The 71,923-nt window shown below is 40.7% G+C and overlaps 2 protein-coding genes across 12 annotated transcripts; one reads left to right on the forward strand and one right to left on the reverse strand.

The window, feature by feature from the left end:
* The first annotated feature begins 10,257 nt into the window (after positions 1-10,257).
* Positions 10,258-26,433, forward strand: ASNS (asparagine synthetase (glutamine-hydrolyzing)). 5 transcript variants are annotated; one of them, XM_051786038.1, is made up of 12 exons: positions 10,258-10,357; positions 12,108-12,390; positions 15,479-15,716; positions 17,157-17,342; positions 17,655-17,756; positions 18,909-19,036; positions 19,808-19,934; positions 21,296-21,402; positions 21,735-21,835; positions 23,181-23,262; positions 23,523-23,678; positions 24,965-26,433. In XM_051786038.1, exons 2-12 carry the CDS (start codon positions 12,142-12,144, stop codon positions 25,172-25,174), a joined length of 1,686 nt encoding a protein of 561 aa, XP_051641998.1. In that variant the 5' UTR covers positions 10,258-10,357; positions 12,108-12,141; the 3' UTR covers positions 25,175-26,433. The 5 variants fall into 5 exon arrangements, with proteins under 5 accessions (XP_051641998.1, XP_051641995.1, XP_051641999.1 ...); XM_051786035.1 differs by having other exon boundaries at positions 10,290-10,374; XM_051786039.1 differs by lacking the exon at positions 10,258-10,357 and adding an exon at positions 10,568-10,693.
* Positions 26,434-36,645: 10,212 nt separating this feature from the next.
* Positions 36,646-42,946, reverse strand: TAC1 (tachykinin precursor 1). Of its 7 annotated transcripts, none has more exons than XM_051786056.1 (6): positions 42,827-42,946; positions 42,017-42,154; positions 41,807-41,903; positions 41,172-41,195; positions 39,463-39,516; positions 36,646-37,275 (listed from the first exon to the last, which is right to left on the reverse strand). In XM_051786056.1, exons 2-6 carry the CDS (start codon positions 42,137-42,139, stop codon positions 37,226-37,228), a joined length of 348 nt encoding a protein of 115 aa, XP_051642016.1. In that variant the 5' UTR covers positions 42,140-42,154; positions 42,827-42,946; the 3' UTR covers positions 36,646-37,225. The 7 variants fall into 7 exon arrangements, with proteins under 7 accessions (XP_051642016.1, XP_051642017.1, XP_051642018.1 ...); XM_051786057.1 differs by having other exon boundaries at positions 42,789-42,875; XM_051786058.1 differs by lacking the exon at positions 42,827-42,946 and adding an exon at positions 42,571-42,726.
* Positions 42,947-71,923: the final 28,977 nt, after the last annotated feature.

Below are 71,923 nucleotides of genomic sequence, written 5' to 3' on the forward strand. Positions count from 1 at the left end.
CAAGAATTGGTCCCTCCTGAAGGCCCCTAGTGTTTCTGTAAATGGAAATTGCAGAGTCTGTGAAACAAACAAAAAAAAAAAGTCTGCCTTCTTGTTTCCCTTTTTTTCATCCCCACCACATTTTGATAGGAGTACTGTCCATCCCATTTCCAGAGCATGCATTAAATTTCTGAAATAGATCAAGTGAAGTTTTCAAACTGTCTTATACTACAGATAATGCAGCATGTCTGAGTTGAACGCATGACTTCCATTTTGCTTGGTGAACTCTAAAGCCTGGTCTTGCATCACAGGAGCTCTACTGTCAAGGACTATATCCCATGTATATTACATACACATATATTTATGCATGAAGTGCTACACTTTTTTCATACTGATGTGTTCACTGAGCTGTTTCAGTCTCTGTTAGGCTAGTTTGAAAGGAAATTTTCAAAGAGAGAAGGTGGAATGTATTGTAATTTAACAAAAGTCTCTCACGGCTTGCCTATTAACATTGGTACATAAAGTTTGCTTTAACAGATGTGACTTTTTTGGCCACGTTGTAATGGCTGTTTAATATTTTAGGGAGATATTTACATACCACACATACGAGCAGGTTTTGTTTGGTTGGTTTGGGTTTTTTTTTCACTCAGGGATAGGTGAGCAATCTCTTACAGTTCAGAGTAAGGAAATGTGCCCCTGCAAGGGACTGTCCTGCATATGCAGTGGTAGCAAACAATTCCACACCTTCTACTGTTCAGCACTGCTTTGCATAACATACTGCCTGTGGGTGGATACATAGAGGGAAAAGCCATTCTTGTTCTGAGTCAGAAAGGGGAAGCAGGCCTGGTGCTCTCTCTTGTTTGCAGGGTGTTCAGATCTGCTTGACCACAGTTACTTTCTATATAAATATACTACTGCTACAGGAGGCTCCTCAGGTGCTGAGAATGCCCAGCAGAGGTGGGGGACAATCATATCATGATAATATGTCAAGGAGATTCATATCATTACCTTCTGGCATGTGTGGCTAGGAACAAATGAGAGGGAAATTAAATTTCTAGTATTTTAATTTAAAAGGAAATCAATCACTTTGGTCTTCACATCAGTAAAGAGAAAAGAAGGAGATCTGTCTTTGCCTAGGAGGGCCAGCCATATTCAACATAAAGATTTTTTTGTGCATGATTCCAAAAGGGGCAGGGCAAAAGCAGGGTAGCAGGTCCTTAATCCCTCTGCTCATCACTAGGTAGGTCTTCATGAGATAGTTGTCTGGGCATTTTCACATCTACATCCTCTGGAGAGCACTCTGTAGTATGGACCAACCATAAAAGCCCACTCACAGATCAGCTACTGCTCTCGACTCTCCTCATTTCCATGCACAGGAGTCTGGGAACACAGGTTTCTAAATAGGAAAGCTGACACAAAGTTAAGGTGGAAGGCAAAATGCAACAGCTGCTGTGAGGCTCTGCAATTTGACAAGTCACTGACTACGTACATAACATTTAAATATTTAACTGGATTTCTAATAAATATCTATGGTGAAACTGTGATTTCCTTCTGTAGCTAGCTTTCTACAAGCTAATGGGTGATAAGTAATCAGCTTTACCAGATCAAATTCTACACACCATTTTGTTTTCTTAACACTTTGTTTAATTATAAATGGTCTTATATTGAGTCTGTTTATACCATTGCTTTTATGGATCATCAGCAAGACCATGAAAATATTATATGAGTAATTTCCATGTATTTTGACTGAAAGCTACTTTTGTGTTCTCTGTTCACTCCTATTTGATCAGACAACCAGATTAAACTGAATACCTTATTTGCTTAATATTATTTATTAAAAAAAAAAAACAAACCTCACTAACTTGACCATTCACATTTAGTAAGGCCACTCTTCTCTACAGAACCTATTACTCATTCTGTGCCCACTTGTGAACCCACAAATTGGAGGCACACTGGACCTGGATCAAGTTATAAAGATCATGTTACACATACCTACCCTAATTCCTAGAACAGAACAAAGGTCTTTAGGAAAGTGCTGTGGTTTCCTGGAACAGTTAGAACCACATATGGAGCTGTAAGAATAATTTATTCACCGTGATCTGATTACTGTGTGAAATAAGGTATAATATAATAAACCCTGAGACTAGCTCAGTTGGTTACAGCACAGTGCCAATAACACCATTGTGGGTTTGATCCCTGTACAGGCCATTCACTTAAGAGTTGGATTTGATGAGCCTTTTGGGTCTCTCCCAACTGAGATTGTTGGGATTCCATGAGTGTATAACCCCACCTTTCTTTTACGTGTAAGAACACCAGGTGGTTGAAAGTCTGACATCTTGTTATGATACGGAACTTCACTCATTGTATTTCTTGAACAAACAATAGTGGAACTGCCAATAGTGGAATAATACACGTTACTGAAGTTAGAAGTACTGTCTGCATTTAAACAATTGTACAATCTCTATGCTGCTGTTTGTGCTAACCAGATCTGCTTACAACAAATAATTGTCTTAAAACGAGCCATTGTGAACTTCCAGATCAATATTCAGTGTGTGCCAAAAAATTCAGTGATACATTTTGAATGGCAGAATAAGAAATTAACTACTGAATCTTGCTAAAAAAATGTGAAATTTAAAATAAAATTTTTTAAAAGTTTGAAATAAAGGGAATTTTTTCATTATCAAAACTAAAAAAAATATTAAACGTCTTTTATTTTGATGGGAAGTATCAGACAAAATGTATTAGGCAGTCGTTCTGGAAATTCTGCAAGAAAAGCACTTGTCACAATGTTTCTATCCTGTTTACAGACCTATCCCAAAACCCACCTCAGAACTGTCTGGGCTACATCTATGTTTCTATGGATGAAACAGTGCCCGGGACCATTCAAAGTAAGTTGAGGGCTGTGTTGCAGACCTCGAAATGAGATTTTCATATCATGAAACTGAGAAAATCACACTCACTTTCAGTGCTGTGGAAAGTGATGGGAAGGCATGCAGGAGCACTGACAGCTTAGGAAGTCTGCTGGGATTCCCCTGGAGGGCTGCATGGTGGATGGACCAAAATGTCAGCCCTGTCCATATTGCTCCTTAGAAGTAGCACTTGGCAAGTGTTACTCTATTACCTTGCCCAGGCATTTTCTCAAGGAATGCTACTTAGTGGGACATAAATCCCACTAATTAGTGTGCTAATAGACAGGCTCCCATATCTGAATTTACTTTCTCACCCTGATTTATTTGTAGAAACAGCCTCACAAAACCTTCTTTAAGCACTTTAGAAAAATGCATCTTTCTTTATTCTTATTACTGATATATTTCTGTATAGATAAGTATATTTCCGTTTATTTTACATATGCATGCAACTTAAAAGTTAGCTAGGGCAAGTGCAAATATTTTCTCTGCCAAATCCTACAATAGCAATAAAATAATATATTCCCTAATAATAAAAACTCTGATAAGAGAGAGATATTTCAGAACAGATCAAGGAGTAGCCAACCCTTGCAGTTAGATTATTTTATTTGCCGGTCTGGTACCTGTCAAAAGCAAAGAGGTTCAGAGGGTTGTAGTGAACCAGGACTCCAAGTAATGCTGCTGTAAGGTATCAGTCTTGTATAACTGCATTTCTATGAGAGTTGATAGAAGATTTTTATTGAGTTGTGTTTCTTTTCTTTGGTAAAAAAGAAAGCTTAATAAAAATGTTGGAATTAATACCGGAAACCACATTATTACCTGGCATCTGCAATAAGAGATGAGATATTGTTTAGTAAGAACTGGAATGCAGAACTAACTCTCCTTTGCAATCATCCACCGTTTAATTCTTTTAATCCTTTTTAATTGGTACTGCATTTTGAGTTCCTTTAGAATTGGTTTTCTTCTCTTTTTTTGATTTTCTATTTTTGAATCCGGAAGAATTCTCTTTCTTCTTTTTATATGTAAAGAGACAAAGCTATTGTTATGAAGTCTGTTGTTAGTTTCTTGTTACAGAAGAAACAGGAGGAGAGACACTTGATTTTACTGATTATATGATAGCAGGGACAACAACAGACGTTTTACCTCTGTAGAGAATTCAGAATTAATTCCTAGGAAAAAAGGAGAGTAAGTAGCTGTAATAATTATATAACATTTGAAGGGTTCAATGCTGCTGGATTTAACAAAATTGCTAAGACATACTGTGAAGTGAGCTCTATTTTAGTGTGTACTTGTATGAGAAAATGGGGAGAAATTTCTTTCATTATTAGTTTTTTTCTTTACAGAAGTAATTGGCTTAGTACATGTGGTAGTGTAGTTTTTTATTTTCCACACTGCAGTGTTACATTTGCCAGTCTGGTTATTTCATTGCAGACCTTTGTTGCATTTGTTCTACCCCTCTGTTTCTGGTAACAACAGTACTAGCAGGGTGACAGTTTCTCATTTTGAGGTAATAGCTCGACCTAGTGATGAGAAAGAGCTGCTACAGTCATATGTATTAGAACAGTTCCTCAATCTTTTATAAACCAAAGACTGTCTAACTTTCTTTAATTCTCATGCAGTGTTCAATAACTGTTATTATTCTTTCTTTATTGTTCTTAATTTTATTTAAGAGAGCATATAGGTTCCTTTTTAGCACATTTTACTAAACACTTCTTTTGTCCTCAAGACGCAAATCACAAAATTAAATACAGTGCTTTAAAAGACTAAAGCAGCACAACTGAGGGTGTCAAAATAACTTTATTAGAATTATGCCCATTTATTCCAGCTGAAAAAATATATTTTAGTGTATTTTAAAACTCAGTTATATATATTCAAGCATGAATTTAGCTGTTACAGCTTTATACCAGCAAACTATGTCTCTTGCAGCTGAATTTAGTTGTATTCTAGGTGAAAATAAATCTTGTTTGTATTAAACAAAACATCCATTGAACAGGGCAAAATCTCACAATGGGCTAATTACAATGTAAAAGTGACCTGAAGATTTTAGTATTGACTACAAGAGTTACTTTAAATGCTAATTCAGCTGACACCCAATCTTTACCACTGTATAAAAAAGAACCAGAATTTAAATTAGTTCTACTATTATGGTTCTAAAACTCTAGAGAATTATGCTGTTTTATGTTGCAGAGTCAATATCAGACAGCTAATTTTTCTTTCTTAACCTGTAAGTGGTTAAAAAAGCATACGTATAGTGCTTTGGTTTGGTGGTTTGTTTCCCTCTCCTCTTCCCCAGGAGGAGAATAAATTACACTGGATTCCTTCTCATTAGCCAAGACCACTATTGAGTTAAAGTCAGCAATGTTTCATTCCTCTGTGGTCCTGGGCCTTCTGACAATAGAGCCATTGGTATGCCATATGCCGTGCCTGCCATGTGCACTGTATGGCCAACAGCTCTTTCAACAACCCTTTCTTGTCTGTGCTAAGAAACATGAGGGATAATGGAAGGGCTGGGATGTTAAAAAAAGGATGCGGCTGTAGGGAAAAAATGCTTAGTCTTTTGTGCAGGCAATAACAAATCACCTCACTTTGTGTTCTCTCTTGCTGCTACACTAGACGTGTCTTCCTAGTACTTTACTGAAGTCCTGAATGCCTGGGCTCTAGAAAAGATTTTCTTTTAACACTTCAGTAGCACTGTGACCTTTAACTCCAGGGTCAGAGCAAGTCTTATTTGTTTTGAAGCTTAACATAATTAAGCAGAAAGGAAAGAAAAAGGATTAAATAAGAGAGACTATAGCAATAGGAACTCCCAGTGGGAGAGACAAGTACTATTTGTACTATGAGAGAAAAGATTTTGTCTGGAGGAGAGACAAGTAGACTGCATGTCCTTTAAATGTCTTCAAAAGGAAGAGAAAAAAACAGAGAAGGAAAAAAAAAAAGAAAAATAAATATATTCAAACTGTAGGAACAAATAGCTCTGTTAGGTTGATAAGTTATTTAAAAGCTGCAAGCTCTCTGGCATGTGGTGTATTCCACTGGGTAAAAGCCAGACTAAGTGATACAAATGGGAGCCTACCTTACTTCAAACTACAGATCTTCAAACAGCTTTTGAATTTGACAGTTTGTCTTTTCTTTTTTTTCTCCACTCAGATACAGAAATTAAAGTACGGTTCTGCCTGAGATTTTGAGTGCAAGCACTCAAACTTTAAGAGCACATAGTGTTACTAGTCTCCTGGGGACAGAAAACCAATATAGGCAAAGATCTTTGCTCTCTGCATACACATGTCCTTGACATGCAAACACGTTTCAGATGTCAGATGTGTTGCCAGAACACCTGGCACTACAGTTATTGCCTGGTGAATGTACAAGTATCCAATAAGCCTTTATATTTGAAAGACAGCCAGGGTATGAGTTATGCTATTTATATCAACCCATGAGACTGGGGAGGAGGAACTGATCTCCACCTTCCCCTAAGTCCTGCTCACCACTGATCTATCCCAGTGTATAACAGGCTCACAATGTTGCCATGCTAGATGGATGTTTCTGTGTGGCTCCATTAAGAGAAACAACCTTCTGCTTTCAAGCTCAGTCCCTGTCAGAGAAAATAGACTAGGCTGCTTCCAGAAAGAGCATTTGCCACTTCATTTTCTGTTATTGCTACAATGCTGGATCATGTAGCAATGCCTGTCTAAAGTTACTCTTTCCTGGTGGAAATGAAGCCATACACTAACTCCCTGCACCAAGAATGGCATTAGATTCTTATTACAGCACATTCAGGAATAGATATAAATACACAAAGTAAAGTACAGAGACTTCAACACCAAAGTAAATTGTAGATGCTGACAATCACAAGCAAACCAATAGTACCACATGCCACTCAGTTAGGCCTGTAACAATGTGTGGCAAAGTTTTGTGTAGCAAACACATCAAGGAAAAAATTCAGATGGGAAAATACAGGATTCTTGGTGATCTTTGCCCAGTTCACGTCATCAACATTCAGTCACTGAGAGCTGCGAAAAGTATAGTTTGAGGTATCCGGAAACCTGGAATTGCCTATTCCCACAAATCCATTATTACATAAGTTAGGATTGGAGAAGAAAAAGCCAAGTCTTGCTACTACAATGTATTCAAGGCCAGATGGAGAGTCCATCTGGTCCAAGTAGTTGGTCCAAACTAAAACTGGATTCTGGATGCAAAGGGAGTCCTAAGACTGTAGACAAGATACATCCTTCTTCCCACAACCACAATCTTCAATTTCTATTTTTCAAAAATAGAAATTGTTTCAGCATTGTCTTTTTTATCTCTCAGATTGTTGGTGATGAAGCATCTTAAACAGTCCATGACTACATAGATGGTTTGGTAGGGTGCAGAATGTTCCACTGCTGCTTACTAGTAATTTTTGTGTAAAGGGCTGGTACAAGGCTGAGCTGATGCATACCAATAGAATTTCTGATGTTTTACAGTCCTGCCCATCATAATGACCTGGCCCATGAATCCACTTGTGATAACCTTGACCATCAACAAAAGGTCTTCAATTCCTGCCTAAGAAACTGCAGAGAATATGTAATTGGATGCTGACAGAAAAGGGAAAGTCTTTCTCTCATATTTGAGTCTGGCCATTGTTTTTAATTCAGATCTTGTTTTCTTGCACAGCTCCAGTGAGAGCAAAGGATGAGAACAGAGAGCTGGGAGAGCCACCAACACAAAAACAGCTGAAATGTGTTCTCTCAGGCAAAAAGCCAGAAATCATGAGGGTTACCATCAGGAGGCTACTCTCTGTCAACCACAGTGAAAGCAAAAGACCTTCACTGTATGTCTCTCCTAATCACAGTGTCTGACTTCTCCACTTCCCCTTCAGCTCTGTCTCCTCTTCAAACAGATTTCACCAATCTCACAAAACTCACGTATTTCCAGTCTTCCAGGCATGTTGATGGCACCATATCCAATGGATGCAGTAAAGATGTGTATATTTACTGGGAAAAAATGAGGAGCACAGATTTCATTAATGAGCAATGTTCAACTGAGAACTGAGCTGCCAGTGAAAAGCTCAGTGTAAGTCACGAGGCTGCACATTCGTTCTACATTATGGACCTTGCATTTACTCACTTACCTGTTGCCTGCAGAGAAACCTCTTAGCATTTCATTTCAGCTGATTAGAAACAAAACTAACGCAAGCATTTTCTAACTAATTAATCAGGAACTTTCTTACAGTGTTTTTCAGCCATTCTTAAATGGTTTTATTCTGTAGCCAAGTGGTTACTCTCAGATACTAAACAAATGATATCATGAGTGCAAAGTCTCCTAGCTACTAATGGCACCCAACATTTACATTCAAACCTGTTCTCTCCACCCATCTAGCATCAATTTAAATTTCTCTCAACAAAAATAGAGGAAAAAAATCAGCTTTAAAGGAGAAGAGTGGAGAAGACAATGCTTCAGTAAAGCTACTACACATAGTAATGTCTGCAGGAATGAAAAAACCCAGAGGGTTTCTCATGTGACTTGAGAAGAACAGAGGTGTGAGACTGGGGTGTAATTACATCTAGTGCTGTCTGCAGATACACTGGAAAAAAAAGATTGGATATTGAAGAACAACACAATGTAAACAGACTATAATGGGCTACTTGACAATAGTAGAGAAAAGGCCAGAAAAGGCCAGGGACATACCAGTTATTACTTGCACCATTGTAACTACAAAACAGTAATATTGCCAGTGTTTAAAAACAAATCATATGTAGTATTTCTACCATTAGTCCCATTAACGCCATTAAGATAGGGAATTTAACATGTAAGACATAGTGAAACGCAGCTATCCCCGGTTTTTAGAAGTGAAAGTAAAGGGGAGGATAAAGATGTGACTGTTACCCAATGTGCCTTAATGATGCAGACATTAATGAGGACTTGGGAGGTCTTGCTCTTTCCCTGGGTGTATCTGCCCAGCCTTACTGGACCACTTTCTGCAAGTTGCTTCTCGCTTCCCTGCTTCAGTTTCTCCATGAAAATATTCTTATTTTAGCAAATGTTTTGTGACTTACTATCATAAAGCACTATATGAGATCTAGTTATGAACTAGAAATTGTTCATTGAATGAAAATGCCCAGGCAACAACTTAAACCTAATCTGACCCATCCAAAAATCTTTCCTGTGCAGAGAAAAGAAGTAAAGATGTAAATAGCAATTTACAAAAGTCTCTGGCAAACAAGCAAACACCCTAAATACAACCTAGGATAATACAACATTTGTCCAGTATTTCTTGTATCTTTATAAAATGCAGAGTGACAATTAGATATACGGGAAAAAAATCAGAACACTAAGATATAAGGTGTTCTCCAGCACAACCATTACTCTTCTATGCACAGTGACTCCATCTTCCAATCACTGCACAGCTCTGAGAATTGCACACACGGCCTCTGCCAAGGCCAGTCCTGTGTTCAGGTGAGGCTGTGCCGCACACAACTATCCTATATCTATTCCTGATCAGCACTGGAGTCTAATTCTCATGCACAGGACACTTCAACGCATTTTTCTTTCTAAAACCTAAAAATATCTTTTAATGGCTTCTTAAAAGTCCTTTTAAAATTCAACACCCAGACCACACTTACTGCTGACAGTCTGCATGACCTGAAGAACTTTATGCACAGCACTGCAGTTTTACACTAAGTGCATTAAAACTAGCTATGAAAGCATATGCATGCAAATTACTAATGACTCTCTTGAAGTATACATGGAGAATTAGGGGGTGTATTTAGCACTTCACATCCTAGTCTTCAGAGTTGAATTGCATTTACTTTAGCACTCTCAAAGGCAAACAGGCAAAACTGTCCAATAACGGAGTTCAAGTAAGTACCAAAATCCTATTTTACCCATTGTGTCTATGATTCAGAACTGAGTTTTGCACAGCAAAATCATACATCCTCAGCAAACGCTTCCAAAGGTGCGAGCTTTGCACGCGCTCCCTCTCCCAAAACAAATGAAGCGGCTTTAAGGCAACGCAGGTGTCTAAGCTCTTTGCACTGGACACCACACAAGCCACACAAGATCTGCAGAGACAGGATTTCTGATGGCTGCGAGTCGCCCTCATGAGCCCAGCGCGCCCAGCAGCGCTGCTGGGGCACGCTTTTCTTCACAGCGCTCTGGGGAAGGAGCCAGAGCCAGGACTGCTCGGCCTGCGAGCTCCTGCCCTGCCGCGGGGCAGCCCGAGCCGGGGCCGCCAGGAAGGGCCGCTGTGCGGGTGCGGATACAGATGCGGGTGTCAATGCAGATGTGCATACAGGCCCCGGCCGTGCTTCACTCCCGCTTCGCCGGCCCTGCGGGCAGGAAAAGGGCGGAAGGGCAGGGCAGGGAGGCACATGATGAAACTTCGCGGCGTGTTTCAACAGCAGCTGGCGGCGGGGGAGGAGCCGGCGGGAGCCGCCTCTTCCATCCTCCGGCGTGGTGCGGCCGGCGGCTCTCCGTGCGCCGGCGGCCGGGAGCGGGTGAGGCAGCGGAGCGGGTGAGGCAGCGGAGCGGTAAAGCACCGGGCCGCGGGGCTGTGCCGGGCAGGGCCGGCCGGGGGCCGCTGCCCCCAGGATCGCGGGCCGAGCAGAGCCGCACAGAGCGGCCTGCGGGGCAGCGGCCGCGGGGCCCGGCTGGCGGGGCCGACGGGCCTGGAGAGCGGCAGCCGCCGGCGGGAGGGGTGGCCGTGCCCAGGGAGCCCGGGGCAGCAGCGTGCGCCGAGGGAACCTGCTCCCGGTACCCGCGGTCGCACGGAGACCGTGCGTTCCCGGGAGGACGCTCCAGCTGGTGGGAGAGCCTAGCTCCATGTGCTGAGGGTGAGGTGCGGAGCGCCATCACTTGTCCAGATGGGAAAGATGCGGAGGGAGGGAACAGTGTGGTAGTGCCGTGCTCGCATTGGCACGCCTTTTACAGCCCCAGAGTCCCTGGGCTTTGTAGGCTTTGTGGCTCTCTGAACCCTAATCCTAACGGCCCCTTCGGGTGGAGGTCCCCAGCAACATCACTTGATCTGGAGGTCCCCAGCTGCAGCCCACCTGTACTATTAGAGACCTCTACTGTTACTCTGACAGCTGTGAGGCCTGTGTATATCTCCAGGGACCCTGGGACTGCAAAAGGCATGCCGGGGCGAGCACGGCACTGCAACAATTGCTTCCTTCACATCTTTCCCATTTGGGGCTACCACGCTGCTGGGGAACTCCAGTCTAAACCCATCCTCTTTTGGGTTGAAACCATTCCCCCCTGTCCTGTCACTACGGGTCTTGCTAAAGAGCGTCTGTCTTTGTTATAAACCCCCTTTGTATGTAAAGGCAAGAAATTGAAAGAAATTCTGCTGAGATGATGTTTCTTCAAGAGATCATACTATATTCCCAGTAATTACTTGTTCTATTTGTGCTCTATGAAACAAATCATAGACAACCTTGCTGTATCTAAAGGTAAAAATTAAACCTAATTTCTTGCTGTCCAAAGTTTGTTTATCATACTCTTGGCAAGCCAGGTTTTACTTAGTAAAGTCTGCTATTCTCTTGATCAGTCTGCTTGGCAGTTAAGTGATTAATAACCTACATTTGTTATCTGTGTTTTGTAGGTATGTTGTTGGTTGACCTTGGCTGGATGCCAGGTGCTCACCAAGCCACTCTATCACTCCCCTCTTCAGCAGGGTGGGGTGGGTGGGGGAAGAAAATATGATGAAAAAAGCCCAACACAACCTCATGGGTTGAAATAAAGGCAGTTTACTAAAGCAAAAGTGAAGGTCATAAACAAGCAGAAGAAAAAACCCAAAGATTTTACTCTCTCCTTCCCATCAGCAAGCGACATCTGGCCACTTCCTGAGAAGCAAGGCTTCAGCACACATAGTGATTGCTCTAGAAGGCAAACGTCATAAATAACAAATACCCCCCTTCCTTCTCCTTTCCCTTAGATTTTTTTATCTGAGCAGATATCATATGAAAAGGAATATCCCTTTGGACCATTTGTGTCAGCTGTCCTGGGTATGTTGCCTGGCTATGATCAGGCAACATCTTGCCTGCCTCCAGCCTGCTGGTGAGGGGGAATTGAAGAGCACTGATGCTGTGGGAGCACTGCTCAGCAGTAGCCAAAACCCTGATGTGATACTATCACCTCGCTAACTACCAGTACAAAACACAGCACTGAGGGAAAAATGAACTCCCTCTCAACCAGACCCAGTATAAAGTGTCAGCTCATGCTTGTAATGTTCGTATCTTTATTGAACAGGTTCTCCACTTGCGCGTACAACAACAGCCTCACAATGTGCGGGATCTGGGCCCTGTTTGGGAGCGATGAATGCCTTTCTGTCCAGTGTCTCAGTGCCATGAAGATAGCACACAGAGGTCCTGATGCATTTCGTTTTGAGAACGTCAATGGTTTCACCAACTGTTGTTTTGGTTTCCACCGCCTTGCAGTTGTTGATCAGTTATATGGTATGCAGCCTATCCGGGTGAAGAAATTCCCGTATCTGTGGCTGTGTTACAATGGGGAAATCTACAATTTCAAACAAGTAAGTGTTGTATTGATGATATGGCTTTTTTTGTCTTTTTTTTTTTTTTTTTTTATTTAAAAATTAGTGGATATTCGGAAAATCTTTAAAATGTGGTAGACTAGAATGTCAGAAAAAAATTTAAAGTTGGTAAAGGAGTAATGATGAGCTGTGAATCTGGTGGCTTAGTAACATACTTAGTCTTTAATACTAAAAAATCACTTCTTAATTGACAAGAAGGGGAATAGGTATTTGTATGTTCAGGTTTGATCAATTTTAAATAAAGATACATTCTTCATTTTCTCTTGGGTCGGGGAATTTCAAACTTCTTTCTCCCATTTTCTCTTCATAATGCAAATGCTTTTAGACTGTCTTGCTCTTCAGTTATTTTGGGTCGTCAAACTCCAAGTTGTTTCCATTATGCTACCAAAGTCCTTAGATGTCTGCAGCAAAAGCCATATTCTTTGTGGGGTTTTTGAGAGCCACCTAAGTAAGTCTCTTAGGCACAAAACTAGCAGCAACTTTACTTACTTCCTGAAGTGTCCGAATGTCCCTGATGGGCTAAACATTGTCAGTGGGCCTTCGTCCCTTTGCTGAGATGTCCATGCTGCCTGTGTTACTTGGGAAGATGCTTCAGATAATCCAAATTCGATGTATAAAGCAACTTAAAATTGTGTCTGATTTGGAATCATGCTGAATGAATGTGTAAAGTGTATCATATACCAAGTGTGGTAGTATCAGAAATGTATGAATAATCTGAGATGTCATAGTATTTCTAATATCACAGTTTTGAAGTCGGACTCAGGATCCTGTTACTCATGTCAGTGACACTGGGAATTTGACTGAATAGGCAGGAGATTTTATCTTTTTTCCCAGTCTTCAAGTGTCTGACTGTTTGAAAGATGAGATAAACTTTGCCCTGCAATAGATGTGAAATGTACCAACAGTCTGTAATACTTGCAGTGATTTGCATTGTGGCTTTTCTGCTGTTGAAAGCAATAAGAATTACTCTCCATCATGCTACACACAGTCTCAAACGGACTTTAATTATGCAAAACTTGCATTGCCATCTGCAGGAATTTGTTTGGTCATTGTCACTACATTATGTATCCTCTTTCTTTATAATGAGACTTTTCTTTCAAGCTTGTGGCTGAAACCTATCTGGGAAAGGATCACTGGAGAAACAGGTGTCTTGTTTAGGGAAATGACTTAGTTATTTTAATGTTGGCTCAATTTGCCCTAAGACTGCCCCATAAATAACAATTAAAACCAAAGAACTTGAGTTAAAATGCTAGAGTATTGGTTTTGTGGGGTTTCTTGTCTTGTTAGTGTTGTATTGAAACCCTCTACTTCTCTTTGTCTTGTATGTATTGAAAGGACTTTTAGAGAAGCACCACAAGAACATGAAGAATATTTGGACTGACCTAAGTCTGACAGCTAATTGCTTCCTCCCCCACTCCATCTGCACAGGCAGAGTGAAAGGGCTAGTTTGAGGAATGGAGGAAGATTGGGCAGAAGGACATTCTCTGTGCATAAAAAAAACACTGAGGAATTGCAGTGACTGCATAAGTAAACCAAAGTTTCTTTCTGAAATACTTTACCCTGCAGAGATGTTGCAAGTGTCTATGTGTTTAGAGTTGTTTTTTTTCTTTTTGAGACAGTGGCTGGCTAGTGCTTCTGAAGACCGGGGTCATGTGTTTGCAGCTTCACATCCTCAGATAGAAGTGTATCCCTGAAAACTTGCCATAATGTCAATTCCTTAAGACTACAGAGACAGTCTCATTGCCTAAGAGATCATACTGGATAATACTTTTGTAGTGGGTTTACCCTCACTGGATGCCAGGCATCCACCAAAGCTGCTCTATCACTCCCCCACACAAGTGGATGGGGAAGAGAAAATATAGTGAAAGGTTCATGAGCTCAGATAAGGACTGGGAGACATCACTCACCAATTACTGTCATGGGCAAAACAGACTCAGCTTGGGGATATTAACTGAATTTATTGCCAACAAAATCAGAGCAGGATAATGAGAAGTAAAATAAGTCTTAAAAAAGAAACCTTCCCCTCACCCCTCCTTCCTTGTCAAGCTCTGCCTCCTCCCCCCCAGCGGTGTAGGGAGATGGGGCGTGGGGGTTATGGTCAGTTCATCACATGTTGTTCCTGCAGCTGCTCAAGGAGAAGATTCCTTCCCCTGCTCCAGCATGGGGTCCCTTGCACAGAAGACAATCCTCCATGAACTTCTCCAATATGAGTCCATCCCACAGCAGCAGTTCTGCATGAACTGCTCCAGTGTGGTTCACTTTTCCGCGAGGCTGCATTCCTTCAGGCACAGGCTGCTTCAGCATTGGTCCCCCACAGGGCCCCAAGGAAACCTGTTCCAGCATGGGCTCCCCTTTCTGCAGGTCAGCAGATCCCTGCCAGGATACTGCTCCATCATGGGCCTCCCGTGGAGTCACAGCCTCCTTCAGGCACCCACCTGCTCTGGCATGGGTCTCCTCCATGGGCTGCAGGTGGATCTCTGCGGCGCTGTGGACCTCTGTGGGCTGCAGGGGCACAGCTGCTTCACCATGGGCTGCACCACGGGCTGCAGGGGAACCTCAGCTCTGGCACATGGAGCACCTCCTCCCCCTCCTTCACCGACCTTGGTGTCTGCAGAGTTGTTCCTCTCACATATTCTCACTCCACTCTTCCCTGGCCACAATTTCATCTGCGGAAGAACTTTTTTATTTCTTCTTAAATACATTATCACAGAGGCATTACCATCATTCCTGACTGGCTCAGCCTTGGCCAGCGGTGGGTGTGTCCTGGAGCCGGCTGGCATTGGCTCTGCTGGACACAGGTAAAGCTTCTGGCAGCTTCCCACAGAAGCCGTCCCCTGTAGCTCCCCCACTACCAAAACGTGGCCATGCAAACCCAATACAGCTTGGAACACCAAAGTATAATTTCCTTCTTTGGTGGAAATATTTATGCAACTTTTAAAGTGTGATTTTACACAAAAAAAATTGGTTTTCTTATTAAACAATTACATGAATGGTGTTGCTTTTTCAGTTGGTAAGCAGGCAATGTTTGCAAATGCTTATTCATGTTCTTCTTTATCTTTTTTCTTAGCTGCAGAAGCAGTTTGGATTTGAATATCAAACATTAGTGGATGGTGAGGTTATCCTTCATCTTTACAACAGAGGAGGAATAGAACAAACAGCGTCCATGCTAGATGGTGTATTTGCTTTTATTCTTCTGGACACTGCAAACAGAAAAGTGTTTCTGGCGAGAGATACCTATGGAGTCAGACCACTGTTTAAGGTGCTGACTGATGATGGATTTTTGGGTGTCTGTTCTGAGGCAAAAGGTAAAACTAGTTGTGTTTAGTGCCTAAATAATCTTAGGTATTGGTGTTGGAGACAAACTGCTTTGTCAGGCTTTTCTTCTAAGTGTGAAGAGAAAATGAACTGTAAGTTCAGTAATATATGAACTATATTTACTAGTATAAGAACTACACATCATTAAAACAAAAACCTCCAAGATGTTTAATTGTCCTTAATATCTCTAAAATAACTTGTTTATTTAATTTTAAAATTCTGTGTTCTGGAATTATGGCAGTATTGAAATCAAGACTTTTTTTTATGTTACCCCAAAGTTAAATTCAGTCTATAGAGTTAGAGTAGATTTATGCTACAATAAATGTACTAGACTGTTCCTGGTGTTCTATAATGAACTGGGAAATAATGCCACAAGAACTGCTAATCTGTAAAAGCCATAATTTTGAAACCTTACTGAAATTGCCTGCAGCATTGGGTAATTTTCCAGTATCACTTATTTTATTTGATGACAGTTTTTTTCCTTTGAGAGGACACATCCACTGCTCTGTTTTTTAAAGTAATCTTGGCACTTTCATAAACGAATCTGAACAGTGTCAAAGGGGAATTTATTGCCTAAAATGCACTTTGGCTAAAATTTACTTTCACGATTGCTTGTGTTTCTCCCATTTACTGTGTATCTATTTCATTATCAGGCTGCAATAGAGGTTGACTCCTCTAATAGTACTGTGTACTAGTACTAAGAGCTGTACCATCTCTGCTTCTTGTGAAGGAAGAAGGGAAGTGAATATTCTGGAGACTATCCTATAACCATGGCAGTGAATTACCAGTCCCTCTCTAACATCAATTCAGTATCTCTTTGAGGACTTCCTCAAGGGGCATCCAGGTCACCAGCAAGTGCTCAACATCCTCTTTCACAAGAGGAATGTAGATAAAGTTTGATTCTTGACATTCAATACCAGTGGAGTAGAAAAGTCTGGAACTGATGAATTATGAAATCACTAAATCAATGTCAATTAAGTTATCACGTCAGTGATGTTTTATTTCAACCCCCTTGTTAGCTTGACTACACTTAATTTTAAATACAAAATCAGTTCATAATTGTCATTTGAATTTTTATAAGCATATTACACCTTGACCTGGACATCATGTAGTCAGTTAGAAAAGTGATCTTCTTAATGCTCACAGGGATAAATTGCTACTTGCCAATTAGTAAAACTTTCTGGTTTGTTTTCTCTGTTGTCTGCCTCAGCTTGAGACAGCTCAGATCTATGTGTGCATCCTGCCAGAAGCAGAGTCACGCTATAGCCAGGACTGACTCTGACTTAAAAGGGTATTTTTTAATACCAGATTTAGGATCTGGAGAAAATATTTGTATATAGTTTTAGTACAGAGGCTGTTGAGTGAAGTATGACTTAACCGTCCTAGGTCAAAAACGTTGACATTTTTCTTTTTTCCCATTTCATGTGCAGGACTTATCAACTTAAAGCATTCAACATCCTTATGTTCTAAAGTGGAACCGTTTCTCCCGGGTCATTATGAAGTATTGGATTTAAAGCCCTCTGGCAAGGTTGCGTCAGTGGAATTAGTAAAATTTCATAGCTGTAAAGATGAACCGCTCCATGTTGCATGTGATACAGTGGAAACTCTGCCTCCAGGTAGTACAGCAAAGATTTTGCTATGTATTCTGATTTAAAAGTGAAAAAAATCATAGTCTTTGAATATAAAACTTGTACTGATTGGTTTAAAAAAGTACCATTTAAGAAAAAAAATACCAACTTGGAAGAACTTTTAAAATGTAGGGACTTTAGAGTTGTTCTTGTAGGCAGTTGTGTACCAAGATGGACTTGAATGCCTTTGTTATCAGAGGAGATTCAGACAAATATCTTTGTTTCCTATTAGCATAATCCATTAAAGTCTAACTAACACTTTTTGGACTTTCTTCCCCTTCTCTTTTCTCTTTTGAGCAGGCTTTGACCTTGAAACAGTGAAAAGCAACATCCGTATTCTATTTGAAAATGCTGTTAGAAAACGTTTGATGGCTCACAGAAGAATCGGTTGTCTTCTGTCGGGTAAGTAACAAGAACCACAATGATTCTGTATCTTCTCTCTCTTTTGCCCATTCTCTGCTAGTTAGAGGAAAGTAAATTGGCTCTTCAGCTGTGATGTATCTGAAGTGGTCTGAATCTTCATTTGCTTTTTATCTTCATTTGCTTTTTAGAACAGGCAACAGAGAACTTGTTAGTTTGGGATAAAGTTCTCCAGTTTACAAATATCTTGAAAATCTTATGCTTTTAAAGTTTACTCTGGGCTGGGATCTTGACTTGTTGAGACACCATTTTTAAATAAGAGGAAATAAATATATTCTTATTGAAAAATCACTCAATATATTCTTAAATACTTGAGATTTATGCTTACATTGGTGTCTAAAAGATAAATGTAATTATTATGTTCACTTTGCACAGATTGAGCCTAGAAAAAAAGGCTTGGCATGTTTCAGATAGCAGGAGGAATTGAAATTTTTACTTGTCACCTTTGCTATAGTCTTCATCCTAAACTCCCTTGATTTACCAAATTACAGGAGACCACCTGGACCAAAATTATTTGCTGCACTCTTTTGCAGATGAGGTAACAGCATGTGGTACAGGAAGGTGTTCACTGACTTAGCTGATCACTATTGTGATCTGGTGGTTCAGTGTCACAGAGGTACTTTACAGAGCTAAAGCTCTGTAGCCATGGGACTGACACCTTATTTCCTGTGTTTGTGTAGCACTTTTTACTTACGGTTAGAGTTCATGCTGTTCATGCATTCACTGAACATCAGTAATTACACTCTTTTGTCATGAACCCTAATAAATGTGCATCTGAATGAGAGAGAACTGACCAGGAGATACTGTTGGACCATTTCCCTACTATGGCATCGTAAAAAGTAGGAAGGAGGTAAATTAAACAGGAAGATACGGAGAGCTGGGAGATCCGAATCTCAGTAAAAAAGCCTGTTTAAACCCCAGATTTCAGATATCAAATTAGAAGGCAGTCAGCAGCTCCTCAGATGCACATGCAGAAAGCAGAGGTAAAGGTACACTTGTATGAGAAGTACCTTGTATTCACACAGCTTAAAAATGAAGCCCACTCATAAGATTTCAATATCTAGATTCAGCGTTCTTAAGGGGGAAATAAAACATCATTCAAAAGCCTAATCAAATAATTTGTTTTGTTGGCAGGGGGCTTAGATTCCAGCTTGGTTGCAGCTGTTCTTCTGAAACTGATGAAAGAAATCAACATCAGTTATCCATTACAAACCTTTGCAATTGGGATGGAAAACAGTCCTGATTTACTGGCTGCCAAAAAGGTATCCTAAGTGCTGCTTTCAGTTTCTTCTGAGCTGCTGAATGCTAAACTGTGTATTAATACTTCTAACTTCATGGTATGGCATTTACAGTAACAGTGAATACTCATTTATTACTAGGATGTAAATCAGTTTGCAGTAAATCATTTAGTACAACATTTGCTGCTTAATCTTACAAAAGAGACAACTGAACCTTATCTGTTTTCTCTTGAAATCAGAAGACTTTCATGACACGGTCCCATTGTGTTGTTGCCAAAAGGACAATACTTTGGATTTGTCTCAATTCTGCCTCTGGGTTTTAGGGTAGATCTCCATTCTATAGTTCCTATACTATGGCATTTGTATATATGTTAAATATTGCAAGTTAATCATCACTTTTCTGAATTAAGTTCTTTGTACAAACTGTTTTGGCATGTGGGTTACCCCTTAAGTATGCAGGCTGTCATGACTTTTGAGCTGCTTTTTCTCTTAAGGGCAAATATCTGGAGTATTTAGAGTCTCTACAGATTTGGTTATGCTTTTGGCAAGCAGCTGGATGGTCTCTTGCAATCATGATTGAACACTGTAATCAGGGAGACTGTTCTCTCGGGTGAATGTATCACTGCAAGTCAGAGTGGCTGCTAAGTAACATCTTTTCTTGGCCTAATGTCATAATTGTCACTGTAGCAGAAGGGAACTGGTGCTTTTGCTCAGTTTGTGTGTTTTAAACACAATGCATATTTATAAAATGTTCTAGTTGAAAAGGGATACATGATTGTAACCTTTTACAAACAGGTGGCAGCACATATAGGCAGTGAACATCATGAAGTAATACTTAATACTGAAGAGGGAATTCAGGCAATAGAAGATGTTATCTTCTCGTTGGAAACCTATGATATAACAACAATAAGAGCTTCAATTGGTAAGATTTTTTTAATGGTAATCTTTGGTTTATATCATCCAAATAAAATTTCATGCAAAACCATGTGGTCATCTACTAGATCCCTTAGCTGACACAGAACTTGGGAACTGTGACTCTGAAGGTCTGCTTCCCAGTCTGATCTATGATACCACACTGAGGCAAAAGCCCTTCCTAGTTTCCAAATCCCTGACTGCAAAAAACAACTGTCAAAAACTGTTCCCGAAGCTTTTGAGATGAAAAACAAAAGTTATATGAAGAAGAAACATTAACTCAGCAGGTCTAGGTTTTCTGCTCTGATGAGTAAGAACCTTGGAGAAAGGGGGGAAATTTATAAGTTATCTGAGATACTGAATGTTATGATAGCAGAACAATTATGATTACCCTTTCCTTGCATAATTTTTAAACTAATGGGAAGTATTTCTTGTCACCCTTTAGTAACACAGATTCTTATAATGTATGTTTGATTCTGAGAAGTGAAGGAAGTCACCAGCAGCTTTTTACAAAGCATTGCCAGCCTGATTGGAGTGAAAAACACTAATCCAATGCAATTCTGCGTAATGCAAGCTACAACACTTTACCCAGTTAATCTTGTGTCATCCTAAAGTGTTGTAAAGTGTTATGAAACCAAATAGTCAACACAGTTTTCAAGGCTGAGCTCCCTGTGTGAAATCTGCTCCAAGAAGATAGGATTTGTGAAATACTGAATTTATGAGATGTGAAATACTGAATGCAATTCTTTAAAAATTAAAGCCAACTTTTCATCTGTAATTTTTTCTTTGTGATTTGCTGCTTAGTATAAAAAATAATGAACTTGATCCTTTTCATTAGATTTGTAATACTTATGTTATAAAAGCATATTGTTCAGAAAGATGCGTTGAGGGGAAGAAATAATTCTATTTAATAAATAATTCTTTAAAAAAAAAATTAAAAAGGGCTTTATCCAGTTCAACCCACAGTGGCAGAGACTTAAACAGCAACTTTTAGTGGTAGCTTTGTTCCCTAAGGCTTAAAGGGTTTATTCAGCACTATACTGGAATTAATCACGTGCTTAATTTCAAATTGAGTCAAATCAGCTCCTCTGTGTGTTTCCGTGGGAATCCTTCAGCATTCCCAGGATCACAAATAGACACATCTTTCTCATATTTTGAGGGCTAAGTGTTTAGATACACAGTTTAGATGTATTTGCAGCACTTAGCATGGCTGATGATGGCTTTGAATAGCAAGATGTTATTTTACATTAGTTGTTTGCTACAGAAGGAAGTGGTGTAGGAGACAAACTTCTAAAATGCTAAATTTAAAACTACTAGCTGTATATAGCATCATACATGTAACTGTACTTTAACATACTTTTTTTTTTTAAGGTATGTATCTTGTCTCCAAATATATTTGGAAGAAAACAGACAGTGTGGTAATTTTTTCAGGAGAAGGATCAGATGAGCTGACACAAGGATATATATATTTCCATAAGGTAAGTATATTCACTATACAGAAAGCCCTCGAGCTGCTTGTTCTCCCGTTCAGCAGAACATCTCCGAGATTTCAAGGTGTGATGTTTGAGAGTTGTCACAACTGTATATTTGCCTGTTTTTTTCCTGAGGTGGCATAAAATCCAAGGGATTTGATCACCTGAAAAGTAACTTTTTAAATCTTCAGCAATTCCTGAGACTGTTACTTCTTGTATGTAGTTTTTGCTAGTTCTGAGATCACTCTGTGATCACTACAAGTGCAGGACAGCAAGCAGTGGCTCCCTCAGTGCAGCTGTGTTCCAGCCATGTGCTCTATGCATGTGTTTGGTTTTAGGCACCATCTCCCGAGGAAGCTGCAGAGGAGAGCGAGAGGCTTCTGAAGGAGCTCTACCTATTTGATGTACTTCGTGCAGACAGAACTACTGCAGCACACGGGTAAAATGTACTCTCTTGAATGGTGAGGACTCATGGGATTTGAAAGCACAAGAAGATCTTAAAAGTTCTGCTGCTGTTGAGGAAATTACAAGAGTTAACTGTTGGCTGAATAACTAAGTGATTCAGAATATTGTGCTGCAGCATAATTTTACTCCTGCAGTCTAGGTCTAATCTAATCTAAGATAGTCATCAGTCTTCTGAATACTAGTAACAAATGGGGTGCACCCCATGTTCTGCTTGATCTCCCTATCTTAATATAACTGAAGACATGACCCACTTAGGCAGAACAGTCATTGCTAATGTTCCAGGTATGCACAGGCACTCAGGGGCCCTGAGCTCTGAGCGTGTGGGAAGCACAGTATATGAGGACAGGCAAATCTGGTCATCAGAGGAATCATCAATCACATTTCTGTTCTAAACACCGTGAGACAAACTTGCTATTGCAATTGCTACAGACAACGTTTTATGAAAGAAAGTTTGTTGGATGAGCAAATAGAGGAGAAATAAAACTGAATCTAATTGCAACTGCTTACAGTACCTCTCGATTAATTGCATCTGCTTAGAGTAGCTCTTGATTCTTAGAGTAGCAGGAAAAGACTGCTGAGGATTTGTATGCCAAGATGAAATTGAAGATGTAGCCTGAAGGAATTTCAGCAACAGCAAAGCACACTGCAAAATTTAATCTGGTCTGTGACCATAGGGCCCACTCTTGCCGACCAATGCAGGAAATATCTTTTGTCTGGGACTGTACTGTTCTTTACAGAAGCAGTGAATTAGAAATGCCAATATTCAGAGTTGAGGCGGGAAAGTGAGACTGTGTTTGACTTTGGGCTTTTTTGAGGTTTAGACAAAGAGGAATCTTGAATCTGATTATCAGCATGCATATAAAGAACTAAAACAACATACTGAAAAGAGAAAAGTATGTGTATAGTCAGGTAGCTGACTATAATAAAGAGGTAGTAGGATACAATATGTGTGACTGACACCTGAGCGACTAGTTCGTTCTCTGGGAGCAAGAGGATTTTTTTAATGTGTTTTTGCATAGATATTGCAATGGTTGTTGCAAATCCTACAGTACTGTAGTCTTTAAATTCAGGGTACTATAAGCTGCCCAGCATATGACATCATAAATCATCATGGTCTTTAATCTGCATGGACCATACACCTCAGTTTCCAAATTGGTGAATTAAATGCACATAGTCATAAATACGCAAGAGAAATTTCTTCTAATTAAAAGCAGAAAACCTAGTGTTTGTGTGAAAGACAGGAAAACTGTTGTGGAATTTGTAAGTAGATGGCTTATGGGATTAATTCAATATCTTTTCTGTTTATTCCTCCTGTTTAGCCTTGAACTGAGAGTCCCATTTTTGGATCATCGATTTACTTCTTATTATTTATCTCTACCAGCAGAATTGCGAATTCCAAAGGTATGTAAAACTAGGGTTGGACCCAAGTGTAAGTGTACAAATTCATTGATACGTGTTCTAAGCATGAGCAAATTGCTGAATTTAGTGGTTAAGTCCTCTACCCAAAGTCAAGCACGCTCTTAAATATTTTGCTGGATCATTGGACTACTTGGAACCCTTTTCTGACTAGACCTTCTGAAAGGAAATGTTTCATAAGTTTTTAAATCCAGATTTTTGCACTTCCTCAGACTCATGACATTTTTTTTTTGTTCTGCAAACAGAATGGAATTGAAAAATACCTTTTAAGATTGTCCTTTGAAGATTCCAATTTACTTCCCAAAGAAATACTCTGGAGACCCAAAGAAGCTTTCAGTGATGGTATAGCATCAGTGAAGAAATCCTGGTTTTCTATTCTTCAGGACTATATTGATCAACAGGTACAATATCACTTTTTTAGGTCTTTCTCATTTAAGTGTATTAGAAAAGGTTGCCAAGGGGAGGCAGCTCACATGCTTAGTTAACAGAATAAATCTAGGTATATACCATTTAATGTGAAGGAGCAAGGCAAACCTTAGTCAATGCTCTTCTAGGTGTCTGAGCTGGTTGAAGGCGTTTGTAATGCTAGGTACAAAGAAATGCGAGAGCCTGACAGAAATGATTGTGTAAGGAAATGAACATCATTTAAGTGTCTGCATTGCAAATTATATTATGTGTTGACAAACACAATTTCTGGGTTACAGGCAAAGCAGCTGCTTCAGCTGATGACACTTGTATGAATTTACTCTGCTGCTGAGTAACAACATAATGACTTTATAATGTACTTTTTCGTTTACGTCATTCGTTTTTCAAAGCTGTTCCTAGCTAAGCCATTTTGCTTTTTAAAGCCTCTGCTTGCATTGCTAACCTGCATTTTGGCTCTGGACAAAGTATAATCCTCTCTGGAGTACAGAGGTAGTTTAATCCCCAAGAAAAAGGAATAACACCCTATTTACACCAGAGCTCTGTTACACAGAAATATGTGTAATCAAGCCTGTGGATGGGTGCTTGTCTGTCCTATCAGCATAGCATTTTCTTTCTTTATATCCACAAGCAAGAAAGTAGTTGGGTCAGGCAAGTGTTGTGCTGCCTGTTCTGAGCCTGTACTGTTGTAGGAGGAGCAAATTTATTTCATGGCCGTGAAAAGTCAGACAACCTCTTGGCAATGGAAGTTGCTTTAGAAATTGCCTCAACTGGTGCAACTATTCATCCTCCCTTTCAGAGCCAACTTAACAACTGCAGGTGTCTTTGCCTCTGCATCCCAGGTCTTTTGTTTCTAAGAGCTTGGTTATACAAACAGAGTCAACAGTTCTCCAAGTTGAAAAAAAACCCTAGGAAGCCACTTATGTGGCAAAGTGACTGCTTTAAGATTTTCCACTTGTTTCACAGCAAAGGAAAGGATAGGAAAGAAGTTTTTGTGAGTTTACTAACAAAGGTGGTTGTAACCCAGACAAATGGGCTTCATGTGTCATGCAGGAGAAATATCAACAGCACTGGAAATACAGTTACATATTCATAAAGATCAAGGGAGTGTATGACAAAGGTTTGACCTGTCAAACCTCTGCCTCTGGAATAGACTTTTTTTTTTTTTGTAAACCTGTGGGCATTTAGTGGTTTGTGAATTCTTGTGTATCTTTAAAAGTTAAACGTATTTGCAGCTTAACTTGAATTTTGCTTGTTTCTGTAGGTTGATGACCTTTTGCTGGAAAAGGCAGCGGAGAAATATCCTTTCAATCCTCCTAAAACAAAAGAAAGTTACTACTACCGCCAGATCTTTGAAAAGCACTACCCAGGGCGAAGCAGCTGGCTACCCCACTACTGGATGCCAAGATGGGTTAAGGCTACTGATCCTTCTGCACGCACATTGAAACATTACAAGTCTGCCACCCAAGAATAGGCTGTTGAAATAATCCCCCAAATGAAAGTGCTGCAAGCATTTTGTGTGCACTGTTTTAAGAAAACCAAATTATGCAAACCTAAAGCTTAAATCGTCTTTAAGATGTATTTTGAAAACGCTATTGGAAATGGGAGCTTTCTGTAGTTAGTGTACTATTAAAGATTTACCCTGCTGTACCAAAACTTTGTAATTCATGGGAAAATACTTTATGGACAGAAAACTACATTATTTGACAACTCTGTTCCTTATGTGACCTCCATTGTATTCAGCTGCCTGGCAGTTATTTAATATATTTTAGTGTGAGCTCTGTTACAAGGACTTGAATCAGGCTGAGGGATGCAAACTGCTGAAGGCCGTCTGAGCAAAGGGGAATTTGGCTGTAGCTGTTTAGTGACTTGTGTTCCTGGCTGTGGGACTTGGATAGTCTCTATATTATTCTCTTCTGAATGTCTTTCTACACACTCCTGAGAACCTCGGTGTAGTTTTCAAAAAGTATTTAGATATTCATAGCTATGCAGAGATGCTTACTAGAGATTATAATAGGTGTGATGCTGGGTGTTAATTAATTAAGTGAATGGGAATCTTATTTGTTTCTGTGAAGCCAGTGGTTGGCTGTTTAGAGTCTTATAAATATACCATGAGTCTAAAGATATTGTGGCTGTTACTGAAGAGCAGAACAGATGAGGGAAGCCAAGTTATGTCTTTGTTTCTAACTCAAGGAGTTCTATTTTTAAATTTATTTATTATTCTTGGAAAAAAAGAAAGGGTGTTAACTGGATGATATGTGTCAGTCTGATGGAAATTGCATGAGTATTTTAAGAAATTTTTCACTTACTTTGAGAGTTTTTCCACCTGTGTGATGAAAGGGTAGACTGTGTTGCTGCTGAACTTTGTGGTGAACCAACCTTGTTAACCATAGATTTTAGTCAGACAAAGCGTCCCTAATGACAGCGGGATCAGATGCCTTGCTTGGAAGAATGGGAAAAAAGCGTCTTCACAAACTGCAAGAACTTGTAATGCTCTGTTGAAAAGCACCTGCGTTTTTCTCCAGGACAACTTTTTATTAACTACTTAGTCATGGAGGCTGCTTTTTTAAAGGTAACTTAAAGGGGGTCAAGAGATAGATATGTGTGCTATAGATTGACTTGATTAGCTTCGCGCTCTTTGTGAAGACAAATCTGCTTTATTGTTCCTCTTGACTAGGAAACCAAAGCCATTTTTTATTTAAAAAATAAAATATATGCTGTTCTGATTTAAAATCTTCATGAAATGACTGATGTCTATTTGTTACTGCACCCTAATCCTACACGTGTATTACGGAAACTTTACTGAAACCTTTCGGTGGCACCAGAGCACTCGTGAACTGCCCAGTTATGGCCAATAGTGGCAATATTTTGACATAAACTTGCACGTATTAAGTTAATACCCTGCAGTCCTCCTAAGGGCCATGCACTTATCTTTTTGGATTTCTTTGAAGCAGTAAAGTATATTTTGAGGGAAGAGAGGAGTATAGATTATGTTGACTAGGTGCTGATGTGATAAGATTTACTACTTACTGTAAACTTCCCAAGGCTGAGATAAAAAAATAGCATTTGCCTGAAGTGAAAATGGGCTAAACACATTTTTGGGTCATTACTCAAATGCAGTTTCTGCTGCAACATTGTCAGGCATTCAAGGAAATCCACCTAATTTTTTTTAATTCCTAATTCATTGGGCATATACATATCAAGGCTATATTCTAGATAGGTGATCCATTTATTTTAGCTTTTTAATGATGTGCAGAGGAAGAATACGGTGGTTGCTGCTTTATTCTTGTAAAAGGTAAAAATGCTAGGGATATCAGGAGTGTAAAATCTGGTCATTCCTTCTCCATGTACAGACTTGAATTCTACAGCCTTATTGGGCTTCCATGACACTGAACTTCCTCTTTTCTTTTTTCCTTTAAAACAAACAAACAAACAAACAAACAAAAAAAAAAAAAAAAAGGAAAAAACCCCGAAAATGTAAGACAAAAAGATCCAGCTGTGCTGGGTCATCTGCGAACTACGTATGTGTTTGTAGTTTGTCACAGAAGGGAATGGGATGCAGGTCCAGTGTGTAATGCTGTCTTCTCTGCTCTTCATCTTTGTTCCTGCTGTGGTTGCCTCTTTTTCCACTCCATTTCTTTTGGGTAAAATTAAGCTGGACTATTCTGACAGTAAGTAAGAGCCAGGGATCACTTGACAGGACTTTGGAGACCCTTAGTCCATTGGTCAGAGGTTTTTTATGTGGGATGGTCTGAAGCTATATAAAATCTTTGAAACTGTGTTTAAAATCACAGTCAAATGTAAAAGCATCTTATTTTAATAGAATATGGGGAGTGTCTTTGTGAAGGACCTTTGGTGTGGGAAATATCATCTACAAGGTGTGTAACTGTCTTCACCAAGAATAATAATAATAAAAAAACTTTACAAAACTAGGCTGCAGGAACCAATGTTGAACCTTTTCACAGTAGTGCTGTGGAAGCTAATTCCTCAATAAGTGTTATACTTTTATTCAGATTCAGAATTAATATCAGTCAAGGTGGTTGTTTTTCTCCACTCAGAACTGAAGTAAAATTGTAGCTAAAACCAAAAAATCACAGTGAGCCTTTGGAGAGGTGGACTTACTCTTTTTTTTCTGATACAGACCTAATGTCTGATTCCCCTTAATAAATGACAGTCTGTCAGGAGAGTGGGGCTGAAATGTGGGAGGGGCTACTTATTTCTGTAGTAAGGTAGGCTGTCTGTTCCTCAGCCATTTTCCTAGGGATAGCCAAAGCACATCACCTGCACCATGCCTGTCTTGGTTCCTCATTTTGGAATTCTTTTGGGGTTTATTGTTTTTTATTTACATATCTGCATAGACATTGTGGTTGACAAAAAGGCTGCAGTTAGGAAAGTCTTAGTTTTGTATGAGCCTCTGTTTGGATGCAGGTAATGCACAGAATTTTAATTATTAAAATTTATCATTTCAATTTAAAATAGTAATTTAAATTTTTTATTTACAAAACTTGAAGAAACAGAGAAGGAGCAAAGGAGGATGGAGCAGAGAGGTGGTCTGTGCTACTGTGATACCCTGTAAGTTGGTAGGGGTAATAGCTAGGGGTGGTGATACATTAACAGGGTTTGTGCATGCTGCTTTCAAAGATCTTTTTGTGGTATTTCACCCACTCCTCTCTGTAGTGCCACTTTCCATCTTGTTGTTACCTGGAAGCTCTTCCAGTAAGAGAAAACTACCTGGGCAACTAGGTTTTTTTCAGCACTGTATGCTCAGGTTTGGGTCTTCCAAGCATCCCCGGAGCTACAAAAAAAGATGTTGACGGTACCTGGAGTTTTTACCTGACCATCATGTTTCTAACATGCAAGTGGGCTGGAGCTGGCTCTGCTCCTTGCACTGTGTTCCAGGAAGCCAACAAACCGACACATTTCCTCCCACGTGACAAAAAGTGTCTGTCAAAGTTCGAATTCAGATTGAGAGGTTGCTTCAAGAACGATTTCCTAACTTTTTACTTTTTTCTTTTTTTTTTTTTTTTGTAGCCGGCAGATGGCAGCCGCTGTCAGTGCATCTGTGCAAATGAGCTCTTCATCCCTAGGGAAGGCTGCTATCCTTTCTGCTCTGCTTCTGCTTTTAGTCTCTTCCTTCACACACACTTGTCACTGGGATTCGTGCGTGAGCCTCGTGGAATTTAATAAGTACATGATTAGAACAGGGATAAAGCCAAGCATAAAGGAAAAATGTTTTTTAATTGATCTTGCTCAAGATGTTGTGCAGAGCTTCTCATGCTGGTGCTGCAGGTAAGAAGGCAGCTGAAAGTTGAATTGCGTTAGTATTGAGGACATTGAGTATTCAGTTTAGAGGTAATTCAAACCCAGTTATATTAAAAATTATTAATGTGAGTTGGAACCCGTATACAATGTCAGTTCTAGGGAATATGGAAGATAATTCCCAGGCTAGGGGATAAGCAATGTTAATTTTACCTCTGAAGTTGTTAGGCTTTTTTTTTTTATTTTCTTCATTTTTAACATGTGGATCACAGAATTTCAGGTAGTCCTACAGAGAGAACGCTATGATAGAATCAGAAAGATTTGGGTTGGAAGGGACCTTAAAGATCATCTAGTTCCAGTGCCCCTGCCATGGGCAGGGACACCTTCCACTAGACCAGGATGCTTAAAGTCCCATCTAATGTGGCCTTGAATGTTTCCGGGGATGGGGCATTCGCAGCTTCCCTGGGCAACATGTTCCAGTGCCTTACCACCCTCACTGTAAAGAATTTCTTCCTTTAATCTAAATTATCCTCTCTCAGTTTAAAGCCATTACGCTGTGTCCTATCACTAAATGTCCTAGTAAATATCCCTCTCCAGCTCTCTTGTTGGCCCCCTGTGTATACTGGAAGGTGCTATAAGGTCTCCCTTCTCTTTTACAGGCGTAACAACCACAACTCTCTTAGGCTGTTTTCATAGGAGAAGTGCTCCAGCCCTCTGATCATCTTTGTGGTCTCCTCAAGACTCTCTCCGACTGGTCCACATCCTTCTTATTTTGGGGGCCCCAGAGCTGGATGCAGCACTCTAAATGGGGCCTCACCAAAGTAGAGTAGAGGGGGAATCACCTCCCTTGACCTGATGGTCACACTGCTTTTGGTGCAGCCCAGGATATAGATGGTTTTCTGGGCTGTGAGTGCACATTGCCAGGTCACGTTGAGCTTCTCATTCACCAACACCCCCAAGTCTTTCATCCCAGGGGTATTCTCAATCCGTTCTCTGCCCAGTCTGTATTTGTGCTGACCCATGTGCCTTTTTGAACTCCGTGAAGTTCATGTGGACTCACCTCTGAAGCCTACTAGAAAGTTTTACAGATGCACATCAGAAAGGTTTAAGGCCTCTTTTCTCTCAGCAGCAGACTCCATATACCTGAGCATCTAGACTTGAACCCTGTCAGAAAAAAGCATCACCTAGTCATCATCAGTGGTGTAATGACAATGGAGAGCTGGCTGTCCAATCTGACACACAACACCTTGCCTACTCCATGCTTGCTCTGAGGCAGGTCTTCTGCCTTTTGTTGGTTTTGGTACAGGGTGCTTATGAATTTTCACCAAGAAGAAGATAGAGTGATTGGGTCCAAAATAGTCCTTTAGAAAATTATAATCCTAGGTACATAAAATTATTGGAACTGACCTCAGTTCTTACACCATAATCAACTTGCAGAGGCCAAGAGGAGACTACAATGATCTGGTTGCAAAAGCAGCCTTCCTGCTACAATTGAGGGTAGAAGTAGTTGTCTATATTAGTAAACTGCCTGAAACAACATCTCAGCCTTGGCCATATTGATCAACATAACTGGTCTACTCTGGCCTCCAATCGGGAGGTCTGGAGACACACCATCTATAACGCTGCTGATGCTTTTGAGAACGCACGCAGGGTCACTGTCGAGGAGAAAAGACAACGCAGAAAGAACCGTGTCTTGCAGAATATACCACCTAAGGAGTCTTTCTGCTGTGCCTTTTGCAGTCGGACGTGTCTATCTCGTATTGGCCTTTTTAGCCACCAGTGCACGTGTAATGAATGTGAGTAGAGCCTTTCCCAAATCTTTGTTCCAAAACCTAGCCATGATTACTTAACATCTCTCACCACTGCTCTTGAAGACTGCCTTTAACACCTGGGGCAAAATGTATATTAATACAAATTACTTTTGATTAAAACTATTATTATTTTAGCACAAAAAGGAAGGGGGTGGTAGAAAGGAATGTTCTCTTTTTAAATATTTAAATACTCATTATACCAAAAGGATACAAATTACTGGCTGACTGACAACTTGCTAATAATAGCTTAAAAATGCAAATAGAACTATTATCTCAATTGACACTAATTGGAACTCCTTTGGCAGCTGGGAGGGCAGGGCAGGAAGGTTTGATTGTTTCCTAGAGCTGGAATTGGGTTGGCAAGGAAGTGTGGGGAAGATGTGCTGTGGATAAACAGGTTGCTATCTGCAGACATCAGAATTCATTATGTTATATTTCAAGAAACTGTTCTGAAGTGCTGTCTTGTGCCTATATACAATATTGGTGATGACTGCTGGTGCCCTGGGCTGGTCTCACTCATGCTCACATGATGCAGGCCTCTCCTGGGCTGAATTGACGCAATGGAAATCCAAGCTGCAAATGCTCAGGTCTCACAAAACAACTCTTACATCTTTTGGGAATCATAAAAATTCACTGCTTTAAAATTCACTGAATTATAAACACTTTTTAAATGCAGTCTTAGAGTAGCTACACCATATGTATATATTCCTTCAGTAATTAATGTGTATATTCTCCAAGCAAAATTTGCTTCCAGGGGGTATTGCTTGAATTTTAATGCTTTGGTGCACAGAAATACAATATGCCTATTGTTGTCTGAGTGTTATAACAGTGAAAATAAAATGCACTTCTATGTGCCAAAATTGAACGTCTGTGATTAAAGGTTTCTTCTGTTACCCAGCTAGATGTTTTCAATGCAAACTAGTTCATGTAGAAAACAATGTTAAAATTATATCAGCATATATTGGCACTGAGGCACTCAAGCTCTGGTTGAGAATATATATCATGAATTTATGCAGCTCTTTACCTACTCCACACAATTCTGCCCTCTCTTGCCTTCAGATGGTGTCTCCAATGTTAACATAATGGTTAACATATGATTGGAACTTGATGATCTTATGGGTCTTTTATGATGTATTGGTGCACATCTTATACCTCTTAAATCTCTTACAGCTATGCTTCTGAAATAAGTGTGAGAAATGGTTTAGATAGGAAAAGAAAGGCTTTTTTTTTTTTTAATTTGCAGGAGTTTTTGTAAACATTCAGTGTTCTCTTTTGTAATTTCCTAAATTTCTTTGCACTTAGGTAGCACCTTGCAGAAGTGACTGGTTAGGTACAGGGTGTGCATTGCATTTCTAGCTCAACTGCTGTAGTTACCTCTTGCCAAACCATCTCACCTTGACCTCCCTCCAGGCTTCTGGGAGAGCATGAAGCACCATGACAGCCGAAGTGTTTTGTTGTTTAACAGTCTGTTCACATTTCATTTCTTCTATATGCCGTAAGTGGTGACCTTGTTTAATTTGGAGATGGATGAGAAAACAAGAGGTGGTTTGTTGCACACGCTCTGCGTACCTCTCTTTAAAAAGGAGTTTCTGAGCTGATGAGTTGCTCTTTTATTCTGATGGAAACCAGATATCTATCAGAGGTGGAGCAGTGATAATTTTGAATTAATATCATAATGAATTCCATACAGCTTCTCCTGTTGACAAATGTTTTAGTCTATGCTCTATCAGTACCATTAAAAGAATAATGCAAAGAGTGTGTTGGTCTTTCCTGAAAGATGTTGTTTGAGGATATTTGTACACTTGCTAGCAGTGAAAACAAATTTAAAAAATCCCTAATCTTCCAGTAAAGACTATTTTCTGCAAAGGTGAGTGAGTTATTTTGGAGATATATGAGGACATTCGAGTGTATCTGGAACAGCAGGTGGCTGCATCTTGACACAGTACAACTCCAGGGAAGCAGCTGCTGTGTGCTTTTGTCCTGTCACTCTGGGAGATGTTTGCTAATGCAGTCTGTGATATGCTGGCTAAGGGAACTGTTTGGGCTCATCAGAAGAAAATTTTGTCATTACCAAAGTTTGCACTGGGACTTGCTCGATATCTCTTAATGCTAAAACCACTGTCTAAGCCACAGTTTAAGAGACATAGTTTAAGGGACAAAGTCTGTATTTAAATAATGGCTCTTGGTAGCTCTGAAGGAGCTGCTACTGACATACTCTGAATAAACAGCATTTTAAAGAATCACTTTAATAATTTACAAAAACCTCTTGATGTTGTTCTGCTCTAGCTAATGATGACTGGGGGCTGGATTCCTGCAAGATCTCCGTGCCTAAACATTTCCAGATTCTTCCTTTTCTTTTGGTTAAAATCATGATGAAAATCTCCAGCTTCCTGATGTGAGTACAGCGAAGGATTTGCAAGTGCTGCAGAACCTGAGCTCCCCTGGTGAGATGCATAGGGTGGAGCCAAATCCCCCTCCCAACTTCCCAGTTCATGGACTGGGTATGTGTGCCATGGCTCTGGCTTCCCAGGGTAAGTTTGGCTGCAACCTGCACCAGGGATGGCCAGTCTCCATGCAACAGCAGAGAGATGGAGATGCTGGATGGAGACTATGTCCTCTGGGTCATGCTTGGGCAAGGCAGGCTGCCGAGATCTTGACTTTGGCATCCCCATCCAAGGGAAGTGAAGTTTCTGTGTGTGAGGGAGACAGTGCCTACCAGAAGAGCAGCCACTTGTCAGGATGCAGATGAATTATGTGTTTCTGAGGGAAAAAAGAAACAAAAAGGGGGCTGAGTATGTTGGAGGTGGGCTGTTACATCAAACTACCTGTAGCACCTCCCCAGTGGTGACCATTGCCAGCATAACCCTGAGTTCACTCTTCATGCTGATTTCCTAGGAAGATTTTTATTGCTTTATTTAAAGCTCAGTTGCATTTTGCTGACAGATGCCCTTGCTGCAATGTTATTGATTAGCTTTTGCAGCCTGAAGGGTGTCAGACTGTTGCCATCAGAAAGAGCTAAGTGTGTGTCACAGTCGTGGCTGGCTGTTGTGGAGACAGCAGGGGATTTAGTGAAAGCCTCTCCAAAACCTGCAATGACTCTGGAAAGCTGGCCCTGCCCAGCAATCGAAAGCATAAGTGGCCCAGTGGCCCAGGGCTGCAAACAATGCTGTCCAATGCATAAAAGTGTTTAGAAGTTGAAGAAACCTTAAAAGGGAGATTAAAGACTGTGGAAATTATTTAGAAGTCCCTTTGAATTACTCAGTAATGTATAAACTATATTGCTTAAGACTAAAGGCAGATAAAAGATATAAGAATAAGAATTCCTGTGTGAGTCTCCAGGATCCCTGGATGCCTGTGAGGACAAATGTTTGGAGTGAGCCCATGGCAGGGATGGGCAGCTGCTGAGCTGGATGCTTGCAGATGTGTTGTTTGTGCATCTCCACATCTGCCCTAGGCCTGCTGGGCAGGCACAGCCCCACAGCCCCAACATGGCACAGCTGGACCAAGCAGTCCCTGCCAGCACTGAAATGTAATGAAGGGCTTTTTTTGTATTGTTGGTAGAGTCAGTTGGAACATTTCAGACAGTGCCTTTTGGTGTATTTGCTTTATTTCTAAGTTGGAATAGATATCTATACAAACATATAAATCAATGCCAATTCTAACCTTACTGTTCAAAACCCAAATTAGCACAAATCTGACATTATTTTACCACCAGAAATTAAAATGAGTTGTTTCCAAATGCCAGATTAAAACCACTGATCAGAATGACAAGTAAAAGGAGACTGCTTTGGTGCCAGAGGCTCAGCCTTGGCAGTGGAACAATGGTAGTAGTGCCATGACACGCTTGAGGGAAGGGATACCACCAATAACAATTTTTACAGGCACAGGGAGTGAGCCTGGGTGAACTTCATGAAATTCAACAAGGCCAAGCGCAAGGTCAGGGCAATTCCAAGCACAGATACAAGCTGGGCAGAGAATGGATTGAGAGCATTCCTGAGGAAAAGGATTTGGGGTTGTTTGTGGATGTGAAACAACATGATGCAGCTCATAGCCCAGAAAGACAACCACACCCTGAGCTGCATCAAAAGCAGTGTGGGCAGCAGGTTGAGGGAGGTGATTCTGTCTCTCTACTCTACACTAGTGAGACCCCACCTGGAGTACTGTGTCCAGCTCTGGGGTCCCCAGCACAGGATGGGCATGGATCTGCTGGAATGAGTCCAGAAGAGGGCCATGAAGATGATCAGATATTTAAACTGAAAGAGGGTAGATTTAGATTGGTTGTAAGGAAGGAAATCTTTTCAATGAGGGTGGTGAGACTCTGCAACAGGTTGCCCAGAGAAGTTGTGTCTGTCTCATCCCTAGAAGTGTTCAGTGTCAGTTTGGTTGGAGCTCTGAGCAAACTCATCTAATGGAAGATGTCCTTGCCAATGGCAGAGGGTTGGACTAGGTGATCTTTAAAGGTACCTTCCAACCCAAACCATCTATGTTTTTTCCAGAAAAGTCAGTCCTATCTATTTACTGGATGCTGTTAAATAGTACTTGTGCTGTCCTGCAAACGTTTAAAACCCACTCTCTGTGGCTTTCTCTGGATGCAAATATGTTTGCAGTGGTTGCCTCTGCAAGGAAGTTTGTGAGATGTGCAGGCTGCAGGGAGTGAACAGTGGAGCTTTCGCTTTACTCTCTGCATCTCACAATTCAGCGCACATGGGCTGTGAGCTCTGGGAGCACTGTAGGCTCCCAGAGTAGAAGAACAGCATTTTAAATTTTTTTCTCTTTTTTTTTTAATTTTTTTTTTCACTGAGCATTATTCAACATCCATTTCCAGAGTCCTTCTACCATGTTATTAGTCAGTCAGCTTCCCCTCCTCACAGTGGGAGCTCATACAGAAGTTTATTAGTTTGAAAATTAGCGCTGGCAAGATGAAGAACTGGCAGAGTGCCAGTACAACCACTCTCACACGAGTGTGGTCCCTCTTGTAAGTCAGCTTCAGTTTTCCTACCATACACCCCCCCACCTAGCTAGATCGCCTCCTGCTTAGCTGAAAGTGGGATCTGTTTTAAGCATGGCCAGGCTTAGGTGCTGCTTCTAACCCAGCAGGAGAGAAGTCCTGCACCCACCCGCTCGTAATGGGGGCAGTTCTGCTGATGCCTTAGGTAGCCTTGAAAATGGAGGTTGTTGAGTTCACTTCCAAAATGGAAAAAAAACCCAGTGAATCCCTTCATATTACTTATTACTTGGTTTATATATACTGTCTGTTTTCATTGCTGATTCATCTGTGATGAAAGCTCACATCATAGCATCAAATGGAGAAGTATAGCTTTTAGCAGGGGGAAAGAAGATAGATCTCCAGATGCCCTGGCATCTGGTGAGATGTATGTAGCATTTCAGGACTGTCCTGCTTATGTAGTAACCAGAGAGTTTAATTAAAAAGATAATTACGCTCACTTTTTTTTCTCTTATATTGCATGGATTCAAGTCAACAGGTGCTTTTATTGTGAATCTGAGGGCTAGAATTTATTAAAAGCTTAGCTTTCAAATAATAAACCTACAATACTGGGTGAATTCCACAGCAAATTATTCCACTTGGAGCTGGGGGGTACACCACGCCCTTTTCATTCAGACAACATGCTTCTTGATTTCCATCAGGTTAAGGATGGATGGCACCTTGTGTGACCTGAAGCAATCTCAGGAATTCCTGTGTCCAGTAGCATATCCTCCAAACATTCACCAAACACACATGAGGAAGCTCACAGTCTCCCTGCAAAAAGAAACCATTAATTTGATATTTCTTTCCAGTCTCAGACCGCTCTTGCTTGGACCTAAATCTCATTCCAGACCAACGTGGGAAATAACTCCATTACTATCACCAAAAGAATTATGTTGCAAAAGCCCCAGAGTAGTTTTTATTTAAAATGTTACTGTCATAAAATTCCAGACTATGAAATGAAGACCTTGGATTCCCATTCAAACATTACCCACCCCCTTTTTAAAATATATAGATACATAGTCACAGAACATAAAACATGCTGTAATGATACAAATATATTTTTTGATACAGAAATTACAGTACATTATAAACATGAAAACAAATTGAGGCACTAGACTGAACATCAGCTCTGTTCTGCACTGGCTGTGAAGCTGATAGACTCGCTTTCAATGAACAAAAGAATATTTGCTTGGTTTAGTAAACATAACTTTATGGGTCATATCAAATGATGTGCTTTGCTGTGAGACATCACCAGGGTTGCTGGTCCTTTCAGAACCACAACACACCTACACAACATGTATCACTGCCACAATATGAAAAATAATAATTTTATTGAATGTACAACTCAAAAAAACCCAAACCCCATCAGTTGTTAAATAAATAATTATTCCATACAGTGGTTAGTTTATATTACACTGCATTGGCCATCAGAACAAATGAAGTTTAGTAAATAATGCGCAGGAATGTCTCATTTACGCCTCCGTTCATAATTCTGTGCTATGCTCCCTTCAGAGGACCCTGCAAAAAATGAAGCAGAATGAAACACACAGTACAGCCTTGCATAAACCCCTGCAAGCACAAGAAATGTCAGAGACCTGCAGCCAGCTGGGTCACTGCTGGACCTCAGTGGCATATTTGGAACAGAGGCGAGGCCTCCCTGCCCAACCCTGAGCTGCTTTGATTTGTTTTATCTCTCAGACTACACTGTCCTCCTGGAGGCTGAAGGTCTGAGCAGTGTTTTCGACCTATCATCTGTTGAGCTGCTTGAAGTACCATTAACTCAGAGCCCATTTACCTCCCAGTAATCCATCTAATTTATGGGATCTGAGCATTCAGGTCAATTTGTGAGTAGAGGCTTTCTGCATGGACATGTCCACCTTCGTTCCTGCACAGTCAGCTCTTTCTCAGGTTTAAACCCTCCATGTCCCCAAGCCCTGCACACAGGGTTAACTTTTACTAAAGACTATGGCAGAAGCCAAGCTCCTCAAATTGACTCAGACTTCCTGTGGACTAGTTGCAGCCTAAAATAGTCTTCAGTAACATATTTTGTGTTTAGTAGTGGTAGATCTCTCCTTCTTGCTCTTTTAAAATGAGAGTGAACCCCAGAGAGCCCTTCTTGGTCAGGTCTGTCCCCAAAACAGGGACTGAGACATCAGCATCCAATACCCTGCTTTGTCACACAAGACTTCAAATCAGCACCCCACTCACACCCAGCAAGACAGCATAAACTCCTGCACATTGCTGGAGTTCTCAGGGGCTTTCTGCAGAAGAAAACCATAGCACCAGGTAAAGATCCTGCCCAGTTAAACATTTTCCAGTAGGGATAAGTAAGGATAGTCCTAACGCTTACTACTCCTGATCTTGCTCTGATTACACAGTCCTTTGGGGAAGCAACTTCTTACCATTTCCCTCCCAATGAATCAGGCAGAAAAGCAGTGAATTCTAGTTTAACCTGTCAGGCAGGTATTACATAGCTTAACAGGGCAAAACTTCATTATTCGCCTTTGTTAGAAATACCACATAATAGTAGCCTGACTACTAGCAATTTGAAATTAGGGCAACAAAATCTTTACATTTTTTAAAACATTTGCTGTATTTATATTCTCATATTAATGTAAATGTAATCCCAATGGAAGCCAAACCCACTTTATTACTTCCAGGCTATTTACTTTTGTGATAGCAGATATATTTACAGGTATCATGCATTTAACAGCTATTGCCACCACAGATAAAATTGTATAAAATTATTCATGATACATAGCAATTTGTAAAATGATGCAGAGAGCAATATTGCTAGTTTAATTGAAAATAAAAGTTACTGACAACCATAATTGCAGAATGTAGATCACAGCATGTATCCACATAATATAAAGGTGTCAGCTAGTAATTTAACTTTTATCATCCATTTAACAAAACAGTGGGAACTATTTCAGAGATGTAAAATATATATCAGGGTTTTTATTTTTTTAATTCCCATTCTGGAGAATCAACTGATACTTTAGTTCACACTGAGGGATTTCCTCAGTACAACCCTATAGCACAGGGAAGGTAGAGCTACAGCCAATTTGCAGATACCCACAGGAGTTCTGCACATTAGAGGAGAGGAGAATCCTGCCCCATACGGATGCTATGGAAAATAATACAAATTCTCAGTATCCACTCAAAGCTTAAAATGCTTTGGGTGAAGTGAAAAGCTGGAAGAGGTTGGGAATGTTCAACAGCTTGATCTGCAGAATGAGATGCTGTTCTTCCACCTTCTGCTCCAGGTTTTAGGAATAATGATCTCCAGAGACAATGAGGATATTCCTTTACCCGATGAGGTCTGGATTTGGACCACAAATGTAAATGAACTTTACATTTTCAGACTCTGAATTTTTCTTGGCATGTCCGTAAAATTTAGATTTTTTTCTTGTATTAGTACTTTGGGGACCAGCAGAACATGCAAGGACAGGGCAGTAATGAAAGTGTCCTGGAGACTTTTACCTGAGGTCTCCTGCAGCTCAGACCAGCCTGACTATCTCAAGAACTGGAGTAAAGCAAACCCTGAAATATCTTGGGTAACAAAGAAAATCCTGGGTCTTTTTCAGAGAACTCTGAGTCTACACTACATAAACACTGCTTCTTCCATCCGCTGGGAGAGAACAAAGAGGCAACGGAATGAAGAGGCTGTATATCACCAAGTATCAGATTTAGTCATATACATACCAGAATTTAAAGATCTTTTGCCCATAAGTCCAACAAAGGAGTCTGTTTTATGCCCTGAAAAAATATATTTAGGGGTGTTTTAATACATTTTAACTAGGCAGGCTTCTAAGATAACGTGTTTTAGCGAGGAAGGAAGATAGGCTCCAAAACTGTTTATCTCACAGACCAGTTGTTCACATCCCTCTCAGACAACAAAAAATAAAGATCAGCCTGACTAATCAGACTTAACAGGTTAGACCAAGGCACAGGCCAGTTAGTGGACATCTTCTCATTAGTTTAGATAGACTTTTCGTTTTGTGGATTTGTTTCTTTAAGTATAATGGAAAAACAATGACCACTAAAGGATTCTTATTTCTCTCCCAGTACAATTCCTACTGATTTGAGAAAATGCACAAGAAGGCAGTGTCTTGGTATAGCCTGCATCTGTGTGAGGCATCTCTTCTATCTGTTGTCGTTTTATTTCTGTAATGTGGAAGAAAAATCTCCCTCAGAGGTCAGGCAGAGCCCTTACTGCAGAGGAAGCCAATGGGACTCTATGTCTGGACACGTCTGAGCTAGACAGTCTGGCTTTGTATTTGGAATATTTATGAGTTCAGGTATTACCTTCCTGTCCCATTAGTACTTCTCAAGGCACTGGATGTGCAGAGGATAAATTACTCCAAGTTTTGGCCTACAGCATAAAGCAAGATATAGTAGCTATAGTTTCAGATAAAAAAGAATGGCTCATTTTCATTCCTCATCTAAACTGACTTTTGAGGTAAACTTAGAAATTTCTCTTTGGAAAGAATTTTGCTTGGCTAATTCATCTACAAAACAAGATCCTCAGACCTCACATGTATTAATTCAATCTGAAGCAGTTTCAGAAATCTGTAATTTTTTTACTTTTGTCAGCAGGTTATTTGGCATGAGCTTTGTATCAAAGTGTTTATTGGTCTTCAGAGGCATAACCCTAGTGAAAGCATCTTATGGATAACAGAACACGGGGACAGTTGTTGATCTCTGTGGACAGAGGAGGTGTCACAGAATACAAGATCATTTTTACTTACTAAAAGTCTTCCAGCTTCTGTTTAAACATCTTCAGATAAATTCAGAGAATAAAACTGTCACTGCACAGAACAAAGTAACACCACAGTGCTGATACCATCTCCTGCTTGATGTTACACAGAAGCAGAGCAAAGCACACTATTAATGGGGCAAGATAGTCTTGTTCATATGGCAGCACATCATCAATCAGCCCCTACTGTGAGCACGGATCTGATTCCCAGCCAGACAATGCTGAGAGCACAGATACAGCATCTCACATGTGAGGACATGGGCTCTCCTGTGAAAGCATTCTTGGGGATTTGGAAATTCAATACTCTAATTTTCCAGATTTTGTCATCTTAATTGCTCCTCTCTGAGTCTGGCAGTAAGCCTGCCTTGACTATAAGAAAGGCTTACAGAATCCCCCCCTAGGGAAATAAGTGAGAGCTGCAACATCCGCACATTAATATGGATTGAAATTTCAAAGCTTGCGGCAGCTCAGATGAGATACAGGCTCACAGCGGCACTGGGGTGGAGGTTTCAATCCTTTAACAGAACATTTCTTCACCAGAAGTGCTGCCATTCCTCGGCTGAAACCAGTCATCTTCTAACTAATCCCGTCAAATACACTATTCCCTATTTAATATCTTCTAATAATTACTTATTTGCATTTTTTTTAAACTTACTTTTGTGAGAGATCTGGCCATATCCTGATTGGAAAGGAAAAGGAAGAGAAAAAGCGGAAAAAAGAGTTGTCGTAAAAGGATTGGCATACACATATGATACTACTGCAATGTTTTGAAAAATCAAATACAAAACCTACCCTACGCATATTCCACTTAAGGGAAATTAAAGTGATGGTTTACAACTGCATTTCTCTTTGAAGAGACTGCAAAAACTTGCTTTAGCTAAACCCACATAATTTAGATCAGTTTAGCTCCAGTTTCTTAGATCAATTCTTGGATCAGTAAACATGGCAATAATTGTACACAGAACAGATTTCCCTACATGGGCAATTCAGTAGCATGTATGAATTATCCCATGAATCGTCATGATATTCCTCACCGGGATTTGCGTGCTGTAATTGGTGCCCATTTGGCACTTTAATGTGAAGCCCTCTCTTTTTCAACTGGTGAGTTTATCTGATACAAAACTTGAAATAAACTATCAAACAAAAAACCCCGAACACCCCACATGGCAGCTTTTGAAAAAGACGTAACACACTAAACCCGAGCGACAACCGCTGTGGAGTTTGGGGAGGCACTAGGAGAAGGGGCGAGTGGAGAGGCGTGATCAGCAGCCAGCCCCCCACCCCGCTCACCGGCATCCCGCTTGCCCATGAGGCCGAAGAACTGCTGGGGCCGGGGTCTCCGGGCCATCCTCTGCAGGAAGTGCTCCAGGGGCAGCGGCAGCTCCTCCTGCGGGGCGACAGCGGGCGGCGCTCAGCGCAGACCCCCCACCCCGTTTTGCCCAGGCAGTGCCCGGGACCGAGCCCCTCGCTTCTGCACCCCGCGGGGCCGCCAGGGCTCACCTTCGCCTGATCGCTGTCGGACCAGTCGGACCAGTAGCTGAGGTCGTCGGTGGCTCCCATCTCCTCGGCCAGCGCCTGCGCCGAGGCCAGGAGGAGCACGGCGAAAGCCAGCGGGAGCCTCATCGCCGCCTCGACGTCCTGCGGGGGCAGAGGTTGGAGCACCGGCACCCCGAGCCCCGGCGGAGCGAGCACGCACAGCCCTGCACACACACTCACAGCTGCCTCCGGGGCACACCTGGGGACACGCTACCTCGCACGTATAGACTCCACAGGCGCCGAGTCACACCACCCTCCCTTCCCCCCGACGGCTACAGTCACCTCTGGACACACGCACACCCCACACATAAATAGACTGGCACGCAGCTCGTGTGCACACTAGTGCACAGTCACACACACACAGGCAGAGGTACCCCTCCACACACGGACATAGAGGGTTATACATAAACACACCTTCACACGTCGAAATACATCCAGGTATTCACCCCTTCCCACATAAATACACACACACAGATACACATGCATCCACTTACAAACTCACACAAATAACTACACACCTTAGCTGCTCACACCTACGTAGGGATGCAGCTCTCTACACACACACACAGGTATCCAGAGGTACACCCTCATTCCTTCACACATCAGGACAGGCACAAAAACATGCCGGCACATTCAGAGGCACACAAGCAGGTATAGGCACCCACCCCATAGAAGTGCACACATACAGACCCCCCGCACCCACGCACACTCCTCACAACCATACGGACAAGCGCACCCTCACAGGCACGGACGGACTCCCGGAGGCGCACGCACCGTCAGCAGCGCGGAGGGTGGGAGATGCTCTCCGAGCGCATTGGCCGGCCAGAGGAGCGCTCCCCACTTTATATACCTGGAGACGGGGAGGGCCGAGGCAACCTCATTTGCCTAAATGCAATTACCCCCGGTTTTGTGGTCCCAGCCCCGTGACAGCCCCCCCCCCCCCCCCCCGGGCGAACAGCTCCCGCCCCCCTCTCCCGCTCCTGCGGGGTGCGCGGCGGCCGGGCGGCTTCTCCCCGACATTCCCCCACCACACTCCCTCCTGCTGCAGCTCCGCGCCCCCGGGGCCGCCCCGCACCGCCGGGGCGAGGGCGCGTCCCGGCTGCGGCTGCGGGTGCGGACGCGGAATAAGGCTCTGGATGTGGATGCGAGATGCGGGCGCGGACCTAAGGCTGCGAATACCGCTTTTCACTTCTGCCTCCCCCCGCCCCGGTCCCCCAGGGCAGGGAGAGCTGCTTTCGCTGCGAGCGGCACCGCCGGGAGGGAGAGAGGGGCAGGAGCCGGGGGCGAGCGGAATGCGGGGAGCGAGCTACCTCCCGTGCCCGGGCAAGTTCCTTCTCCCCACGTCTGCCCTCCCTGTGCCACTGCTCGGGCGGCCCCGGCCCGCTGGGATCAGAATTGAGGAATGCACGAAGCTGAGAAGCGCCTGGCTGAGTGATTGCACCCCAGGTCTGGCGTGTGTGTGCTTGCAGACGGGCTGCCGGCACAAGGCAGCGGGCTGGTACCGCTGGGCTGGCTGCTGTGACAGGTGAATGCCTTTACTGGAAATGAGCCAGTCTCTCTAGCAGCACATCCCTGCCTGCATCCTTCCCCTACGACAGCTTTGCACTGCTGCTGGCATTTGGCTCATATAATTACTTAGGTTATCTTCCCTTTCATGGTTGTTCCATCTTATTTCTCCAAGGTCAGCTGTGCATGAGGCTTCTCAGCTAACCTTGGTGGTCTCTCAGCCCCCATGTTATCATGGTGCAAGTACCACAGCCTAAATCATGCAATCTGGACAGAGTTAACAGTGTTTCTTTTGATAAAGAAGGGAGTACTCAGGAGCTGGAATAAGCTCCTCCGTACCACACCTCTGCTTGCTCCAGGATGCTACCATTGAGGTGACAGTGGTAAAACTCCTCTCTTGTGGATCCAAGGAGGACTTGGGCCTTTGTTCTCTAAATAAATGCATGATTAATACCTGGCCTCTCTGTTAACCAGAAATGCTGCTCAGAACACAAAGTATTCCCAAGAGCACAGCCAGGAATGAGATTCTTCCAGATTCTGGAGGTGTCTACTCTTTGTCTATAGGACTGCACATAAATAAGAAAGATTGTGACCCAGTGAGCTGAGAGTTGCTCTAGTCAACACGGGCTGCTTTGATAGGGTGGTTGAGAAAAACAGTGGTTTGGAAAAGCCCAGTAAGGGACTTCGTGCAGTAACTGATGTTGGCACCTCTGCTGAGACCACAAGCATGAGTGGTGCTTCTCGTTCTGCCTGTCGAAAGCTGGCAGGAATGGCAATGTTTAGCAACTCTGGGAACCCAAACCATCAGATTTTCATGCTGCAGCTTTGATAATTCCCTTTGATGTGTGAACTTTGAAAACTCTTGAAGAAAAGTTGTTTTCTTGTGGGTTTTTTCACTATGTTGTTTCTGTTAACTATAGTGACAATAGAGCAAAGGTCGTATATATCAAACTAGGCTTGCCAATCCTACAGATGAAGCTCATGTCTCACAGAAATCCTGAGAACTCCCAACTTCCTGTGAAATCAATTTCTATCATCCAGGAGTCCACAGAAAGTTTTAACTAAAAGTCTCTGTTCTCTAATTCAAAATTTTACCAAAATGGATATAATCATAACTTGACCTATGAAATTACAGGGATTTTCTTTTTTGAGAGGGCAAGAGAAGAAAACTTAAAAAGGGGATCGTTCTATTCCTCAGAAACTTTAATGAATTCAAGTAGTTTATCTAGACTTATTAGACTTATCTAATAGTTTTGTGGAAGAGAAAAACTGACTAATAGGTCAAGCTCACTTTTCTCTTTCTCAATTTCTAAAATAAATTGGCTGTTTAATCATTCTTAGACCTGCAATACCCAGATATTGCACTATGAACTTTTCAGGAAATGAGCAGATTTTATGGCTAATGAGCAAAGCTGATTCCTAGGAAGATTTTCTGAGTTCATTTTTTTCGTGTGGAAAGGAGATAAAAGACTCAAATAAGAAAGCAAGAGCTACACCTTGACCTGGAAGCAGCTGAAGCTACTGCTTTTGTGCTCCCCAGTCACTGCCCTAGGGATGCACTAGAGCATGGTAAAATGTCCTTTGTACACAAAAAAACAAACCACGGGTTTACCAAAACTGCCTCTTTCTCAGATATATTATATTAGCATATATCTATCTATGAGTAACCTTGTGAATAAATATGTGAGCTTGCATGTAGATACAAGGTGTCTGTGGTGAATATACCTGCTCTATCCATGCTCAGGGCACAGATCCCACCCTCCTGTTACAGTTAGACCATGTGATTTCTAACAACAGGGTGAAGAGTTTTGTTTACGAATCAAGAGATCATTAGACTCAAAGTAAACCAAATAGGGATTGACATTTCCTGTGAGGGTGACAAAGAAAGACACTTTTTGAGTTCTTATACAGATATTTCCCTAATCAAGGTTAGGAGCTGAACAAAAGGCACTTTTTGTAGCTTGAATCTCAACACTAATGGAAAACTATTCGGGAAGCAATTGCCTGCGAAACACACCTCAGAGAATTGTTTTTACAGTAGGCTTAATGTGATACCTCCTGTGTGATGATTCTTGTGAAGTGTTTATTTGAATTTTATGATGATGTTTTGGTTTCCAGTAAAATGTCCGGTAGTTTAGTGGTAAGTCGCATTGGCTGCTACACTGTTATCAACAGCAAATGTACAATGGGAAAATAGCAAATTGCATATGACTATGTAAGGTTTTGTGCAGAATGCAGGTCTGAATATTCTGAGTATGCACAATTTCAGAGCACTTGACTTGAAAAGAATGCATCTGGTATTGTTCTTCAGCGACCTTATGCTATACAATTACATGCTATGTATTTAAACCTAGACCCTAATTCTTATGTATTTTGAGATCTCTTCATCACTTTACTAAGGAGCTACAAATAACAGACAGCCCGAGAACAGTTATTTTATATAACTTCAAAAAATTAGGGATGAGATGCAGTCTACCTAAGTACAGTGATCCTACCTGTAAATATACCAGACCTCAGCTCTGTTTTCAATCATGGCAAGAAGACTGGAAATGTTCTTATCCAAAGATACAACTTTATAAACATTGGAAAGAGAGACCATGATTGATGACCTCCTAAATTTTTCATAGATATGTGTCTCCAGGGTAAATAGAATAATTTTGATCACAGATGAGGGCTCTTTGTAACACAGCGATTTATTTTGGCACTGTAAGATCATTTATTGGCAAAGCATACGAGTGGCATTGGAAAAATTAGCAGAACTCACAGTAGCATCTTGATTTTCTAAGTTCAGACAGGTTATTGAATTAGTCTTTCACCTGTATTTTAATTTTTGCGTGACAAGTTTGTAATCTTCAATTTTTCCTTTAATGAAGGTTTGCATTTTCAGAGCATATGCTTGTACATATAAATGCATATGAAGCATATGTGATGATTATACATCTCTCTCTCTCTTTCCCCCTCTCCATCTATAGAGAATGAGTGATTATTCTTCTGCCTGTGCAATAAGATATTATAGGTTCAATTATGTTGTGCTCACAGACAGGCAAGGAGGGGAGCAGTGAGAACAGCATGCCAGAGGAATGCCCTTTCCTGAGCAGGTACAGGCAGAAGCAAGGCTGATCTCACGCTTACTGATTCATCTGGTAAGGGCTGGAAATGCAGTGATGGTCTTTGATTCTCACTTTGAAAAGTTAGTGGGTTTCCCCACTCTTCTTATCTCTGTCATCTTTTACACTCCCATCACTGCTCTCCATCCACTAAGCCATTATTTTCACTCGCAACTTACCCAGAAGTTCTTTAAAGAACTTCTTTAACTCCAATCTGAGGCCCACTTTTGTCCACACTAAATTAGGCATAAGGGTGGAAGGTGAGACCAACTGAAATAAAATTAAATATCAGGGTGTTAAGATGCTGAATGTAAACATACAATATAAATATTGTAGAGGAGGCAATCCCCCCAACCTAGTATCTCTAGAGGCAATCATGTGAAAGGGAAATAATTGCAGTCCTGTTGAGCTTCTTGAGCTACTCAAGAGAGCATGTCCATAGAGGAGAAAAAGTATTGATTGTCAGCTGTTTGGAGATCTCTGAGAGAGAGAAACAAAGCTGTGCAAAGACATCTGTACATCTGCAGAAAGTGTGGAGGAGCAGGTGAGGAGAAGGGCCTCTGTGGCATTTCTAGATCTGTGTTATTTGAAAACAGATGTGAGAAGAACTGGACTTGCAGCTACTTGGAAATGCCTTAACATAAATCTTCAAACAGTTTTCACAAGAAACATGGAATATGCAATGTTTGCTAATTTTGGTAAATAAACCTCACAGAGAATGACATACTAACAGCACACTTCAATAGCAGATACAGGATGGTATTCCTCTCACAGAGACAGTGTCTGTTGCTTTTAACCATGAAACCAGGTGGTTGGTTTTTTTTTTCACATTTGCCAACACTAACAAAATGGCCAGGGACAACCACAAAATGTGGCACAAAATATTTCCAAAAGCTGAGGCAGATTGTGGGCATCACTGGTCTGAGCTTGACCAGGAAAAACCTGAAATATGAACTCTCCTCACAGTGCAAAGGACTCAGAGAGGTAAAGGAGCAGATGCTTAAGTTCGTCACTCTTGGAAGAAAATTGCTGACATCGCATTGTTCTGATGCAAATAAAGATCCTGTTTTGTCTCCTTAATACTTATTAGATTACAAATATATTTATAAAACGGTTGATTTGATTCAAACCAAACCTTCTGAGTCTGGAGCTCACTCTCTAAGGCTTTTTGCTTCAGTTGTCCAAGCTTATTTGCAAACTACCTCGCAGTGATCTGTGAGGGTAAAGGGTAAAGTAAACTTACTTCATCAAGAGGTGAAAGCAAAATCCTGGCTTTTAATCTACCCTTAGAGCACCTTCTGTAAAGCTTTTATGTAGGAAGGACAATCTTTTGTCAGAGATTCCTCAAAGACTGACCTTGGTCTTATTAAATTTTGCGGATGGATCATCAAAGCCAGGTCCTTGCCCTGTTTTCAACACCCAGGTATCTTCTATCTGATCCTGTCACCACAACCTGTCCTCATTGCACTGACCTCTGGCTGGCTCCTATTGCAGACAGTGGTGGTAGAGGAGAATGGTCAGGCTGTAGTGATAGCCCAGGAGGAGGAACAGTCATGGTCTCATACCACAGGAATACACAACAGCGCTACTTGGTTACCTGGAAAAGCAATGGACACATGACTGTTCCACTCACTCTATTTGCACCCATGTAATAGCAGCTCTCAGTGTTTGGGCATGAGCCTGGGTAACCTTCCTCCCACCCCTACTTCCAGGTATTCTTCTGCAGAGAGGATGAGGCTTATTTTGCATTGACTCCTTCTGCCAATTCCCCACAGCTTCCCAGTGTTCCTGGCAATGGCAGAAAAGGATTAGCTGTTCATGGCTGCTATGATTTGTGCTTAATTGAAACACTTTCTTGAGATCAAACACTGATGAATCATCCTCTTTTCTACGCTGTTTTAGAAACTAGATAATTTATATGACTATACCTTCGTTGAATATTAATATTTTTCTCGCTAACACAGTACATTCGAAAAATAGATTCAGAAATCAGCAGGATAAAAGGGCAGAGTTTTGGCAAAATTTAAATGGATTCTAATATTACTACAACTACCAGTTTTTTATTAGTTATGTTAAACAGCTTTTACAAACCCATAATAACACTATCTTCTTCTTTGCACTTGTTGCATCACAGTATATCTCTCTCCTTCCTCACTTATCTTCAACACAAATTATAACATCTCCAGAAGTCTGAAGTTCTCAAAAATTTTTCGTATGAATTTTCTACTTTGTGTTTGCTTCACAATTTTTAAGGGACTTCATTCTGAATCCTTAATCTGTATTTGAAACCCTGTGCAACAACTTCTAAAAGCATATTGGCATTTTTGGAACAAACAGCCACAAATTTAGTCTTGGACGTATGGTGAGGTAAAAGTGAAGTAAAGAAAAAGAAATAGCTTGAGGACAAAATCATAGAATCATAGAATCATAGAATCAACTATGTTGGAAAAGACCTCTGAGATCATCAGGTCCAACCCTTACATCTCAGTGGGAGATGTAAGGAGTTTAGATACTCAAATAAAGCAGAAAAAAAAAAGGCAGTGAAAGGGAGAAAATACCAAGGACAGTTGTGCTGTTTTGATAATCACTTGAAGTAAAATATTTTTGGGGGGCTTGGCTGTCTTGTCTTCCAGTTTCGAATCTTATAATATAGCCATTTTTTAAAAAAATCTCAAGTTCTAAACTCACGTTTGTGACAAGTTAATTTTTAAGTATGTCGCTTCCTGCCAAATCCTCCATCTGGAAAGATAACAAAAAGTGTCAAATTATTTTATAGGGATTGTTTATTACACAGAAGTTTTACAGAAGCAGCTGCCTAACCAAAAAAGGGCTATTCGTGCTGGAATTCAAACGTGTGTCCTGAGGAGGAAGGTGCTGGTGGATGCTATGGAAACCTGAGTCTTTTTCATCAGATTGCATTTTACCTGTTTGTCACCGTCACTCTTTCCCACTCACTCCACGCTGACTTCTGAGTGATTTTAAAACCTTGCCACGTCTGATGCAAAGGCTTTAACAAGGGGTGAGGACTCACCAGTGTTGGCAGATAGAGGGAGGGGCAACTTCTCACAGCAAGTCTTGGGGGGCCACCTCCATGCCCAAGGAAATCAAAGAAGCTTTCTCTCACCCTGCAGCTCCCACGGCTTGATGCAAAGTCTCTGATAGGGTGGGATTCATGTTTAGATAATTTGCATCTATTTCTTCTACTATTCCTTTTGATGTGCATGATGAAAGACTCAAGAGCGCTTTGCCAAGGGCCAGAGGACAGAACACAAGCATCACAAAGCCTTGGGTTTAGCTAAGGAAAGGGGACTCCCTGTTGAGTGTTTGGGCCCTGCCTACTGTGCCCTGTGATGCTCTGAAAGTCAGAGTTCTGTAGGAGCCCTCGTCCTCACCGTCTCTCTTCGCTCATTCTCATCTCACCCACTTCTATGACTTTGCCCTGAGAGTCTCCCTCTGGTTAATGGACACCAATGAACGATGGTAAACGAGATGTTTACCTGGGAATGCATTAATCTGAAATGAGATTACTGGACTGGCCTGAGGCACTTCCTGATTGCTGCCCAATTAATAACTCAGACAGTCTTAAGAAATTATTTCTTTGTAAGTTTGAGGTATAAAATAAGAAGTAGTCAAATTAAGAAGGTGACAAAATTGAGTCTTTTAGGTATATACCTGTGAGAAAACATCACTTGGTCATCATTTGGCTAGAAATGAAAGCTTTCATCTCTTCAAGGAGTCATGCAGCAGAGGGCTGTGTCATTCCCAAATTTAAGGCCTGATTCTGCACACCAACCAAACCTACTCAAAAAAAGGGCTGAATTCCTGAATTCTGCTGAATTCGTCCCCTTTCTGTGCACTTGCAGCAATAAGAGGTGGGTCTCACCTAGGTTCATACCGTTCTTCATTAAGGCGAAGTTGTCATTTTAACAAATCAAGAGATGCATGAGGACTTATCTCAGACTGTGCATTAAGGCCCACGCTCTTATTGCCCTCAGTGTCAGTGCCCTCAGTGTCAGTGCCTTCACAGATGCACTGTACTATGTGTATGCAAATAGTTCTTGCAGTTTGTATTCATTATGAAAGTGTACCCTGAACAGTTTCCCAGAGAGTTGATTTTCCCAGGACATCCAGAATAATGAATTCAGGCAGAAATTATGAAGAAATTTGCAGCTGTGCTGACTCCCACATAACCTACCAACCTGCAAGTCCACTTGGCTCTCTTCACCCACAGCTGAGCATGGAGCTGGGTGTGTTGGCTGTTCTGTACACAAGCAATGTTGCTTGTCTGTGGCCAGGAATGTGACGGAGGAATGGTTATTTAGTAAAATGTACTTCAGTTGGCACAGTGTTTACCTCTAAACGATGGAACCATATCACATGCCTTGCATGCATTCCAAATTATGGAAGAGAGCTCTTCCTGCATTTTCATATACAATTACTATTTGTTGTTACTACTATTATTAAGGATTTAGATACATAAAAATCTAAGCACTGCAATGTTTAAGTTTTAGCTGCTTATTAGAGCACTTAAAGGAATGAAATTCAGTTTCTTACTTCTCCTGACCAACACCAGAAAGAATAAGATGCTTGAAAACAGAGTTCAAACATCCAGTGCACAAACAGTGAGACCACCTGGCATTAGTCAGTAGAAAGTGTGGAGGTCTCCTATCCTGCCCATCTTTGAGTTAGTCATCTCATCAGCTGTTTGCTCTTACCTGAAAGCAAAGAACTACAACTACTCTGCCAAAGGGCCAAGGGGAATTGCTGTGGTCTTTTAAAATGGCAAGAAGGATGCTGCTTATTTTAACTAATCGGAGATGTAGATTACACATGGATCTACCATAACTGGTGCACATTCACTGTGCAATGCATAAAAGGCAATGCATATTGCTGAGTAATTTATTCTTAGCTTTAGAAAAGAGAGATTAAGACATCAACCTTCAGGTAAAGCTCTGGTTAGGGAAAATAGACTGAAAGGTGATACTGTTTTTAGCAGTGATGGTAGAATCACTGGAACCTCCATTGCAATATTTCTAAACCACATTTAGGTAAAACTCTTTGTTAATAATATTAGAAGGATATAAGATTTATTCCAGAATAAAGATGTCTGCTGTAAAGAAACGTGGAAAAAATTCTCCAGGTGAAAGCTAGAGTGGTGGACAGTTTCCTGTCCATGGTAAAATGAAGATAACTTGTGCTTATAAAATGTTCACATCTTTCCACATAAATGTGCTGATATATAATTCATAAAAATACTAGTTATGATATTTCTAAGTTTGAGTAGCTTACCCCAAGTTTTGTGTAGCAAATAATGAGAAATGTTACATATATTTGGACACATCAAAGATAAAAATATTACTCATAGATCTGAGGTCTACTACCTCAGGACACATTATGTATTCTGGTTTTCATATGTTTCTCAAGTATTTCATTAAACATTAGTAGTTCTCTACACTTTTTATACTTTTCCCCTGATATTTTGCCTGAGAAAAATGGAAGATGACTGCATTTGGTTTCTGAATCAAACTATTTTTTATACTAACTTTTGAAAGCAAAGGTTTGTCTCCGGCAGACTGTGATTTGATTACATGTCTTTTATTAATGTGCAGCCAAACTCTATACATATGGTCAAATGTACAACATGGAAAACAAACACCAGGTGAAAAAAATCCTTTTCTCTTAAAAACATCAATAAACACATTTGCTAAGGGCTAGAATACTTTTGCCATCACTGTAACTATTACCTCTACTTTAAAGGCATTTTATCTCTTTTGTACCTTTTTGAGAGCATAAATTATTTTGTTGTGACTTTTCAGAGAAGTAAAGCAGTGATTAGGAGAGCATACATAAGCACCACTTTAATCCCCTTGATGTCAAAACATGCATAGATTTATCTGGTGCTTCCTCTTAAACAGAGATGAGTCTGTAATTTTTTTGCTATAGCTGTGCATCATGAACAGAAGCTCTGATACTGCAAGCAGTTCTGGGTCTTCTGTGCTCCGAGGGTCTTCATAAAGTCACATTCGCCACGTGCTCCCAAGATCTGTGGAAAAAGATGTGAGTTCTGAGGAACAGAACGTGGCAAACAGAACTAAAGCATGAAGATGGTCATGAAGCAGTCACATACAGCCCTGTATACAAACAATATCTTACAGAAATTTTTTTTGGTTTCTAGTGGGAAGAAGACGCTGGTAGGGAGTCACCAAAATGAAAAAAATCACCTATAAATGAAACCACTTCTTCAAGTTACTCTCAGTCACATGGCCAGTCCTGAAGACCAGTACTTGCACTAGATTGGTCTCATTATGGGAGAGGGGATCCCACCCTTTGAGAATCTGAAAAGTGCTGAAGAAGAGGAAGAAACAAGCGGAGCAAGACAGGGTAAGAGCTAAAGATAGAAGTGCAGCTCAGGCTTGCATGCAGGAGGTGATACTTGCTTGGAGGAAACAGAATAGTTTGGGACTTGGAGAAAAGTTTTTAGAGTTGCTTTAACTTACACTGATTTCATGGTCAGAAAATACACTGTCCCAGTTGGCTAGCTGAGTGGAGTCTTTGCTTGGAAGATGATCCCCTTTCATGTAGTGATATACAAATAACTGCTTGAGAAGCACAAGAGTGTGTACTCTCAGTCTGTCCATGACTAAGTAGCTCAGAGCAGCCTTGTTATCCCTGGTCTAACTCTGAAGTTACCCTAGCATTGAGAAGGGATGAATTGGATGATGTTCAGAGGTACTTTTCAACCTCTTTGGTGGAAAGGGATGCACTTGACAATGAGCAGCAAGATCAGTGACACAGGCGGAGTTGGTTTGGGAAACACGTCTCAAACTCTCTCTTTTCTTGCTATTCACATGCAACCATTGCCCCACATGGCCCAGTCAGCCTGGTGACTGCTGAGTGAAGAATATGCTGTTTTCAACCTGGATGCCTTCCTGTTACAAAAGTGCCCTTGGTCTAACAGAAGGACCTGTTTGTTGCACGTCTATGTCAGAACTGGTGCTGCAGTTGTTGAGGTGGTAAAGATCTGCTGCTTGGCTTAACATTTTAGCACATCAGCAGAGAATCAGTAAAAAAAAAAAAAGAAAATCCTTTTAAATGAAGGTGTTTTTTGTTTGGGATAAACAGAAAGATGATGCATGAACAGTGCACCTGAAAAGAGCTCAAAAAAGATAGTGCTGTCTTTCCTGTGCAAAGGGAGACGTGGGGGGCAGGGAGTGCTTTTGCACTTTGGGTTTGTGACTTAGGGACACATATGTGTTCCACTAGTGATCAGGGCTGCTGTGCTATATTTACTCAGGCAAAAAGAACCATTGCTTGTCCAGAGCTGCTAGTACAATAAAGAGAGAGAAATGGTTATGGTGACTATTTGTACTCACAAGAGGAAACGGATTATTTGAGTCGTTTATCACTGTCTTGTACATAGTAATTTCCTTGAAGTTGTAGATGGTCTGAATATAACATAATATAGCAATAAGGTAATATTAAAATATGATTTTTTTTTTCTTTCTTTCCAAAAAGGAACTATTATATTTATAATTGCATAGAGCAATAGTACTTTTCTGGTTTCTTCAAGATTCATGATACAAATTTCCTGCTCTGTTCTCATCCTTTTCTGACTGGCTGTATTTCACAAATGAGCATTTAAAACTGTTTTTGCCTAAGGGACACACCAGGGTGCGATTTGTCCTGTGACAGTAGGGATGAGCTACCTTTCCACAGGAGCCCCGAGTTAGTGTCTTGAGTCACCTTCTGATGCACACTGTGATATGCCACGGGACTGCCATCAGTTACATGCAACCTATTTGCATCTTCTGTGATTCCTCTCACACATCCTGGTGGTGAGCACTTGAGTTTTGCTGTGAGACAGAGTTGGTATATGCCTAAGTTTTGTACCTGAACTCAGGAATCTGTCTGCATCTCTGTGGTGGGGGGAAACCAGTTTTCCCCCTGCAGTTATAAAATGGTAAAGCCCCAGGGGGTGGTCACCCTAGAAGTTTGGAAGTTTTATCCAATGAACGCTTCTGCAAAATATAAACATACCACAAGCAAACGGAAGAGACGGTTAGTTGTTTTTTTGGTTGTAGAAGTGGTAGCCATGTTCTGACACCACTAGGAAGGGGCTCGGAGCCCCTTGGGGCCTCTGGGCCCCCCCCAGCCCCAGCTGGGGGCTGCAGAGACTTGGAAGAGTGTAAGACTGGACTAAGTGTCTGTGGCTGAGCCAGGGGATGTTTCTTCACTGTGAGCAGCAACAGCAGCAGCGGCAGAACAACACTGGTCGGAGCAGTGGCAGAGAGCCAGAAGAGATAAGAAAGCAGCAGAGGCAGCTTGCAGCCAGGCAAGAAGACACAGAGATGTCTAATGAAGAGAGAGAGAGAGAGAGCAGGACTGAGCTCTACACAGAGTTTTGGGGGTAAGAACTGAACCAGACCCCCCCAAACTCCTTTGAGACCCCTCTTAAGTTGGGGTGGTGGACTCCTACTGGATGGAAGTCCTAAAATGCAACATGCAACACCAGAGAGAGAGGAACTAAAAAGCTCCAAGAGGAATGCAGAAGGGGTGACCTTGGCTCCCCCCTCGCCGTTGCTGCCAAGCTGGCAGCCTGAGGCAGAGCACAGGAGCTCTGCAAAGGGAATTGAGTCCCCTGAAGATAAGGACCATCATGAAGACCCCTGAGCTTCGTGATATGACGGGGTGATAGCGCCCTTGTCCTGGGAAACGCAGCCCACGGAAGACCCCTCGCTTGGAGACGACGGGGCCGAGGGGGCTTGGATACCCCCCTCGTGAGTGCTGGCAGAGATCCAGCAACAGCTGCTGCATACATGAGAAGAAGAAAACCTGCTACCTTAGAGACTACCACTCTGACTGGAAAGGATCTTTCCTTCTTCCCTCCTGGACTTTTATTTGGAGGGGAGAAGAGATCTGATCCATTGTAAATACTTATGTCATGGTAGAGATAGTTGAGATTGTGTGTATAATGTATTATAATATTTATGTGTACAGTCATTGTAATGTTTTCCCTTTCCTCACTTTAAGTCTCGTGTGGTTGTCTGGAAAAAAACACATCTTATACTAAATTGAGATGTGGGAGGGGGCTTTGACTAGAGAATTAGATTTTTGAGGCTCTCAAACCATGACAGTCTGAAACCCAGTAATATAGACATTGCCTATGTGATGGCATTTTACCATAATTAAGTATTATGTGGATACAGTTACACAGCTTTATTCCTATCCCTAGGGTGCCTCAAGCATCCTACAGAGAAATTAATCAATATCATGTTGGCTATGGCATTCAAACACTAGAGAATGACTACATCTTCTATTTTCAAAATAAGAGAATTACAAATTCCCATTTTCACTGAATGCTTCAATGCCTGGCCAATTTGCCCTCAGGGATGTACATAAGAATTTTCAGGTTTCCAGAAGGAAAAGCAAGCTCAGAATTATATTTAAATCAGAGTAAATAGGAATAGTGAGGATTTGATCCCATTAGTTCTGAAATGTTTATCCTTCATATATTCCACCTTGTTTGGGTAGAAAATAATGTTTTCCAATGCATTCATATATTACATTACTCTGTCAGAAACCCTGGTTTTGGTCTAAGAAGGTTGTGTCATGTAAAATCACCTTGCCTTACTCAGTAGAGAGGGCTTTATACACTACTCTGTGAAGCGCTGACAAAATCATCTTCCTGATAGTTCATACAAGCAGGATGTGGTGGATATTCTCACTGGAAAGGTTTTATTTTAATAGAGTAGGTAAAAAATGGAGAGAAAAAAAAGAAAATCCATTAAATCATGAGTTGACCGCCATGTTAGGTAAACTGCACAGTTTAATGTGCTGTGATAGGACATTATAAAATGATACAATAGGAGCACAAAATATGTAAAAAGAGTTTTTTCCACTCAAACAATCTGTCTTGGTGAAGAAAGTTAACTGATCTTCAAAGCTGCATTTGCTATTCCTAAAACATGTTGCAGTTTCTTCCTCTCAGTGATGGGCTCTGCAGTGTCTAAGCTGCCGATGCCATCAATGTGTCTCAACTGACTGCAATCACTGTTCAACATTTTAGAGCAAATAAATTTTTCAAGGCCATATATCACTGCCAAGATCGGGAGCTGCTCAACAGAAATTATGCCGTGAGAAGAGAAATGGACAAGAAATACGACAAGAAAAGTGGACAGCTTCCATACTGCTTCAAAAGCACCTGAGCTGCTTAAAAATAGGAAGGATATGGGAACTCATTGCAAATATGTTGAGAGTGTCTGCGTAATAAAGATGATACACAAAGACAGTAAGCAAGCAAGCAAGCAAGTAATTTTGGATTCTAGACACCAAATCATGTTTGGAAATAAGAATGCAGAGTGATGCTATACTGTTGTGATTAAATACAATGTGCCAAACGTGCCAGTACATAGCATAAGTTTGCTTCATCAAGGGTGGATCCAGTTTCATTTAAAGAGGATTTAAATTTGAGGCCTGGAAGGCCTTTTCTCTCCTTCACCTCTACTACTACCAAACAATCATTCTTCTGCTTTGATTAAACCATTCCCTCCATATTAACATTTTATATGTAGAGTTTCATTCTCATCCGTTTTGCACCAGCATTTATATTTCAAAGTAAAGTAATATGCAGGATAATTAATTTAGTAACTAACTCATTCTCTAATTAATTCAAGATTTTTCTGCCTTTGAATCACTAAAACAATAGAAAAAAAAGAGAAGATAAATGCTTTCTTATTAAACTGGTTAAAAGACCTTTCATATGTAAAATAAAAACGTTTTTATGTTAACAGGTCTGTTATCTTGTCAATGAATAAAGGATTTATGGGCCTAATATCCCTTTCTGCTCATAAAAGAATAGATCATATGAGAAATGTGATTTGGAATGAGTAATAATTTATTAGTTCATTGTAAGCTTTAGCTCAGCTTCCTAGGAAATAAGGCTTAGATCATCATGATGTCTGTATGTTTCTGCATCAGTCTTTCAGCCCACTATGAGCATTTTTCAACATGATAGTCACAATTCCAACCAAATTTGGTAAAAGTAATGACCCCTGAAAGATTTTCCTTAAATTTTAGGAAAACAGAGTGCCTGTTTTAACAGCAAGGCTGAAATTACTGCTCCCTGTTGGAGAGAAGGCCACAGGATGTGTCTGTAGAAAACTAAAATAAAATAGAGCCTAAAGAAATTAAATGCATGTATTTGCCTGCTCACTGAACAATTTGCCTACTTGAATGTATCCCTATTCTTCAGACCGCGGATTCACCCTTATTTATATATATAATAAAAATATATACAGAGTTTTTGCCATCTGGTTTGAAGTCATGGAGTTCATAATGATGTGAGGTGCTTTGGGGACACCAAGTGAGTGGCAGGCAGAGGATCTGATAATTGGCCTAGTCAGGTAGAGAAAATTCTCAATTTCCTTTGACAAATGGACATTCAAAACTAAAACTACTTTTGTTCTTTATTTCTTTTATACAGAAAACTGGGCCTTCACAGAAATGAGCTGTGTGCAAATAATAATTACTGGTCATAATATGTAGAGAGCTGTGTCATAATCATATTAGGCAGTCAAATAAAGGTTAAATAAAATCTAGAGGCATATCTTTCAGCACTTCAAAGTGAAGCAGTATGAAGAATGCTAATACCTGTTGGCCATGGTTTTATCCAGTGCAATGTAGCTCTAAATGTGAGGAAGGAGAGCTCACTTTGTGTGAGATTTTTCCCTGAAAGCTATTGCTGGGCAGTAGGGTGTGGAGCAAGCAGATGTGTTTGTGAGGCCTCACTGTGGGAATGAACTTACTGGTGTGAAGATGATTACAAATGAGTAAAAGGACAAGATGAACAAGGCTCCTAATATCTAGAGAGGAAAAGCCAAAAGGGAACTACATGGTGTTTTAAGAATGTGATCCTCTATAGTAGCATTATATAAAGATAGACAACTATATCTTTTTTGTTTGTTTGTTTTTAGGTATTAGACTAATCATGAGACCATATCAAAGAGCCCTGACTCGATTGTCAGTTTTTCCCTCCCATACAAATAGACACAAACACACACAGACTCAGGAGTGATGGTGATATTGCTGATGAATGTGACAAACTAATATGCACTAATACAAATTGTTAATACATAATAGATAATTACATCTGCATTAAAAGTATTTTAAAAGTATCAGTATAATGCAATTGTTTAATCCATATCCTATATACTGAAGCTGTTCTAGACAGTAATGTCTGGAGTAGACATAAGTATCCTTAACACTAATGAACTTTTGGATGTTAGTTAGGATACATTCCATGCTTTAAGATAGAAACTCATTTACAAATCAACAGACTTTATCTGGATTAGAAATTTTTACAATATCCCCAATTTATACAATATTAGGCAACCTAAGAAATTTTCCTGCTAGGATTGAAAGTCTTTATCAGAAAGTTTAGTCTGGTTAAATTGGCACTTCTCAAGCAACATCATGATATTATTACAGCCTCGTTTCCACAGTCTTGATACAAGAAACTCACAATTTCATACTTGTACTTTAAAGACAAATCTTCAAAATCACTCATTTTGTTAACAGGTTCCAGAAACTCGTGGATCTATTACCATTGTACCCCTGGAAGAAAGTTCAGTAAAGACTTTTTCTTGGATTTTTTTCGTACTCCTTTTCTTCTGTCAAAGTGTTATATTATTGGTACTATAGTTAAAACTCCATTTGGATTACAGTAATTTTCCAAAGCCATTTCTTTTTTAATAGAAACACTCTGAAAAAAAATTGCCATAAACTAAAAAGAGAAAGAAAGACATGGAAAAGACATGTTCAGTGTAGTTTTGTGATTGTTACAGAAAATGCAGGCTTTACAGAAACTGAAATAAAGATAGAAACTATGTCATGAAGTCTTGGACAATTATTAGAAAATGTAGTTTCATCTAATATTCATTACTGGAGATCTAGAAATAGCTGTGTTTACCTAACCTCTCAAATGAAAGTCTAAAAAGGAAAAAGAAATCTCAAAGAATTGCTTTCTCGTTTCTGATGAAGGTGAGAGTTTGCAGTTCCTGTACTCCTTTTAATGCCCTACAATACCTCTTCTCCTAATTCAGATCTCTTCTCCAAAATTGTTTCTCTTGGTAGATTTTCATTCTTGCTCCTTCTTAAAAAAAGTCACCAAACGTAACAAGTGTGAAAGCAAGCATTTGCTGCCCTCTTCCAGAAGCTCACATACCTGCCTGGTTGTAGAAACTCAATGGCAAATGTACAAAATAAAGGAAATTCAGTTCCCTTGAAGTATTAGCCTGTCCTGATTAACTGCTCATAATAGTAGTCCTCTTGAATATTTTTCATATCTCCAGTTTCCCCATCCCAGTGGTTTTTTTTTCTGGAGATAATCACATTTGTGTCTAACAGCACAGCATTGGAAAGTTCATAAATACAGCAACAGTATGAGTCAGCCTGAGAATCCTTCTGTAGTAAATGTTTACACACACAACATAATCAAAGAAGATACTGGAGGATTAGGTGGATTTTCAGGCTACACCCTTCTCTACCACTGCATTCACCCTTCCATAAGCTGCACAGTAGGAGCTCTGCCCAATTTACACCAGTAATTGCACAGAATTGCCAGATCAGATCTGATGGAGCACCATCTGAGCCTTCAGAGGGGAATGAGGGCAAAGAGGATGCTGCCCTCCCTTTGACATGCAGGGATGGCCCATGTCCTCCCTGCAGCACTGATAGAAACAGATGAAGAGAAAACCTGAACTGGGGACAGCCACACCAGAAAACTCTGGGAAATGTTAGAACAACTGAAACCAAAGTTTTACAATGGGAAGCAGCGGGTAAAGTTAAACATAAGTGTTGCCATCTGCACTGCTTATCGCACAAAGTACAAGATGTATGTCTGGGGCTGCCAAAAGTTCAGCAGATACATCCTCCCCTAAAAGCCCTGAAATGCAGCACCGATGGTGGGACTGAGACAGCCTTTGGCAAACAGAGCTGTGTTTGGAACTCTTAAATGGAACCACCTCGCGGATTTTGGATGGACATGTTTGTCAAAATACTGTTTTATTGTAGCAGCAGCGGAGGTTGAGCCTGTTGCTTTAACCCCCATCAAAACACTGAAGGGTGAAATATATATAGTTGCTTAGAAAAGAGCACAAGTCACAACTAAATAGGCTGTCTTTTCCACATCATTGGTATTTACAGTTTTACACTTAGTAACACCATTCACAGCCAAAGCAACTGCTCACCAGACTTCATTAATATTCATAGTGGCAAGCCAAGTAACACAACTTACAACTGCTGTCTATTCCCCACACTTCATTAATAGTTAGAGCTCTATAGGTGATTTAGCTAGCTTATATATGTTCACAGTGGTAAATCATAATACTAAGGCTAACTTGCACAGTGACCTTTCAGGCTAAGAAGAATCTTAAAATAAAAGCTGGGTTATGAATTAATGATACTATCTTCAATAACTTCCATTCTCATAGTATTTAGCCTTGTAATTCAGCTTGTATTGAACAAAGGTTTTTCATTTGCAGCATAAAGACTCTGAAAAGTAAAATTGAAGCAGTCATGTCTATGGCCTACTATGGTAGCAAGACTTCTACCATAAATCATCAGCATTTTCATTATGAGTCCAGGCATACTTAGGAGATGCTACAGACTGTATTGTGTAGGTATAATAAAATAACAAATCACTTGTATGGTTAATTAATATTGGATACAAACTTTACCAACCTACTTCCACATATCATTATTTGACATTTAGTACAAACTAGTTCCTAGCGTCCCTCTGTACTCAGTGGGGATAACCCAGCACCTCTGTAGGATGATTCATTCCCTCTGCCTAAATACCGTTTAATTCCCTTGTTAAAAACTAAAAGGCTCATTTCCCAACTGTTTGAGGGAGCTGGAAGAAAGACTGTGTGGGATGTGGGATGCAGAGTTGGGGACAACCATAATTCATGTGAGGGCAAAGTCACTTTCCATATATATTTGCATATATATATTTTGGCCTTCTAAAAGTGGTTCACAATTGTCTTACATTAGATGTAATTAGATTACATTAGATCTAATGTTACCACATTAGATCAATGTGGTAATAAGCAGATGTCTTATTGTTTCTGACAAAGTGAGTAATGGAACTCTATTTCATATTTACAGCCTTTATATTGCATCCAAGGAATTTGGTCTGCAAACAGGCAGACTTTGATCATGATCTCTACCAATTTTGAAGAATCACAGAATAAATAAGGCTGGAAAAGACCTCTGAGATCATTGAGTCCAACCTGTGGCTAAACAGTACCATGTCAACTAGACCATGTCACTAAGTGCCACATCCAGTCTTTCTTTAAACACCTCTAGGGACAGTGACTCTGCTGCCTCCCTGGGAAGCCCATTACAGTGTCTAATCACCCTTTCTGTGAAGAAATTCTACCTAATGTCCCAACTTAAACATCCCCTGGCACAGCTTAATACTGTCCTCTTGTCCTGTCGCTGGTTGCCTGGGAGAAGAGGCCAATCCCCACCTGGTTACAACCTCCTTTCAGGTAGTTGTAGAGAGTGATCAGGTCTCCCCTGAGCCTCCTTTTCTCCAGGCTAAACAACACCAGCTCCCTGAGCTGCTCCTCATGAGACTTGTGTTTTAGACTCTTCACCAGCTTTTGTTGCCCCTCTTTGGACTTGCTCCAGCATCTCAATGGACTGTACACAGTACTGGAGGTGTGGCCTCAGAGTGTTTGAGTACAGGGGAAGAATCACTTCCCAGTCTTGCTGTCCACACTATTTCTGATACAGAAAATTAATATTTCAAATAATTTTAAAATACTTTTCCCACACTGAAAAACGTGTAACTTTGTGTAAAAGATTCCTACTCCCCATCTTTTGAAAGGCATAGACAGAAACCACAAAAAACTTTATCTAGTTTCAAGATACTTTAGAACAAGCCATGGAGTATGAAAGAAACCTTGCAGAAAAAAATATGCTGATGCAATCTTCATTGTTGGCAGGAGCTCAGCAGAGGTTGGAGATGCTGTTAAAGGAGCAAAATGCAGCTGATAGACCAATGATGTCTCTTTCCTTTCAGGGAGACAAAGATTTGCAGCACAGCTGGTCCCTTCTGCTTACTTCAATGCTCATTTCTTAGCCATGCCCACTCCCAAAATCTGCCCAAGTGCCCTCTTTGGCGTGACATAAGTTGTCAAATCCTGCAGTAGCATAATGATGTTTAAGCTACTAGGCACTTTATGGTGCATAAAAATAGCTAATGGAGCAGAAGCTACTAGTGTTCATCCTTTTATACCAATTGCTTTCAAAATGATAATGTAGCAGAATCCATTCTCCCACCCACCCTTACTCCTGGGTGTAGAAAAAAATTTCCTTTTCTAGGAAAGGGAGTTTTGGGGCACTAGCTAATATTATAGTAGGACAAGTATTGCTTCAAGTGCCTAGTACTTAACTGGGGAAATAGAAGGAGTGAGATAGAGAAAGTAGAAAAATAACAGTAAAGGTTTAAATGCAAGGAACGAACGGGGTTTCTCAGCTCAGAGCTGCTCTCTCCTCACTTGTCTAGAAGGGCTCAGTACGGTCTGATCTACAGCTCAGTGTGGTGGGAGTGTCCCAGCATCTACCTGTGTGGATAGTGCATCCCTACCCCAGCCTTAGTTACAGAGACATATGAAAAATACACTTGTAAACCTCAAGTGAATATTCTGAATTATTTGGCTTTGTTCCATAAACTAACATTTACATTAAATAAAGAACTCTAGCCAACTGCTGAGGCAACTTTTATCTCTCTCTGAGGTGCTGCTTGGCCTGAGAAACTGTCCTAAGTTCTGGGTTTGTTTTTTTTTTAGCCTTTCTCTTTCATATGTGGGACAATCTTGAAGGGTGATGGAACATATTCTGAGGGTGGAGTAGAAGTGTGGAGAAAGGAACTTTTTTCTTCAAAGGATTGTTTGAAGACTCTCCCAAGCCAAATCCTATCAGCTACAAGTGTCAATGAAATTATGAAATGTATGGAGGAAGCAGTGAAGAAGAATAAACATTTCTGGCCACACCTGCTAAATGGTTCTGCCCATAGGCAGCAGGCAGCACTAGAGAAAAGCAGGAAGAATTATTGAAGAATTATTCTAATCTACGAGCACACAAGTTGTGCAATGAGGAGTGTATCCCTTGATATCATGAGAGGAAGGCTTTTGGTTTTAAAGATTGTCTAACTTTTCTGAGTGCTGGGGAATTGCGTCTGTTAAATAGGGCATCAGGCACATCCATGCAGTCTTGTGTGCTTAGGTCCCATCTCACATCACCACTCTGTGTGCACTGTGGTCTCTTTCTTGCATTGTCCCAGCTGGGTACAAGGTGAAGAGTCAGGACTGGGAGAAAATCCTTGGTGTCGTGTTGCAGTGTGGAGTGAGTCTTGGAATGGGAGGCCCCTTTTGAATGGCTTGATCCTCAGCCTTTGCTTTGTGTTGCATTGCCTCTGTCCATTATGCAATGTTACATGCTTGGAGGAGGTTGTGCCAGGAGAGCAGAGGTTTGAGAGCTGTGTCACTGGCATATTTGTTGGCTCTGAAATCTGAACACTACACTCCCAATGACACCAATAACTGCTAATTTCCTTCGCAGTTACTCCATTTTGCCTTTCATCATAGATCATAAATACATTGCAGATGTAAGATTTTGCAAACCACTATCAGAAAGCAAAACAAGAGTCTGTGTGGATTTGGGGATGGAGATAAGAGTGACTACATGTGTACAGCAAACCAGAAAATGCAGTAGTGCATTACTTTATCAGCCTCTCACCCTTCCCTGTGGCCAGGGCAGAACTGATCAACCTGTCAGGGCTCCTCCACTCCAAGTGCCATGAGCACATAGCAGAAAGCTCAGGAAAGCAAGAAGGGAAATGCTCGTAATAAATAATTTTGAAGTATTTAATGAGCTAGAGAGAGGTTTTCTTGAAGGATGATTTGTCCTCTGTCACCTCTCCTGTTTACTTCCAAATGGTGTCTCGATTGCTTTTCTCATACTCATCCCTCAATTAAAGCCTCTCTTCACTTTTGCCTTCATTTTCAGTACATCACTTAATTTTCCTTTTATTTTTAATTAATGATCTGGCACTTTTTGCCTTGTGTAAGTTCATTGCCCTGAAAACTCTGTCCTTCATTGCTGTTTCTTGGGAGCAGGGAAATTAAATTTGTTTGCTCCAGACAAAATAAATTTGACTCCTTATTTTGTTTCCTCTCTTCTAATGAAGCCAATATGATTTAAATCACTGGCAGCATAAAATTATTTTCTGGGATCAGATAGCCCCTCTTCTGTCATTTTTGGCAATGTAGGTATATTAAAATTAGTTCTCTTTTGCTAACAGTATTTTCTTGCAGGATAAATCAATATCTGCAATAATAATTTGTGGGATTTAAACATATTAGTATTCTCTACTATTTCTCATAGATCTATAATTTTTCCAATCTCTTTTCTGAAGATGCCCCCTTGGCTGTCTGCAGCAGATGTACATGTAACTCTTGAATTGCAAAGTGATATAAACATGTAATATATATATGCTCACTGAAGAACCAACCATGTAGAAAAAAAGGGTAATGCACTCATTAGCATGGCTGTTAAGCAGATGGAGTTTATTCACTTCCTCATAGGTCTGAATCATTTATTTGCTGGGATTTTTTCAAGTAGCACTCTATTTCTATCTGTTAGCCGTATCATCAGTATGTGACTAGGTGAAGGTGAAGGTGAATATTGTCACACAGAGAATACTAGATTTTGGATCTCCAGGGGCAGAGTCTGGCCCACCACTGTGAACAAATTGCCCCTCTCTATTACAAACTCACCCTGTCCCAAGTCCCTCTGCGTCAGTAAGTGGGGCTGCTCATTTCCTCAGCAGGGAGGAATGTGTTTCAGTGGCCTGGAGCATGATCTTGTGCACTACCTAACAGTGTGGGGAAGCACACAGCTAATCAGTCAGTCTCCTGGGGCATTGTGTTCTTCTGCAGACAATTGATCACAATTGTCCACAAGTGGACAATAACCTCCTGGGAGACCAGCTAATACTGAATAAATAAGACTGTGTTTAAATGTCTGTGTTGACGGCCAACTCCTTACTAACCAGCTGCTGATACTGTTGAAGTCCAAGACCATACACAGTTCAAAGAAGAGTGAACAGGAAGACTTGAATTCTATGGAAATGAAGATAAATGTTCTTACTTTGTCATTCAAAGTTGTCAGTAGCATCTCATAAGATAAGACATACAAAGGACATCCCATATAAATGATTTATCCTTAGTGCAAACCAACAGTCTCATGCTGCTGAAGGTAGAGGCAGTTATTTGTGTTCAGCCACATGATGAAAATTATTATCTTTTATGTTTTAATTTTTGGTGTATTTGCCAACTGATCACCCAAGCAAGTTCAGTCCTAGAAGTACATTTTACTCGTTGGTCTTACCAGTTGCTTAATACCTCTCAGCATCTCCAGGATATCTTTGTGTGATTACTAAGGTGTATGTTTGCGATATAGCTTCATTTGGCATTAATGGAATGGTATAAAAAATAAAGCACTAATAGCTTTATGAATATTTATTATAAAGTCACGCAGCTACTATTGGTAACATATTATTCTCTTTTGCAAGTGCTTTAATGACTTGTTGTTTTATTCATGCAAACAGTTGAAACTCCTGGGTGTTTCACAAATACTAGAATTCGTACCTCCCTGTCCTCGAGAACTGTAATTAGAGTCAGGTCCCACTCTAGGTTTGCCTTTAAAAAAACATCCATTTTCAGAGCAAAAACACACAACTGGAATATATCACTGAGATGCTTTACATAAAATACATTAAGTGCTAATCAGTGACTACTAATCAGCCCGCAAGCTAGAACTTGGTGAACCACCTGAAATCAGGCCCAGTTCACAAAAAAATTCACAAGGAGGAATACAACAATTCTTCAGATGAGCATGCAAGTCATTCACACACTGCCTGGGAGCCGGTTTAGCTACAAAGAATGTGCCAGACCCACTTGCTGAATCCCACTGCATCCTCAAGTCTGGTCACAGTCATTTCAGTCAGACCAGCACCACTTTGTTTACAATTTCCACATGCACATTGTAGTGTGATCCTGGGGATAACAGAAATAGTTTTGAAAGGTGGAATAAGGGTGTTCACTAAGCTGATCTCCAGATTTAAGGAATGTGTTAGGATGTCTGCTAGTATGGTGATTTTTTTTTTTTTGGTTTTCTGTAATAAAAATAATCTCTGCTCGGATATGCTGAATTCAGGAATGATCAATTACAAAAATGCAGTTGTTCCAGAAGGAATAATTTAGAAAATTTAGTCCGTTTAAAAAAACTTCTATTGGTTGCCAATGATGCGCATTAACAAAAAGAACAACGAAAAAGGTGAGTTTCTTAGCAAGATTTTCAGCTAAAGTGTTGATTTCTCATCCAAATCTATGATGTCAACAAGTACAATAAAACTCTTTCAGTAGATGGATGGTCTATATACCCCTTCTTAGAGAATAAGAATGTCTCAAATGCAGTGATAGTTACCATACTAAATGAAAAGTAATTTAATTCCCCAATCTGCAGAATCCTGTGAGTTATCCTGCACTGCAACTTTATGCAGTTCTTTAGGTCTGTTCTCTATATTAAATAGTGAACTACGATTTTAGTCAACTTCCTGTTGTAATACATTAGAAGGAACTGTTGCAACATTGTATTGCTCCAGAGCAAATAAAATTACTATGGTTTATGGAAAACTGCATATGATTCATCTGAGTAAACAGCTGATCAACTGGGAAAATAAATAAAATAGAACAAAGTATATCATTACACTGAACCTTCATGTATTGTTATTACTGTTCTTTACTCTTACAAAAACATAACACAAAGGCAACATAAAAGCTCAAGGATCTTGAAGAAAAAGTAGAGACATCAAGTAAAAAAAGTTGTTGCCCAAAAGATCTAAAAATCTTGGTCTCATTCTCCAATGTCATGTCCCAAAGTGGGGCACAAACCCCATCCCTGTCTGTATTCCACCTCAATAAAGTAAAAATTACAGTCTTGTAAACTCGTACCAATGTATGTCCGCCAGCTGTACCCCTCTGGCTCACACTCAGAGCCTCAGAATTGTTCTTACAGGCACCTAAAGTAAGTCCACATGTCTATACTCTGTTCCTGTGGGTCTGACCCCATGTCCTGAGCTGGGAACATAAGCCCCAGCATTGGCAGGGTCCTAGCAGAGGGTGTTGTACTGGGATAACTGCCCCTCCTGGATTTAGTGAGCATTGGTAGCTGCCTGTGTCAGTAGCTGCCTGTGTGTATCTGTCAGGGCAGTCCCTTTACTACAGCCATCACTTACCCCTTTTTAAGATGCTTTCTGTTCTACCAGCATTAGACCTACCCTATCTTGGGATCTCCTGCTGCTGACAGAGACAGGCCCATAGGCTTACACAGAGAATTTCCTTCTTTCTGTAGCTTTATGGAATGAAAAGGAGGTCTTTTCCTACTGTAAAAACAGAATGAGATGGCGAGGAGGTGAAGTACTGTTTGAACAGAAGAACCCATTAGCTTCGTGATTAAATTTTTGTAGCTCTGAGAGTAGAGCTCTGTCTTTGCAGCATAGACTTGCAGTTTTCCTTGTTTTCATTGTACCACCCCAGTCCCTGACACTACAATGGTACAGATCTTCTAGGGACTAACATCAGACAATCCTGTGATATGCTATTTAAAGCAAAATATGGTAAATATTTCCAAATTCATACTTGTCTGTACTGCAAGCAGAAGAAGAACTAATTCTGAATGAACCTCCCTCTCAAGATGAGAGGCATGGATTGAGAGAAGATTCTCATCAGCAAAAATCCCTAGATGATCCCTAAAATGACTCACCAATATATGAACTAGTGTCCTTGTGGAAAGAAATTGTCTTCAGATCTAATTTGGCTTACTCCTTCCAGTAGAGAGAGATTGCAGACCTGCAGTGATTGGAACAATGGTTGCACTTCAGAAAACAACTGGTGGGAAGGGAAGCTGGCCCTAAGAAGGTTTTAGGAACCAAAACAAGAAAATAGACTGTATGTGGACTCAGCATGTGCAGCAAATACAGCAACCATTACAAGTAAAACGTCTTCCCTAAAGTGGTCTTTCTTCTGGCCTCCTTGGCTCCTTTGCTAGCTGGGCAACTTAGAGTTACTTTCAAGAGATTTCATTATTAGGTGAGAAAATGTTATCTGCATTGTAACTTGCTTCTTGCTGAAGGGGAAAAGATTGCCATGACAGAAAGGGAAGGAGGAGTGTCAAAGCACTAGCTGGGACAGAAATCCTGCCAGAACCAGTCTCTATAGAGAGAGGAGATTGGGGATGTGGTTGGAGATGAAACTGTAATTGCTCGGGTTAAATCCATGTCAGGAAAGGGAGTGGATGTCAACTGAGGTATTACTAATAAACTTTGTTTTATTAAAGTACCAGAGTCAATGCATCTGACAGAAGCTTGCTTCATTTCTAGTATGAATCCATCCTGATCAGAACAGGGTAGCATGATTATCCATACAGCACTGCAACTGCTCCCAGATGCTTCAGGACAGACACCCTTACCCATAATGTTTTTCTTGTTTCTTATTTCACTGCTTGCAAGAAGAGCTCCCAATAATTTTGTGAGATCTGGTGGGTTGCTATGAAGCTGCTCTTCCCCAGGGCACAGTGGTCTCAGTGTCTTGTTCCCCAGAGTTACTGACCACACATCTCTTAGGGCTCTGTTGGTCATCAGATGGCTTGTGACCAATTTTCTGGGCCAACGGGAGAAGCTCATCTTTCTGACAATATAAACAGCTAGTATTCAATGAAGTCTTCTGTCTGACTTGACCTGAGAAGTTTTGCCTGTTTCCTCACAACTCTCTGAGATCACAGAAAGCTCTGGCAGATCTTGTTCGTGCTACTGCTCAGGGGAGCTCTGAGAGAAGTACCCGGGAGTGCATGCAATTCCACCTTGGAAAGCACTGACTGTGGGCATGAGGAGTTCTACACCCACGCCATGGAGGCTACCACTGTCACTCTACAATAGTGCCATCTTAGTTAATGGTCTAGTTAATGGTAGGTGAGCATGAAGCATCCTAAAAGACTCTAGTCCCTTTCTGTCACTGTTCTGCATAGGGATTTGGACTAATCCTGTTACAGATAACTTTGGTGCCTGGGGCACTGAAGATATGGGAAGATGACTTACATGGTTGACTCGCATGCTATTGTTTACAAGAAGCAACATATCTTCACTATGTGGTTTCCATTCCACTTGCATGTCTTCACATTCCCTTTTAAGGATGCACAGAGCCCTCAGTATTTCTGTAATTGCTATACTCTGTGCCATAAAAACTATTCTGGAAGAAGATATATCCAGTAAACATAGGCATAATGAAGCTTTTGTTGTTCTCTTGTCTGCTGGGGAAGAAGAAGTGGTGCTTGGAGAGTTGCAGCAAGTTTATGTCAGAGAGCTTTTTAAAAGTGTATTTTCTTATACTATGAAAACTAGTTTCACAATATGGGAGGTCAGAGTTGACTTGCTGCAGTAGTTGAGAACTTTGCTTACTGTGGAAGTGATTTTACTAAATTGAAGCAAATTTCTTTTGGTTTTCATCTTTTGAAAGGCAATTTTTTGCACTTTTGCCATCAAAACATTATGGTGCCAAGTGATATAGCACCTTGAAAGAAAAGCTGCTACTGATCTGCTTGACAAAGAAAGCAGAAAATCCAAGATTGCTAGGAAAGAATTTTCATTTTAATTCATGTGAACTCATACTGAAACACAGTGCTTCAGTGCTAGAATACACCCATGTGATAAAATCAGTTAAACTAATTTTTAGAAACAAAGAAAAACAGGTAAAGGCTCTAATTTATGTCAATTCACCTTTGCAGAATTGTCAACTTGAGTGGAAAATTTACTTCAGCTGTCTGAAGAGAGAATAAGATATTAGAATTTACTCTAAATGTATAAATTTGATCAACTAGTTCCATTAAACAACAAATTGAATTGAAAATATGTGGATTACAGCTGTGCTTGAGATAGAGAATTAAAAAGTAATTCCTCAAGACAAATGGGTTTGAGTAAGTGCTTCCTTCAAAGAATCATTTTAAGGGTTTCTGGAGAGATTTTGTTTGGCATTGTGTCTCTTTTCTGAGAGGAATGATGCCCTAAATAGCATGTCTTCAGGATTGTGCAATGAAGTGCTGTCATTTGCTAAATGATAGAGAAATGTCAAAGTTTCCTTTGTTTACTTTAATGTAAAAAGCTTATAGCAAAAGTGTTTAAGCAGTTAGAAAGACATAAGTCTGCCATGTTGCAAAATGTAGAACATGTTCCTCAAGAGTTAAATAGCTGTGAAACCTTTAATAATATGGACATTTTCACTGTGACAAGCACTGATGTGGTAATATGTATGTAGCTCACCCATCTTTAGTGGGGTACTTCCAGGCTTTGTGCAATGAAGAAGCAGATGGAAAGAGTTTTGAAAGCTGGAGCAGTAAGAAGTTACAAGTTAGTTGTGATCTCTGCAATTACAGTGCCTTGCATCAGCTGTCTAATGGGTCACTGTGCATGGTTTTCTCTAGACTAATGAAGTGCCCTGTGTTCATTTTTCGCTAGTTGATATATGGGTCCAGATCCTCAAAGAAACTTCCCTGATAACCTTATGGCACATACCATCAATGTGAATCTCACTGAGCCCAGCTCAGTGTACCTTCTTATCTCCATCAGAGACGTATGGATCCAGATGCCCCAAGGAAATGAATCTGATTCTCAATGGCTAAGCAATCGCTGAAGTGAAGGAGCACCAGAAGAGCGTCAGTGTGGAGTGGGACACAACACCTGGTACTTCTTTTGTGAGAGCAGGTGAATGTGGAGTCCCAGCAGCTCAGAGGTAGGAGACGCCTCTGTACTGCTCCACCTGAGATACCTTTCTTTTGGAAAGAGATAAATCTTACAGACATCCTCACGAACATTTCTCATGAGGTAGCTGAGAGGACTTGCAGCTACAGGTCCTAGTTTCTCATGGGCACAAACCTGTGCCTGCTCTACAGAGCAAGGAGAGCACAAGGTAATTCAGCCATGGCTATGACTTCTCCAGGAAGATGGAGGCCAGGTCCTATACAACTGAATCTAGGAGAGTTTATGTTCCATGTTGGATCCAGTCCTTTGTCTAGAATAATTTTCTAGTATCATTTTAATTGTCTCAACTTTTTACTTGGGAGATATTCCCAGAGGTAA

This window comes from Manacus candei, unplaced genomic scaffold (assembly GCF_025592945.1).
Source record: "Manacus candei isolate 608988 ecotype Guabito, Panama unplaced genomic scaffold, ASM2559294v1 h1tg000021l, whole genome shotgun sequence".
Classification (NCBI taxonomy): Eukaryota; Metazoa; Chordata; class Aves; order Passeriformes; family Pipridae; genus Manacus; species Manacus candei.

Bases quoted from the DNA above. Each gene is read 5' to 3' on its own strand.
- TAC1 (XM_051786053.1), bottom strand. From the start codon at position 42,538: ATGCATGTGTATCTGTGTGTGTGTATTTATGTGGGAAGGGGTGAATAC. The intron at 42,155-42,466 runs GTGTGTTTATGT...CTGCCCCCGCAG, and splicing joins ATGTATTTCGACGTGTGAAG to GACGTCGAGGCGGCGATGAG. The intron at 41,904-42,016 runs GTGAGCCCTGGC...GTCGCCCCGCAG, and splicing joins CCGACAGCGATCAGGCGAAG to GAGGAGCTGCCGCTGCCCCT.
- ASNS (XM_051786036.1), top strand. From the start codon at position 12,034: ATGAACTCCCTCTCAACCAGACCCAGTATAAAGTGTCAGCTCATGCTT. The intron at 19,935-21,295 runs GTAAGATTTTTT...TTTTTTTTTAAG, and splicing joins AACAATAAGAGCTTCAATTG to GTATGTATCTTGTCTCCAAA. The intron at 23,263-23,522 runs GTATGTAAAACT...TTCTGCAAACAG, and splicing joins CAGAATTGCGAATTCCAAAG to AATGGAATTGAAAAATACCT.